At 33.0% G+C, this 63,396-nt stretch overlaps 4 protein-coding genes across 4 annotated transcripts; 2 read left to right on the top strand and 2 right to left on the bottom strand.

The window, feature by feature from the left end:
• Positions 1 to 10,672: 10,672 nt before the first annotated feature.
• On the top strand, positions 10,673 to 21,624 carry LOC113509388 (protein SAND). Its single transcript, XM_052902094.1, has 7 exons — positions 10,673 to 11,040; positions 11,498 to 11,661; positions 12,408 to 12,608; positions 13,374 to 13,534; positions 14,422 to 14,680; positions 15,447 to 15,921; positions 16,914 to 21,624. Exons 1-7 carry the CDS (start codon positions 10,759 to 10,761, stop codon positions 17,052 to 17,054), a joined length of 1,683 nt encoding a protein of 560 aa, XP_052758054.1. The 5' UTR covers positions 10,673 to 10,758; the 3' UTR covers positions 17,055 to 21,624.
• A 1,126-nt stretch (positions 21,625 to 22,750) lies between these two features.
• Positions 22,751 to 24,173, bottom strand: LOC113509414 (pre-mRNA-splicing factor 38). The gene is made up of 2 exons (XM_026892755.3): positions 23,473 to 24,173; positions 22,751 to 23,014 (listed from the first exon to the last, which is right to left on the bottom strand). The coding sequence occupies exons 1-2, from the start codon at positions 24,132 to 24,134 to the stop codon at positions 22,786 to 22,788; spliced, it is 891 nt and encodes a 296-aa protein (XP_026748556.2). The 5' UTR covers positions 24,135 to 24,173; the 3' UTR covers positions 22,751 to 22,785.
• Positions 24,174 to 24,709: 536 nt separating this feature from the next.
• On the top strand, positions 24,710 to 45,612 carry LOC113509343 (structural maintenance of chromosomes protein 4). Its single transcript, XM_052902097.1, has 24 exons — positions 24,710 to 25,155; positions 25,676 to 25,867; positions 31,079 to 31,255; positions 31,417 to 31,521; positions 31,918 to 32,105; positions 32,567 to 32,707; positions 33,001 to 33,169; positions 34,125 to 34,237; positions 34,636 to 34,848; positions 35,259 to 35,381; positions 35,847 to 35,964; positions 36,506 to 36,708; positions 37,320 to 37,504; positions 37,720 to 37,849; positions 38,937 to 39,078; positions 39,684 to 39,812; positions 40,033 to 40,190; positions 41,028 to 41,166; positions 42,001 to 42,180; positions 42,859 to 43,041; positions 43,606 to 43,735; positions 43,912 to 44,029; positions 44,446 to 44,629; positions 45,311 to 45,612. The coding sequence occupies exons 1-24, from the start codon at positions 24,859 to 24,861 to the stop codon at positions 45,467 to 45,469; spliced, it is 3,876 nt and encodes a 1,291-aa protein (XP_052758057.1). The 5' UTR covers positions 24,710 to 24,858; the 3' UTR covers positions 45,470 to 45,612.
• A 1,557-nt stretch (positions 45,613 to 47,169) lies between these two features.
• On the bottom strand, positions 47,170 to 58,795 carry LOC113509344 (UBX domain-containing protein 6). The gene is made up of 9 exons (XM_052902095.1): positions 58,655 to 58,795; positions 57,456 to 57,791; positions 55,944 to 56,080; positions 55,049 to 55,190; positions 54,234 to 54,328; positions 53,311 to 53,464; positions 52,732 to 52,889; positions 52,102 to 52,231; positions 47,170 to 51,138 (listed from the first exon to the last, which is right to left on the bottom strand). The coding sequence occupies exons 2-9, from the start codon at positions 57,702 to 57,704 to the stop codon at positions 50,863 to 50,865; spliced, it is 1,341 nt and encodes a 446-aa protein (XP_052758055.1). The 5' UTR covers positions 57,705 to 57,791; positions 58,655 to 58,795; the 3' UTR covers positions 47,170 to 50,862.
• Between the last annotated feature and the right edge of the window lie 4,601 nt (positions 58,796 to 63,396).

The following is a 63,396-nucleotide window of genomic DNA, read 5'->3' on the forward strand; positions in this document are numbered from 1 at the left end:
CTAACGTTAACATAGATCTATGAAAATTTAAGTCGGATTCGTTTCTTGTATGCCTATTTTTGATACTTTATTATTTAGAATCCAGGAACACATATGATAGTATTCTTAGAATAATTAGAAGCTTCTATTGGCTCCTGTACTAGTATAACACCACTGAAATTGATTTTATTGCTAAATAGATAGGATATATTGCTAGCAATGAAACTGGTAGTCCGCATTACTAACAATCCCTTCCCCTCCCAGATGATTATTATTATACAGTATTAAGTACTTACAGGTTAAAGTTTTGCCAGTAGTCGCCACCCTTGGCAGGTGGGCTGGCAATCGCAGTTAGGCTTTTAGAGATGTTTTTAAACGGACGCTGCTGCCTATCTACGAGTATCTACAATTAAGTTCTCTTAGTTGGCGCTTGCGACACTCATGGAAAAGGAAAGGGTGGCCTATTCTGTGTCAGAATCATAAGACAATAATTTGTTCTAATTATAAAATTAAAATATTCGATTAAGAAATATACGACGGTTACCACTTTCCATTAGGTGGGCCTGTCAGCAACGCATGCGGGGTATCATGGGCGAAACAGTATACTCTGTTATGTCCATGGTACTACTCATGTCTATAGGCGACGGTTACCACTTTCCATCAGGTGAGCCGTCAGCTTGTTTGCCATTCTAAGTAGTATAAAAAAAAGCTTGTTTGCCATTCTAAGTTACATAAAAAAAGATAAAGTTAATAAAATGCCACCTCAGAATCGGTTCCGAAATCTATAGACTATTTCGTGCAAAAATACTGGTAACATCCAAATTAGAAAACGAATTTTCTATCTCCAAGCTCGATTCCTCCCCGTCAAATGTCTACAAGATAAAAGTACTAAGCCCTTACTAACGTAAGACGGCCGCCTTTTTAAATACCTTTTGATGTAGCAAATTTGTTATACTTGTGAGACAATTGCAAACATCAGAACTTAAAGATCATGGACTAGTAAATCTTTAGAACAAAAAAGGAACCTAAACGTGTAGGTACGAAAACTCTTTTGTAGTTTATACCTAACATAATATATCCACTTATTCAGAAACTTGTTGCGTTAAATTTTCAACAGACGTCCCATTGAGATCTTTTAATAACGACTGGCTTTCAGAAAAAACTAATCAGTCGATATCATATTTATGTTAAATTATCATTACATATTTTATTTGAATATTTTTATATTCAACTTAGAATGCCAAACAAGTTTTTTTTTATACTTTCCCTTTTGTTACTGAATATTAATTATTTAGTTAAAAATATTTCATTTCAGTTCGATATTAATTCGGAAGCCAAGACACTTTTAGAGTATTGTTTTAATTCGTGAGATTTTATCTAATACTATTGTCGATCGAAGTTCTTCGCACTAGAATTCCATTGTTTTCAAGATGGCGACATTTGGTGCCGTTCATCAGATTGCCGCCATTACAGTTAGATTGAAGGGGAGATAGTTTAGTGACGCGGAACTGCCAAATCGACACTTTTGTTCAGAAAACATTAGGCGCTTGAAGTTACTTTTGTGTTCATAAGCTGTTGACGTGAACAATTTCTGATAATTTTTTAAAGCGGCTCCAATAAAAAGGTACTTTGTGGTAATTTATTTACATACTAGCTTTTACCCGCGACTTCGTCCGTATGCCCTGAATATGTTTACTGATCGGGATAAAATCCCATATCGTATGTTTATACCAAATTTCATTGTGATTGGTTAAAGTGCTATAGTGTAACAAACAAACAAACACTCTCACTCTAACTTTAGAATATAGGTAAGTAAAAATTTACGTTACGTTACGAGTATAAAATTCCGCCTAAACAAGTGACAAACGAATCTATCGATAGATAATTATGTTTCTGTCTCTATCTATATTATAATCGTGATAGTGATAACTATATTGTTAGTCCCGCTGGATAAATGGCCAGTGGCAGTTCAGAATTAGCGAAGGTTAATAGGTTAGGTTATTACCCAAATATGAATGCTCAGGGTCGTGAACTAAAATGTGCAAAATGCGTAAATGATGCAAATTTGAAATTGAGTAGAGTATGACTTAATTTTTCTTTTTTTTTAATAGAGTAAGGCATTGTGCGCTCGTAAATTTTTTAACTTTCTAATCATTCCAGTTTTTTGACAGTCACACTGTCATAACAGTTTTTTTTATGTTCATGTGAATGATCAAAGACATATATTAAACAATTACCACTAAAATGTAAAGTTTCAAATTACAAAGTCAACCAAATGCGAATAATATAAACAGGTTTGGGGTCGTGCTATCATTCCCTCCTTGTCCAAACATTACCCATAATAATGAAAACGTATCACGTAACGCAAATTTGTCTCGCGGCAAGTTTTACACGGCGTTCTGTATAAAAAGTGCCGGCAATAAAACAGGCATTTGTAAGTTCGGGTTGCGACTTGTGAGAGTGAAGTTTGTATTCGCGATTTTGTAACCCCTACCATTGATTCAGGAGGGAAAAAATGTTAGAATACTTTATACGATACGACAAACTTATGAACATTATAATAGAACGTAAGTTAGAAGGAAGGAGGGGTAAAGGGAGACCAAGGCATAGTTACATCAGGCAGATCGAGAAAAAAGTTAGTGTCGTATCGTATCAAAAGATGAAGAGACTCGCAGAAAATCGTAGTGAGTGGCAAAAGCTCCACAGACAAGAGCGCAACTCTTAAATAGGATAGATAGACATTTGATATGCTATTACGTCTACAGGCTGAACATGAGCAGCAATATGGACATCACAGTATACACTGTGACGCCAGTGATACCCTCACATGTTCTCGTTATTTTTCTGAAGAATGTGTTCTAATTTTTTTTATAATTTGGCACTATTTGGTAAATTATATTTACAAAATTCATAAATTGCGTATTTACATTTTGTTTGAGAAAAGCGACAGCTAAGCTGAAATAATATTCCGAATTGTACGGTATAATCATAAAAAATTACTACCCATAAATAATCAAAATGCTTAAATTTAAGTTTGAAAAAAAATTCTTTCTATAACTTCGTATACTTAGTTTCAATTCTAACGTTGTGATCCATTTGCATTTTTTTTTTATTAATATTATCATTTGATTTAAATAATTAAGTATTAATAATTAACAGCATGCATCAGAATCGACACCACTGGTCGATTTTGAGTCATAATTTCCACAAACCTGTCTCTTAATCAAATAAATTTATGTGATAATTAGGCAAAATTGCTGTTTTTTTTTTAAACAAAATTTTTAAAACTAAATTCATAATTATTTTGATTTAAAAACTAACCACTAACTACTACTGACCTGATTTTGATAAAATTTCTATAGAAGTAATCTGTAAGTATGTTCTTTTAAATAAAAAAAAGGTAGTCTAACGGAGTTAAGAAATAACAAATAAAAAAATTACAATCGAATGATATCTTCCTTCTTTTTGAAATCAGTTAAACATGACATTTAAGATGACGTAAGGATCTTAACGATACTCCATACAATCAAATCATACACATCAGCCTTTTCCAAAGTGGGCGATAACGACCCCTTGTGGGCACTGCAGGCCTAAAGGGGGGCGGTAAGAGACTCAGAAAAAAAATGGGGGCGTTCTGTAGAGGGTTGGGGGGTGATTTGTTGATCTTGAAGTAATAGTGGTTTATAAGTAGGTGAAAAAATGGGGGCGCTAAAAATAATTTATTCTCAAAGTGGGCAGTAGACAAAATAAGTCTGGGAACCCCTGATATACATGCATTAATCCTGAAAAGGTTACACACAAAATTTGGGTAGTTGTGTTCTTTTAATGGATGATAATGGAATGGTAACCCCGCCTGCGCTAACGGTATACACTGGCGCGGCACCAGTATAATAGGTGAGGATGAAGTAGGTCAGTTAGCCCACCGTAACGAATCTAACAATAAATTAATCACGGTGGTTTCCAGGAGGAACCACGAGTAGGTCGACCTGACAGGGTATATTGCTAGCAATGGGGTTACTATTCTCCATTACTAACAATCCCTTCTCCCCCCTGGGCAGTTGTGTTATAAATAAACTACCGTGTGGTTCAAGTATAGAACAGGGCACCTCTTCCTTATCCGTAGGTACCGGAAAAGGCGACCAAGGAAACTTATTTGTCGAAGAATTATAAGACAGCAGCATCATTCTTAAAACGTCACTGCTTTTGAAACATCACCAAAGCCAAGCGTGGCAAGTATTGGCAAAACCACACTTATGGGGGAGGCCTATGTTCAGCATTGGACAGCTAACGACTAGTATGATAATAATGACGATAATAAATAAACGATTTTATTCCACAAAACAAAAAAAAAAACATCATCAGCGCCAATCACCAAATTTAACCAGTTATTTTAATCTAAATACGCAAGCAATTTTGATAAAATTTCTATCGGGAATGAAAGGGAACAATCTGAAAGTATATCGTTTAAGACAAAAAAAATAATTTTCCAAATCAGTTTAAATAACGGAGCTATGAAGTAACAAACATAAAAAATGGGAACCTCCTTTTTTTGAAGTTGATTAAAATCCTTCACTCATAGTAGGTTCCTTTTAGAAACTCCCCCAAACTTATATGCCACAATGTAACTGAGTGAGTTTTGAAAACCTTGTGACAGAGTTAGGCGTCGGCCGTCTCGTTGCGACGTCGCTGTGATTAAGTAGCTTGACTACCCTTGTTCATGAAACAAACAGAAAGCCGGCATTTCAATACAACTTAATGCTAAAATAAATTGCTTTACTTTAATCAACCAACAAATATGTTGAAAACAAATACTTAAGAGACTACTGGTTGATTACCTATATGCATTTAAAATATAACAAATAAATAAATAGAAAATACCATATACAACCTGGGTCTTTTCAAGTCTATACTGAATCTTTTGGGTAAACGCTCTCCATCCTAGATCTTATCATAAATTACCATCAGGTGAGATAAGGTCAAACGCAAACTTATTTATTTATTTAATACTTTATTGTACACACTAGTTATAAGAATAAGACAGAGGTAATCAAAAGTACAAAGGCGAGCTTAACTCTGATAGAGTTTTCTTCCAGCAAACCCAAAGTGGAAAGGAGCATCAATGTCAGCGGATACAGCAGTGTACAACATTGTGACAATTTTTAAACAGACAAATATAAATTAAGTGCATTATATTTAATCGTACTATACATATACATAAATACATACCTACATCTATGCATATACTTACACACACATACACATATATATACAATATACGTACATACATATATAGATAAATAAATATATGTTCATAGAGATAGAAGATGCTCTTTAAGTCTACTCTTAAGTTATCTTGTGATAAAAAACAGAATTGCATTCAAATTCTCGAATTAACATTTCTTTTCGTTTTTTTCTAAATCATTACGTTTTTTTCCTTTTATTTTTATCAGTAATATAGCATGGTACTGCTCATGTCTATAGACGACGGTTACCACTTGCCATCAGGTGGGCCGTCAGCTTGTTTGCTATTCTAAATTGCATAAAAAAGTTATTAAGTTTCCAAGAAGGATCGCGTGGAAATAGACCTAACATGATATTATATTGCAAGGATCACTATACTCCGTTACTAACAATCCCGTCCTTTGTATATATTCCAATTTTTTTGTGTACGAAATTTCCTACGCATTGCATCATTTAGATTGAAATAGAAGATTTTTATTTTGTTTCAGACTCGTAAGCGACCCTTTTAAAACTCCGGTTCTCTCATTTAAAACACTCAAAATTTGACATTGACCAATTATTCCTAGTAAACTTCAATACAAAAATATTGTATTATGATGGTAATGTGTAAGACTGTAATATTTCGCTCAGCGGACAATAAATATAAAAAAAAACCTCGTAAGGAAAACATACCTATCTTCATTCAGTACACTCTGTCAAATTTATTAAGGTCATAATTTTGATATATTCATATTCAACTCTACTTACTTAAACACACACATCCTTCGGTCCTTTTGTAGTAAGTGCCTTATTTGCAGCGATTCCCTCATAATAGGTAGATACGTGAGTTGCAAACGAAAATTTCACCAAAGTATATCTCTTGCGGAGACCGCGTAATTTATTCTTTCTCCGAGTGAAGAATTGCTATTCATGAATATGAATTGCGTTGTTTAAACGAGCCTAAATTTTTATTAAACCAAACCACCACATTCGAGAGGGGCTCGTTTTAAAAAATTCTCCAAATATTATTTTTTAATATGAATTTTATGAGAGTTGTCCTCGAGAACTTGCGATTATGACTTGTAATTTGGTATTAAGATATAGTCTATAGTATCTTATAGCTATTCGTTGATATTTTATTTTTTATTTTTAAATATAAAAATTAAAATTTACAATTCTATATTCATATCTTAGATTCGTATATATAATAAATCGTAGTAACACTTAAAACTGTTCCAAATTTCAATGTAAAAAATAAATATTGTAATTATCATAAGACAAAATATGAATGGAGTCTGATATTCATTGTAAATAATAAACTAGGTACCTACATACATATGTTATGTGTCTAAAAATAATATTTTTACAAAATGTAAATATTTAATTTAATTTAATCGTCATTGATTTGTTTATTACTTTTTGCGTCTTATTCTTTTTATATAATAATGTTCAAATAGCTTAAATCTTCTGTGATTATAGGTGTTTAGTACTTACCTATAAAAATATATTTATATACAAAATTAATGAGGGCAATCTCGTGTATGCCAGGGTTCAGTGCCGTAATATTTGTAAAGATGTTTAGTAGGTACCTAACGTATACCAGAATAAATGGTACTGCGACGGTAAGCAATTTTATTGTTATATATCATAAATATATATTTAGACGTAGGTCAATTTGTTTATACTCGTAATTGAAATCCGAGCTACTCACAAAAATAAAACAGGAGAATTTGAGGACCTCCTTTTTTGGAGTTACTTGAAAATATTATTAAATCCACCTGCGAGTACGATGTTCTTCAACGAAGCAATAAAAAGAAAATTTTCCCTTGCTTTTCCTTGTTCGTCGCTAGCAAAATGATTGATACGAGAATAAACCACAGCCATATATAAATTACGGACAAAATAGGCGGCATCACTTGGCAATAGGTCCTTGTTACACGGGCCATGCCCCAAAACCAATTTTCGCGGTTTTGTACTAAACATAAAAGCCAATTTTATGAAAAGGGTCCACAGTCATTAAATGAAAGGTAGGTACTTTTTAACCGGAATTTTTCATGAATTCCTCATAAGTAGGGTTGGGATTTTTAAATACCTACTTAATGTCGACATAGAGATGCCATTTAACGGTACAATATATAGGTATAAATATAATAATATTATAACATTTAATTCAGAACTTATGAAGCTATATACAAAATGACGTACTGATTTTTGTAGCTACGGACGAGTGGGCTCTTGACCCATAGAATCGTTGTATAGAATTAATTAAGCCATTTTAGAAAAAAGAAGATTCATTTCTATTTTTATTTTATGAAAATCATCATCATCATATCAGCTTTTTATTGTCCATTGTTAAACATAAACTTCTCCCTTAGAAAGTTTTACCAGTAGATGCCACGCTTGGCAGGCGAATTGGCAACCGTAGTTAGGCTTTAGAGATCTTTTAAGAGGGACGCTGCTGTCCATCACTGGCCATCCCTTAGTCGTCTCTCACGACGCCTACGGGAAAGGAAGAGATGGCCTATTCCATGCCGGGACCACACGGCCATATGAATTTGATATTTTATAAACATGGTGTAAATAAAATTGTGACGACCGTATGTTATTCAATAACATCGCCAATTTTGAATAAAATTGGATAAGTCTATTTGTAATCGAAAAGGTTTACTCTCATCCTGACTCCGAATCTTTACAATTCCATATCTTTACAATTTAAGCTAGTGGTGATTTTTTTTTTTTGCGAAATAATCAAATTTTCAAAATCTTTTACAGAGACACGATTCTGCGTTCTAAATTAAGGTATTTTACTTGTAACTTATCTATGAAATTAATAGTCGCTGCATTTTACATTGGATACATTCAAAGATTTAATATAGGTATAATGGCGGACTTATCACATAAAGAAATCCCTTACAGCCATCCTTTGACAAAGATTTTCATAGTTCTATTTCTTTAACACTAGGAATTTGTTGGCATTATTTACAATGGTCGACACGTTGAATTGTGTAAAGGGCCCGGACTATATTCCCGGTCGGGCTATTTAAAAAAGCTAGGTTTTCTCAATTAATTCAGGCCTGGATGTTTTAGGTTGTGCCCCAAGATATTCGTTGCCTATTTCCTCATAGATACAGGGTATACTGGTTTAAAGATCATAGAATTGGTATAACTGTATGGTATTTTCTATTATTCTAACACACAACACACTACATAATATAATTTAATAGTATTTATTTTAATGCGAATTCAAAAAGAGATGAATTTCTAATCTATTGACTTAATCATCATCATCATATCGGCTGTTATCTATACACTGCTGAGCATAGACTTTCTCCATAAATCCTCTATAAATGGGGGGGGGGGGGGGGATTGCTAATAACTGCTACGTTTGTAATATAGGTTGGAAACTGCAGTTAGGCTTCAGTGATGTTTTGAGAGGGACGCTGCTGATCAACCCTCAACTCTTAAGTCTGTGCTTAAGTTCCCTTAGTAGCTTCTTACGACACCCACAGGAAAGGAAGGAGTGATCAATTGTATGCTGCATTGAAATCAAGGTTTATTAAAAAATATTATATGTATCTGTAACTAAACGGCAGGATCTTAGGCTACAATATAATAACCTGAGTATAAGTAAGTAATCATAATAGATACGAAACTGTATTTGTTATTTTATTGTGCAGTGCACCATTCTTGTAACACGATCTATTGTAATTTAGCCTAATATGCAAGCAAATTCGAATTATAAAGTGTTCTCGATTGCAGAGGGCGCTCCAGTCGACACAGCCATGCGTCTCGGGGCCAATCGAGCGGAACGCACCGATAACTGCACACTTCTCGCTTGTCCGTATCTTATGAACTGTATTAAATGGCCGCAATTTACAAAACTGCTTTTATTTCCAGTTACGATCATTGAATGAATGATTTCATCATCATCATCATCTTAATGCCGACCTTGCAATATTTGCTGCTAAACATAGACCTCTCCCAAGATAAACACAAAGTCATAACGAAATTAATATGAGCTATCTATATGCACTATAAGACTTTCCTTCAGACTCGAAATCGACAAAACCATAACCAAAATGATTATTGTGGACAGAACTAGACATAATAGACCTGAAATAACGATAACTGTGAAGTTGTTTCGATTTCATTATGTATACCTGCATGATTTTATTTATTTATTTATTCATCAGTACAAATATATGTACATAGCGGACTTAATGCTAAAAGGAGAGAATCTCCCAGTCAACCATAGGGAAGTGTCAGAATACACGAATGCGGTACTAGTAATTACTGATATACATACGTACTTACATTACGTATATAAACGAATAAATATATGTAAATAACAAATATACTTACACATATATTTCAAATACTGGAGGAGGTGAGGACATAATAAAAAGACGTGCTATTACAAGAACAACTGTAAGCAAACTGCACAAATTTTGTAAGAACTATAACATCACCAAGACAACCAAAACATACATAATAAAGAGTGGTTTTTCCAGTTTTCTTTTAAAACAAATACTCTTAGAATTCCACAAGTGTCTTGTGAGTTTCTACCCACATTCTCTCACAAACTCACTTCTAATCCTACATGAACATGCCACGCATCAAATAAACTGATACCCATACCATCAAACATATATAAATACTAACTCATCCTAAAAACTTATCTTCACAAAGCAATTACGCAATAACCAAACATTTACACAATGTCAAATACATACACACATACTCTTCCTTAAAACTCACTGTCACTGCTCCTAACCCAGTGGGCATGAGCGTAAACCGATGGCGAACACGCGCTTACCTAATGGAGCATTCCAATAATAATCACACCTTAAAAAAAATGCGTTTGTGATCGTTTCGTCAAGAATATTATTTATGATAAATTATTGTTCTTTGAGCTATGTAGTTAGTTTGTATGTGTATTGCAATAGTAAGTTTGCGATGACCAATAAAACAAAAGTTTCTATTGCCATAATTACTGTCAATTTTCGTGTTTTTGACATGTTTGCAATTATTCACTTGCTCTTAACTAAAAATCAATTAGTGAGCGAACAAAAAATAAACTAACTTGCCACTGATGAAAGTGATATTATGTTGCCACTTGAGATTGAAGCGTTATTATTTATAGCTTTAAAATGAAAATACATATGAATTAAGATACTCCTTCTTTTGGAAAATTCTTAAATTAAATATTATTTTCTAAAGAGTGCATTGACACGTGACAGAAGTGCCTCATACGATACAATTTTAATTTCATTGTATCTACTTAAAAGAAAAAATGTTATACTCGTAATTTCAACCTTGTCATATTAATATTTCACAATAGGATTTACTGATATCAAAAACAAAGTCAAAATTGAAAGGTTTTATAATACTAGCAACATTGTTGTTAACTGCCACAAAACGTAAATTGGTTGTCACTGCCAAAAATATCCGTCATTATTCAAGTGACATTTTGACTGTACATTTTAGCCAGACCTATGCGGATTCACAAAAGTATTTATTTTTGTAAATCGTTTATTTATTTACATAAATTTCATCACAATGGCGTCTACGTCCAAAGATAATACTAACAATTGTACTGCAGAGCAAAGTAACGTAACCGATACTCTGGAGCCTGGCGCATGTTCTGAAAGTATCCTGAATCCTACAGATTCATTTGAGGAGTTTGCATCTGAGATGAGCTCTAGTCTTCAGGATAGAGACAGTTCTTTAACAGCAAAAGGTAGTACTATAAGTGAAATTCAAAGTGAAATCGGCGAAAGTTCTAAAGAAAATGCCCAAATGAAAAATACAAAATCAAGTGATGACTTACAAAGTAAAGATGTAAGTTTGAATTCCTTATTTTTTTAAATATGCGTATTTTAAGTAGTAGACAGCATTGCAGTATCCTTAGTTTATATCTATGGGTTCTCAATTTCTACCAAAGTTATAGGTAGAGATAGTTGAAGAGTACCTCAATCTATTTAAAACTTAAACTTGCCATTTTTTTCTACTTACTATGATGTTACAAAAGCTGTCATTAGATAGCAAACCTGGTTGTGGACTCTTGTATCTTAACACACAACTTTGTAAAAAAAGGAAACTTAAAACCTAATACTGCCTCCCTGAATAGTTTTATGATTGCTATAAGGAAGCTATAATAAGGAAAACAACTGTCCAGAAATGATATTAATACATTGTTATGGAATAGTAAACATTTTATTATTTTATTTTACACTTATTGGCTCCATTATTATGAAAGTGGACTAAAATATAAATATATATTATTTATTTCATTTAGGGGGCAATGTCAGCATCAGCTAGCAATTCCAACTTAACAGAACAGAATGGTGTTGATGAGGATTGTGACAATGAAAAAGATGATTATTTACAATCACCAGAGCTGGTGAATAAGGAAAAACATGTATTCATACTAAGTTCTGCTGGAAAGCCTATTTATTCAAGGTAATTTAAATTGTATTGATTTATTATTTTTATACTTAATGCATATTTAGTACAAGGGTAAGAAAAATCAGTCATTACATTTTTTGTAATATAACCTCCTTATACATAAAAACTAAAATGTATTTTACAACAACAAACCTATTTGAATGAATTATTAAAAGGTTTTGTCACTGTTTTAAAATTAAGGAATTAGTGCAATAGAAAAGGACCAAATATTTCAACTGTAGCTTATGGACGCCTGCAACACTAGAAGTGTCATATGCACAACGGCGATCCTAATAAAATCTTAATATTCCCATTTTTAATAACCCCCATACTGTAGTTTATATGGAAAACTTTAACAGGGAGCTCATTCTACAGCCTCAATGTTTGTAAGAGAAAATTCCTATGAAACCATATATTATGTGACAATTTAGGATTGAGTGTGTGAAGATGAATTCACTATCAACGGCAACAATTGCCATGTTAAACACTTAGAACCTGTTTACATATGATTCCTTTTGCTTTTATTTCTACCATAATACATTTTGTATAACATTTTGGTTGCTACATGTATTTGTATTAATAAAAATGCAAGAAATCTTAAAAAAAATTAACTATCCTTGTAAAACAATAAACAAGGGTAACATACTCTGAAGCACAAATGATTGTTTGCCACTTTTGCAATATAAAAAAAAATAACTTACATTTTTTACAGCAATATTATCTATTACACTTTTATAAAAATATTTAAAAATTACTTCTAGATATGGAAATGAGGACAAACTAGCAGGACTATGTGGAGTAATTCAAGCACTGGTCAGTTTTATAGAAGAACAAAACCAAGATATATTGAGATCTATCAATACTAAAGACTGCAAAGCAGTATTCCTAGTCAAGGGACCTTTAATACTGGTTGCCGTGTCAAAGTCTAATGAGAGTGAAACACAGTTGGTTTTACAATTAACGTGAGTAGTATATAATTAATGCATATCCAATAATTTAATTTGGATGAAGGGTCATATTGCTAGCAAAATATACCCTGTCAGATCAACCTCCATGTGTCCTCCTTCATTGTGTGTTAATTCCCAGTTAATTTGTCAAGATAGGAATGAGATCTCCTTACTACAGATAAGGTCTGTGTTATCACAAGTTGGCTGAGTAATAGTAATCTTTTACTATTCCATTTTTATCTCATAAAATATAATGTACTGTTTCTATTCTAAGAACTAACGTGTATAGTGAATGGAGTAAGAAGGCAACAAATACATCAGTGGAAAAATTCGATATATGTATACTAAGCCATTTAGTCACAGTAATTTTTTTTTTATTGACTTTAGGTTCTATAAAAATAGGTTAAATGTTTTTTTTTTTTTTTTTTTGTTGTTTATTACACGTTTTGTTTACAAATCTAAAATAATTACACAATCTAGGGAAAACTGTGATTGTTATGTGCAGTGGTATCACTTAAGTGATTCACTCAAATAAAACTGATAGCCTTTAGCATCTATCTGTACACAATTTTAACATTGTGTACTTTCATAATAATTTGTCTCATCTTATTCCTATTAGACTACATAAAATCTGTGCCTCAGGTCAACCTAGGTTGTCAGCCTATTAGATTAATTGAGAACTATTTCATAAATTGTACTTTATAGATAAAAGGCTAAAGGGGATTTTGCTTTGTTTTCTTTATACTGATACAGACTTATTTACAAACACTTATGTTACAGATATGCATTCAACCAAGTAGTATCAATGTTGACACTGACCCAGTTAAATAGAATATTTGAACAAAGGAGGAACTATGACTTGCGAAGATTGTTGTCAGGCGTCGAGAGATTGATTGACAACTTATTGGTATTTATGGAGAAGGACCCTGCATTTTTATTAGGTGCAGTATTTATAAAAAACAATCCTTACTTTATTTATTACTTGATAAGACCTTAACAGCTTAACCAATCGTTATGAAACTTGCTACCATCATATCAGCCTTTAACTGTCCACCGCTGAACATGGGGAAACTTATGTTGGAGAAGAGAGAGGAACTTTGGGAGAGTTTTGCTAGTACTTACCACGTTTGGCAGGTAAATTAGCAACCATAGTTAGACTTTAGAGTTGTTTGAAGAGGGACGTTGCTGCCAATCGCTCACCCTCCCTTAGTCACCTCCTACACACCCATGGGAAAGGAATGGGTGACCGATTCTATGCCGGGTCGAAATTTGGCCAAATGGTCGAAATTTGGTATACACATACTATACGTGGTTAAGAAAGCTATAGTATACTTTTTATGACGGTCAGGAAACATACCCTGATCCCATAGACAAAGTCGCGGATCATAACTAGTTATTTCATATAATTGTTTTGTAGACTTTTTGTTTTTGGAACTGATTATTAACTGACTTAAAAAAGAGGAGGGTCTTTTTATCTTTGTTACCTCAGAACTTTGTCATTTATTAATAGGTTTGGAAAATTATTTTTTTTATCTATACAAATATACTTTGAGATTTATTCCATAGAAATTTTACTAAAATCGTTTGAGTAGTTTAGTTTTTATTCATTTTATTCTAGTCACGTGGGCATATTGATTTATTTTACACCTTATTGCACCAAGTACAGTAAATATTAATGAAAAATTATACAAAAGGCATCTTTATCAAAGCAATCTCTTCCAGACAACATAGTCATAGGCATAGCTACAGTTAAAGACTGGTTATTATTTAAATTAAATACAATTAAGGTTTTGTTGGTAGTAATATTTTATGAGGATTTTTTTTTCAGGGGCCGTGAGATGTTTACCATTACCAGAAAAAGCAAGAGAGAATATAACAAACGCAATAATTTCAGCATGCAATAAGATAAGAGATCTGGTGTTTGCCATAATGATTGCTGGCAATCAACTAATTACTCTAGTTAGAATGAAGAAATATACATTGCACCCATCGGACATACATCTCTTGTTCAACTTGGTTCGCAGTTCGGAGTCCTTTAAAACTGCTGAAAGTTGGACGCCAATATGCTTGCCCAAATTTGATGCTACGTAAGTTGATGACTACTCATATATATATTTATAGCTGGTTTAAAAAAAAACTTCAAAAAAAGGTAACCAAATTTTATTGAAATTATCACAGAAGCACTCTCTAAATTAAACAATAATAACATCATTATCATATTGGCCATTATCTGTTCACTATTAAACATAGGTCTCCCCCTATTGGGAGGTTTTGCCAGTAGTTGCCACGATTGGCAGGCGACACTGGCGCACTGACTTTGTGATGTATCAGTAGGAACACTGCTACCCATCCCGGCAGTGGACAGTTAAAGACTGATATGATGATGATGAATTGAAAAATGTTATAGAAATAAAAAAAAAAAAATTTAATAATTGTTATATATTGGATGATAGAATGCGTAAACAGACAGACAAAGTAATTGTTATGCTAAATGCACTGGTCGTTCACTTCGAGACGGGTATCTAACGAAAAGTATAAAGTACCTACCGGTTGTCTACCCACCCACCACTATCCATTGTCTATCTATAAAGTAAGCTCTTTCGAGGCTAGATGACGCTATGTCAAAATCAAATTCATCTTTATTCAAATAGACTTGTTTATAAGCACTTTTGTATCGTCATTTTTTATAAATGCAAGCTTCAAAAAGGTGTTCTGTCTGGTGGTAAATCTGCTGAGAAGAACCTGTAAGAAATTCGACAGTCACTCTTTTAGGTTAGTGTTAATATTATGTGTATTTATTTAAATGTTTAAAATTATTGGCCATTAAAAAGCCTGTCATTATATTAATTACAGAGGCTTCTTACACGGTCATGTATCTTACATATCGGAGGACTGCCAGGCGTGCCTGCTACTACTAACGGTGCAACGCGACGCATTCTTCCCACTATCACAAGCCAAACACACAATAGCCGAAAAACTAAGACGGTCAAACTGCTTGGTCGCCATAAACGACGCTCTCAATAGAAACGAAGAATTACCTACTACAAATCCTTTAAAACATATCGGCATACCGGAAATAAGACATTTTATGTACAAATCCAAGTCAACCGCTCAGTTGTTTACTTCAGATCCTATAAGTCTGGACCGATTGCAAGATTACAGGACAAGACACAAAGAAGGTGGTGATATTACTGTGAAGAAAATAGAAAAATTATCGGACATAGATTACGTACGGAATTATAGGAAGTTTTGCAGTCAAATACATTGCACTTCGATACCGGCTAAACTAATTTTTAGATCCAATTCACATGATACCGTTATTGCTTGGGTAAGTTTAATTGTTACTAATTTAATCATCATTTCAGCCATTATCCGTCCACTGCTGGACATAAGTCATAGACTGCCATAAGGAATGGTCCTGTGCCACCTGCATTCAGTCTCCTTGCAATGCATTTACTAATCTAATATTCTCTTTTATTTTCGAATAAAACATACCACTTCTAGATTGCGTATTAAGATAAAACATATATCAGTTTTTAAGTTTGATCTTCAGGGAGACAACTGTAATAACCATATCCAATTTGGTAAAGTTGTTTGCATGATCCTGAAACACATTTACAGGCCATATGACGTTTCTAAAAATCATTGTTTTGGTACCTATGGTCTTATTAATACCCCTCATTATTTTTTCTTAAATATCTCCCATATATAGATACTTTTTTAGTTATAATTTTCAACCAACTCCAAAAAGAAGGAGGCTTCCAATTCAGTTATGTATTTTTTTAGGTTTGTTCCCTCATAACGCCATCAGTTGTTAAAGCCATCGATTTGGAATATTCTTTTTTTTTATCTGAAAAGACATTACTAATACTTACAGATTGGCCTCATAGAATTTGTATCAAAATTGGTTCATTAGTTTAGTTTTTTAAATTATTTTTTAAATTTTTCTTTGAATAATTTTAATTATTTATTACAATGCATCATACTGTCATTCATGTCTATAAACGACAATTTTTTTAATGGGTGATAATGGAATGCTAATCGAATCGCTAACGGTATACGCTGGCGTATCAGTGGCGGATGATAGGTGAGAATAAAAAAATAGATCGGTAACCCATTATGATGAATTCACCTAGAGTTAGAGTTAAGCACTGTAGTTTCCAAGAGAATCGTGAGGAAGTCGACTTAACAGGGTAGCAATACCTAGCAATGGGACTTTAGTCCCCATTACTCACAATCCCTTCCCCCTCTATGATAGTTACTACTTTCCACCAAGTAGGCGATCAGTTTATTTTACATAAAAAATAATTTATATTGTAGGTGACGAATGGTTTCGAATTATACGTAACATTCGACCCCTTAATGGAGAAGGATCAAGCCATCAGAGCGGTAGACCGACTAATACAATGGATAAAGAAAGAGGAACATCGGATCTTCATAATGAACGCGCCCACCTTCTAGCCAAAGTCGTTAGTGCCGTCATTAGCTGGCATTATGAAGACCTACAACCGAAATGAGCAGTGAGCTTAGGTAATAACATTTAGACAGAGATATCATAACGTCAGATACAGTATATATCCCTGGTTAATTTTAAACTTTCGCAATTGTTAAGTAAATATGTGTAATATTTGAATTCACGATCGGGATAACGCGATGCGAGTACAGGTAAATAGTACCTACTTACCTGATTTTATTGGTGACGTTTCGAAATGGATTCGACCACATGCTGCTCGCATTATTAGCATTACGTAGAGTTAAGTTCCGATCGTAAATTGAAATATATATCCTCCAAATAAAAAAAAGGAACTTTTTTTAAAACTAGCGTGCTTTTAAAATTGTGTTAATCTTATAATTAGACACTTTCATCATGCAAACTATCATTTTATTTATTCATATTTGAATAGCTAGATGCTCAGTATGAAAAAAACTTCGCGTCAATAAAAGTTGATTCTCCATTTAAATGTATATGATGTAAGTAAGCAATATAATTGTTTGTATATATTAAAATCGTGTTTTTATGATGGCCTTCGTGGGTGTAAGCTTCTAGAATGATCTAGCTTGTTTTTAACTTTATAATTACTAGCGTTTATTATTGACGATACCTTCAGCTGAAATTATATATTTTACTATTCTAAATAAACCGTTAACATCCCATATTTGATAATAAAATGAAATATTTACGTCAAAATTTTACAACAAATATAATTTTACAATGGTATTTGAAATGCATGTTACATTTTACATCAGAGATAAGAATACATGGCACTATGATTTAATGAATGAGTTAAAAGTGAAATAAACTGATTTTAAATCAAATATACCCAATTATATACTACAAACAACGAACATCTTGTAAACAACTTCAGCTTTCATTGCTGTCTCTTAACATATCCAAAATACAAAATAGTAGATATAAAAAAAAAAAAACAAGTACCTAATTTGTTTTTCCCGTATTTATACAAAAACATCATCAGCACATTGCGATTGCGATTTTTTCTAGACAACTTATTGTCATTGTAATTTGTGGCGCCGTCTGAATCTAATTCAAGTTTAAGACTATTATTTTATTTTACTTTATCAATTAGTGTTTACATAGTAAAATATATAATCTCTGAAAAGTTGCTATTATAACTGAAAGGTTGTTTAATGGATTAAATACGAGACATGCTGTCTTATTTTTTATGCATCTTAGAAAGTCTTAACTGGAAAGCAATAAAGATTAATTTACTTCGCCAATGCTGTAGAATATTTTAGAAATATAAATTTATTTCACTTGTCTACAATGTGGGATGTGTTATTCATGTTGTAAATATATATATAATTGCAAGTGTATAATTGTAATATACTAGTTAGTTTTTCATTTCATTACTTCAGCCAAGATGCTAATTGGAAAAACGGTTTTTTTCTAGCTGTATTGTTTAAACAATAATACAAATAAATAATTATGTGGATAATTTTCAACTTATGAGTCTTTGTATTTATAAACAAGTTTGAATCATTTTTATAATGTTACATTACAATCAACATTTATGAAAATTGTAAAGAAAGTTAATCACAATTGCATTGGTATAGACTGTGGCAGGACTCTCAATATTTAAACCTTAAAACCTCATTATTAAAGTTCCTATTCCTAAAAGGAAAAGTACTATTGAAATGAAAATATCCTATTTTAAGTCAATTGGGATATGTGAATTTTCTTTTTTTTTATACTGGCTTTGTCTTTATATTTATAGCCAATTACAAATATATATATATATATATATATATATATATATATATATATATATATATATATATATATATATATATGGAAATATACACATATACTATATTTTTAGAATTGTTCGGATCGATACCTGCTGCTAATTTTCACCACCATACAACCGCCACACACTAAAGTTCCATTCCAACCGTCTGGATGAGTGACGGTCCTCCACTGTACGTTTTTCAAGGCACTTTCTTCCACGCACAACCACTCTTCGAAATCCACTTCCAACAGCAGCATTTCCAAACCGATACGACATTAAAACCTTTAAGAAAAGAGCATTTTCCTTTTTAAATGGCCGGCAGCACACCTGCAATGTCACTGGTTTTGCGAGTGATCATGGGCGGCAGTAATCACTTAATATCAGATGAGCCTCATAGTCGTTTGCCCCTGTGTTATAAAAAAAATTGTTTGGTGATACCATTTTGACATTGACATTTATCAATTAAAAGTACCTACCTAATTAACTTGAAATAGGAGGAAATTCTCAATTCACCTGTATTTTTTGTATTTTACGTGATAGTTTGTTCATTCTGAACGATTTAGATTATTCATTTTTAAATCAAAACTATGTATTCCCCTGTTAAAATTGAAACTTTCTTTTCTGGAACAATTTTTTTTATGTTCTCTGAAGTTTGTACAATTACATAATATTTTTTTTATTCGTTTCGATCTCTGTGGCTCACTCATTTTATGTAATAATTTTAAGTCGATATAAACTTATGAAATGCAAATATTTAATATTACTGTGAGATATTAAGCCGAACCAGAAAAATAAAACTTCTCCCTAAGTTACGGATCCTTTGAAAACATTTCTTTTACTAGCAACATTCAAATGTAGACCGGAGTAAGGCTCTGAGGTTTATTATCGCCAATGATGATGACTCTCAGACACCAACGAATGTCTTCCATCAGAATCTACCGGCAGATATAGATAGATACGTTTTCGTTACTTCTTACATAAGAAAGACCAAGACGTCAGATGTCACTCTCTCGTTATTTTACATACATGCGATAGTAAAAACTAATCTATGTAGCCATAGCGCTTCAATCGTGTATCTTCGACAACGAACACCGATACATTAAATTGCATACAATTTACTAATCTCGGCCAAATTTCTTTAAAACGTCGACATAACGCCGCTATCCAGTTACCGAAAATACGCTACCGATGATATTGAATATGGCGCTAGCCTACTTGTAGATACGATTACGCTATCACATACACTTTATTTCATGCAGTAGTATAGACATATCTATAAATAGATAGATTTAACACTTGCCTGTCAATTGCGACACCATCAATACAGTTTTATATTTCTGGCCAGGCTTTAGATAAATATGTTAATGTTATTTAGTAAAAATTGATAAAATTTTAGTGTAATTACTCTGTACCTGATATTGGACTATGTAGTTAATATCATAAATACTAAATGGTAATGATTATATATACATATTTTAAGAACAGTTTATCATTACGTATTACAGAGCTGTCCATACCATGGCCCACGGGCCACATGCGGCCTGTGGCTTGAATTGATGTGGCTCGCCAAATTTTTTCTAGCTACTATGAATATTGATATTGACAAAATAGAAAAACATAAGTTAATGAAAAAATTATATATTATAGCTGCATTTTGTTCTTACAAATATTTAGCGGTCCCCCAACGAATTTTTATTGGCCCTAGTTTGAACAGCCCTGACATATCGTCATAGTCGTAGAATACTGACGGAACTTTGTATGTAATATTCGTCAGATCCGTCAGTATTCCACGACTATGACGATATTACAAGCACCAGTCTCCACAACACCGGTCACATATATTTCATTGTAGCTTAATTTGTTAATTTTACATTTCGTATAAAGAAACAATAAATCATTCATTCATCATTATTTCCATTACATCTATCAACCATTACTGATTATTTTCATACAAAATGCTCGCTTGCCTGCGAATCGTTAGCACTCAAGTTATGTATCTACCTATTAAATATATATACATGATCAATATTAATTTTATTAATTTCAGTGAAAGATCGTATGTACAACTATGTATTTTGTTATAGGTTAGATTTAGGTATATCAAGCCGTCCTTGGCTTTTGTTTTAGTCTCTGAATATAAATTTGTATAATTATTTATTGGCAATAATACCTAATTAGTTGCTAAACGTACAAATTAATTAATGGGAAAAGATCCCATTGAACTATGAAATTTCTAAGACCCTTAAAAATCTGACTCTGAAAGTCAGTTCTATGTGTCGATTCTATATATCTGAGCCTGAAGATAGCTATGTATATTTATACACACCGGTCTCTCTAGACAAATCGCAAACGAATCTATATAAAATAGAAATAATTGCCATGCCTAATCGATAGATACGTGTACACTGCTGTACACGCGATCCTACAAGACATCGACATCCTTTTCTTCTTGTATGTCCAATAACAGAGACTGGTATTCACCGATACATTTGCACCTTCTCTAAAACGATAAATAGTTATGCGCCAATTTCTGAGGATTTTGCATAAATAATTTTGTTTCATATGTTTGTAAGTGAGGAACCATAGAGCCGCTAAAAATATTCATACGTTTTCAAACCGGTCTTAATAGCCGACTGTAGTTTATGCTTAGATAAAATAACATTATTGTAAATTTGCTCACAATCTGTTCAGTATTGCTATAAATTGTTAATGAAAATAAAAATACCTTGTTCTATGTAAATAAATTACAATATATTATTTTTATTAAATTGTTGTTCCGAAGAGCTGCATATATTTATTTACAACTGCCTTATCCCTTTAATATAGTTAATTTTTTGTACAACCTCAAGTACAGAGAAGTGAATTTCAACATGAAACTATGACTAGGGCACCGCACGTATGTTATTTTAAGCCCCACTACAGCGTAAATATGAGCCAAAGGGAAGTAATGGATACTATTAGTCCTAAACATACATATCTGTCACGCCTGTCTCCCATTAAGGTAGGCATAAACAATGGAACGCTAATTGTTTTGATTTAAACAAACATGTTTCGCTTCTTCCACATTCATCAATCTTTTCATATACGCTCGCCGGTTACGGGTACTTTTAATTTGGCCCTTCTTCAGCACGTCGCCTATTTGGACGACATATGCCCGTCTAAGGCGGCCTCTACCGACATCTACATTTATTCTTGCTAGATAAATCTCTTTCGTAATTCTTTTTTCATCCGTCCATATTAGTCCCATTACTAATAATATATCCTGTCAAGTCGACCTCCCCTGGAAATCATCATTCTGACTTTATAAGAGAACTGATTGCCCTGCTCTGGGGGAGAAGGGATCATTAGTAATGCGGACTACCAGTCTCAATTAAGATACCCTGTCAAGTCGACCTACACGTGATACCCCAACCTGGAAACCATCGTGCTGAATTACAGATGTATTTACCTGCCTTTTTATTCTCATATACTACTGGCGCCCCACCAGCGTAAACAGTTAGTGCGGAACTGTTACCATTTCATTACCTTCCATTTAGAAAAAAAATTACCTGCCAGGGGGAAGATATTATTAATAATGGGATTTAACAGCCCCATTGCTAGAAATATACCCTATCAGGTCAACCTCCATGCAGTTACCCCTGGAAACCATCATGGTTAATTCTTTTCCTTCTAACCAGTGCTAGTGCCCACCCAAGGATTAATAGTGGAGCTTTTAGCTGTAAGCAAACATGTCTAATTAAGAATACAAATGAGCCTTTTAAGGAGCCATGCCCCCCCTGCCCCAAAATGATTCCAAATATGCAGATGAGTGCTATTAACATCAATTATTATCATAATTATACAACAGTAGACGATAGATCTAAATTAACCAGAATAATATAAATAGGGGTAAAAATTATAGCTGAAAAACTGGTTTAAAATGTTTATTTAAGTCCTATACCTAGTTAATATCTACCGCCTCTCTCTCTCCTTCTATCAAATTCATGCCTGTCTCTATCTCTTCTCTCTTTTTCCCTCTCTCTGTCACGTTGCTCTCTCCTTTCTCTGTCCCTTTCTTTCTCACGCTCTCTCTCTTTTTCCCGTTCTCTCTCTCTTTCTCTTCTTCGTTCACGTTCTCTGCTTCTTGAGCGTTCTCTCTTCCTATCTTTATCCCTTCTGTCACGATCTCTGGATCTATAACAAAAAAAAACTTTTAAAAGAAAGCAAAAGCAAGTTTCCTAAATTTCCACATATATTGATTACAGATGCTTCACTTTTCAACAAAGTTGTACAATATCACATTTCTAGTTATTATAACATCTCATCAGAGTTAATAACAAGTTTATGTAAATTCCTAAAGATATAATAAAAAAATTACTAATCACACAAATTGTATTGATAAAATAACTTCATTATAATAAAAAAGTATTTTACACATCTTAATAGAGTATGAATACAAGATGCCATTAATTCTTTTCATTCCCAGGATATTGCAAGAGATATATAAGATATGACTAAGGGAACAACTTACAATGTATCAATGCAAGAGAAGAAAAACTAATAATATAATAGTATGGTACTAGTTCCTGTATAGACTATGTCTAATATAAATGTTATGGGCTGGTAAAGTAATAAGTAACATGATAACAGACCTTTCTCTTCTTCTGTCCCTATCTCTTCGATCTTTATCTCTTTTGTTTTCTTTCATATCAGGTTCAGCATTATCTTCATCAGAAGGAATGTCTTCATCTAAATCGTCATCTAAAGCTGACACTTTTGGTTCCAACTCATTATTTTCTTCAAGTACATATCGTTTCTGAATTCTCGGCAAAATGACGTCGCACAATCTTTCTTCCCGGAGTAATTCATCGATAAACTCGTCCATATGCACAATATCATACTGACCCTCTCGGTTTTGCCGCCTTAATTTCCTATTATCATTGTATAAAGGCTCCAGATATTTGTAACAATCCACCGAAGATCCAGTGAGTCTCATATAAAAAGCCCCAAGCGCGCGAACATACTTAAATTCTTCATTTTTGATAAACTCTACCACAATATCTTTTTCAGGTTGTATTTGTAGCATTTTTAATACAAGACACAGAAAAGGTGTAGGGTAAATAAAACCACCATGCACGCCTCCTACGTATCGCAATTCCATAGCTTTGTCGACAAGTAACTCTGCTGTTAATGCAAAACATTCTTCTTTCCAGTATTTACAATCGTATATACGAGATCTAATAATCTTTTCAATTAAATATTGAGGATTTGTACCACGAATAGATTTCGCGTCTTTTACAGTGCGATTAGCCATTTTCGTTTTCTAAAAAACTACAGAAGCGACAAACTGTCAAAATCTGACAAATACTTTTTTTTATATGTATGTTTACGGCTCCTAATTCGAAGCCTTTTAGCCAGTCACAAATACACGACAGTGTAACCAACTTACTGTTTGTTTATAATAAATATTTATATTGATTAATTTAGATTTCTAAGATAATATATCTTCAAAATTTTAAATAATATATTTAACATCTTAAACGATTTTTTCTATAACCGTAAATACATAACTATGTCTCTACATTCGCACTACATACGAATCTACAATACTCAAAAATATTTAATGAGGACTTTTTTTATTTGTTATTAATAAATCAAAAAAGTCCTCGCTCTTCTAATGAAATGACGTTCTTTATCAATTATTAAAAGTAAATCATTGTCTTTGCTGTCTGTTTAATTAAATAAATAGTAATCGAAAAAAAAACCCCGTCTGCACTATCAGTTTACTCCATAGATCAAGCATAGTATTTTCAGCATCCTTTATCTATAGTTCACGCCACAGGTTAGGTATAATGACAAGTACTACTTGTCATTCAGTAATCTATAACAGATCCCGCGTTCTATACCCCACTGGTTTTTTGTTTACCGGTTGGGATTCAAAGATTCAAAATTATTTTTATATTTTGGTGTATTTAAGGATAATAGCAGAACAAACAATATAATCTAATTGTGTTGGGTAGTGTGTTTCAGTAATAAAAATGCAGAAAACAAAAAAGAAAAAGGGTAATGAGGAACCTATGGATGTTGACGAAAATCCAACATCAACACAGAATGGTGATACACAAAACTCTGAGGAGAACAACGTAAATGATGATATAGACCACATATCGGATGACGAAGAAGGTGGTATGCGTATCGGTGATATTTACATACCGCCAGCCCCCAAACCTGCGTTAACTTTCGATGCCACTGGACCGAGATTGTTGATCACACATATTGTCAATGAGAACTTTAAAAGCTATGCCGGTGTACAGACTTTGGGTCCATTTCATAAGGTAATTATCTGAAATAATATAAGAATTGTTTTTCGCAATACCCATTAACACAGAACAATGCCATAATTCAGACTCATGTAAACATATGAGATGATGTTCTTCCAAATGGATCTGTTGGTTTCTAATAAAAATAGTCAAAATGTTACATTCACTCTTAAATTTCTGATAAGTTTGTAGTAGAAATAGATGCTAAAAATAAAAAATAACACTAAGTTAAGGATAAAAACCCAATTACAGTAGTTATTTATTTATAGTTTTTTGAGTTAATGTTTACATAAATATTTTTTTTTTATCTATCCAATCTTTGTACAGTCTTTATCTGCTTTTGCTCTGCAATTTTTTTTTGTTCTGCTTTTCTCAATATATAACCAATCCAAGCCCATTTACTGTTTTAGTAATAAGTATATTATTAAGTTTTGTAAAATTTTATAGCAGGCGTAACTTGAACAATGGTATAGACACAGCTACATTATGCTGAGGCCAAGACATATTAATAATAGTGCATTAATTCTCATTTCAGAGCTTTACCTCCATTATCGGACCAAATGGCAGTGGGAAAAGCAATGTGATTGACTCTATGTTGTTTGTGTTTGGATATCGTGCTACCAAGATACGTTCCAAGAAAATCTCAGTGCTGATCCACTCTTCCAGCAAGTTTCCAAACATCACTAGTGCTTGTGTAGCAGTCCATTTTTGTCAAATTATCGATGGGGTATGTATATGTTTTTTTTAATGAACAAAATATGTAAATGGCGTAAATTGTAGGTGAAATGAGCCAGCACTCACAACTTTGTGAGTGGTGTTATAATTTGCAGATTTCAGTTTTTTTCAGAATTTTACAATACTCTTTTTTAAACGACAATTTAGCATCACAAAGGGCCTGGTATGAAATATATTTTGTTCACACCAAATTTCAGTTTTGTTCTGCCACTGGTGACTGTTATCTTAGATGGGGTAGACAATGAGTAGTACTTGAGGGAGAAGGGATTGTTAGTAACTATCACCTTTCACTGGTGTCCCACCAGCAATGAGTTTAATTTAATTTAAGCATTTTTTAAAATCAGTTAAGTAGTTTTTGTAGTACTGAGCAACCTGGATCCATTAACTCCCAAAATGCAGTTGTGTCAACACTTATGTAGGGGGATGGGGTTGTCCTACACTGTATTTGCTTATACAGGGTCACCACTTAAGAACCTTTCTTCTTGATGGAAAGGCTTCTTTTTATTTGCGATAACTCACTAAAAATTTACTAGTCATGCGGATGAAGTCATGTGTAAAAGCTAGTATTTAAATACATTTTTATCTAAAAAAACAGAACCCTATTAACAGATTATTTCATCCTCTGTATATGCCCAGATGCTCCTATTGTGCTGGTTTGTTTTAACCGGAACAGGCTTGTCCTAGCAGGGAATGAAACATTAAATTCAAATTCAAGTACACATAACAAGTCAATATATTGTACACTTTTATTATTCTTATATGTAGGAGAGCAGAATATATACAATTGATTGATGGAAATGCTTTTAAATTTTCATGCACATCTGCAATATCTTCATGCTGTATGTATATAACCACAATACTCAAACTGTCTCTATATTGTCTTAAACATATAACACAAACATAAAACATATGCAATTTTGTGTATATGTGTGTAAGTATGAGTTATGTCATAGTAAATTATAATTATAAAAGCATCTACAGGTTTTTTTCTACCTGTATTCTTTAACTTATTTGACTGTTTAAAATTATTTTAAAATGCATTCAGAATCCCAAATAAGTGATAAGTAAATATATAATAAATGGTAACTTGTTGTTAGGTTGTAAAACTGATTTTATTTATTGAAGCTCTTCGCGCCTATTGGACACACTCTATTATAACTATTCTAAAGTTAAAGGAACATTACAATTTAATGACCTTGGTGTAGTACATAACACATCGCATGATGGTCACGGGTTTGATTTCTTCATTAATCCTTTTTTTTTTAAAGTATATCTATTTGTAATTGTTTGGATATTTCATATTATGTTTCATTACATTCATATTATGTATAACATGTATGTATTTAAAAAAGTCTTCCTGAGCTGGAATGCATGCACATTGTGGTTGAGGACAGCAAGGGATAGGAAATATGGAAAAAAGTAGAGGAGGCCTCTACAGGACATGTTGATCCAGCTACTGTTCTGAAGCATATCTATTAATAATGTATAACCATAATATGAATTTCAGGATAATGGCTTTAAATTTGAATAAATATGTTTTATCAGTTTACTAGTATAAGTTTTGCTTAGTTTGTGCTATTTAAATATATAATTAAATAAAATAAAATATAAAATTGTATTGGTAAACCTGCTTGCACTATTGGTATATAGTAGTATGGAATGGTATGTTATGGTGAATTTAGATCAGTTAGGCTATCATGATGAATTTACTAAAAATTAAATATGACGGATTCCAGGAGAACTGTATAGAGATTAATATTGCTACCAAAGGCCTCCTTGGACTCTATTACTAATAATTTTATCTCCATATTAGTTTTTTAATGGGAGATGATAGAATGGCAACCTCGCCTTCACTATCAGTAATACTGAAGGGGTACCAATGAGAGATGATAGAGGGATTTAAAAGTAGTCCATAGGAGATAGGTGTGTCAGATATGTATGTATGTAAAAGCATGGTGAATTCAAGAATTAACCACAGTGATTTTCAAAGGGGAAATTTTTTGGCGGTCAACATGATATATTGCTAGCAATGCTGATATTAGACAGTCTCTTCCCTCATCTTAGTTTAAGATTATGTAGCGCTGTGTAAATTAAAAAAAAAAAAAGTTCTCATCAATAACTTTATTGATTGTTCCACCTAAATATAGGTGGGATTGATTGCTGTAATAACTGGACTTGGTTTTGGATAACTTGTTTGATCCTCACACCTTGCGTGGAATAGTACATAAGCAGTGGGATCATCACACAGCATCTCACATACACTGTTATATGTCTTTAAGTTGCTAGCGCATACCCAGTCGTCTGTTGGCGGGCACCCGCATAATTGGCGCGGACGGTTAAGAATTTGATAACATTGTCCAAGTGCTGCTAGTCCCAGGATAGTAACTGGAATATTCGAAAACGTTTTACTATTTGTGTTTCTTGCTAGAATTGTACCCTGTATGTCGACATAATTCCACCTGGAAGCGATCCTGTTTAATTTCTAATGATTTCGTTATGTTGGTCCATTTTATTTGACTTCATTCTCACCTATCATCTCTCCTTAGTACTTTGTAGATTAAATCACTAGGCAGAGCTACTATAATTCTTTTATGATTTGTAAGCTCAGCCCCTGCTATTGCAGGCGTTCATAGGCTACTGTCGCTTACCATCAGGTGGGCCGTATGCTTGTTTGCCACTTTAGTGGTATAAAAAAAATATAATTTAAATTTTTTGTTCTACAAAAAATGTACTTATTTTAAAATACTTATTTTAATTTAAAATTAAACTTCTGAAGCGATTTTGATAATATTTTTGTAAGACCAATTTGAATGAATCCTTTCAAATAAAAAAAAAAAGAAATTTTTCATATCTTTTATAAATGACAGATTTAAGAGGTAACAAACATAAAATAATTTAAGATTGTGTTCCACAAACAAAACTGAATTGTGACAAAACCAGTTATTTTAATTTAAAAACTAAACTATTGAACTGATTTTGACAAAATTTCTACGGCAACAATCAGTATGTTGCAAATGTTAGCAAAGGCGAACTTATATCTAAGAGATTTCTTCCAGTCAACCTAACACAGTGGCATAGGAAGTAGTGAGTGGGCAGTAGTAGTGCAAGACAGAAATTTAAATAAATATTTACATAAATTACAAATTATATATATATATTATTTGAAGGATACAATATTAATATATATAAATATAAACTTACATACATAAATAAGTTATGAGGCAAACAAAAAAAATACAACCAAATTGAGAACTTCCTTTTAACCCTTTTAGTGCCATTGATTTTTACTCATATCTACTTAAAAATGCCAAAGAAATCTTTGTCGTGTTGATGTCATTTACCCTTGTCTCTAAAAAAACAGTATCTCCTCCAAAAATTATCCAATTTTAATATTTTTTTTTACAGCAAGCTAAACAGCGACTGATTTCACGAGCGCTATGACGCTCGTGGCACTTTTAGTTGCAATGCGCACGAGCGCGATGGCGCTCGTCGGCACTTAAAGGGTTAAGTCGGTTGAAAATACAATCGAATTGAGAATCTCCAGATTTTTTTTAAACTCAATTGAGCGATTAAGTTTTCACTTACACAGAAGTATGAGGAACCTCATGTTGTCAGCCTTAATTACTGAATACTTTTGCTTCTGCATTCCGGTTTATATGGCAACATGCTTTAGTAACGGTTTGAAAAATAATTTTCTTTTAGTGCTGTACCATTACTGGGATTTATTTATTTATTTAAATAACTTTTTTGACCTAAAGTAAATATGGTACAAAAGCGTAATTAATGGTAGTAGCATTCTCTACCAGTCAACATTTGGGATAAACATTGAATCACGAACGCGATACTTTATTATTGAGATCATATCAGCCTTTAACCGTCCACTGCTGAACATAACCCCTTGGGGGGTATAGCCAGTAGTTGCCACGCTTAGCGGGCGGATTGGCAACCGCAATCGGGCTTTGAAGATGTTTTAAAAGGGACGTTGCTGCTTATCCTTCGCCCTCCCTTAGTAGCTTCTTAAGACACCCACGGGAATGGAAGGTGGCCTATTCTATGCCGGCACCACACGGCGAATATATGATATATAGGTATAAATAATTAATGTTGCGTTCGAGATAGATGTTTTCTAGGATATAATTGTATAGGATCGGTTATGAAGCCTCTAGAAAACAAAAAAGAATCTAGAAGAAAATTAAATAATATTTCTTTTTTATAAAAATTTTCTTCATTTTTAGTGACTTACGTTTTACTGTAATTTTTGAAGTGTGATAAAAGTATATCAATATAAATTAATTATTTGATTAATGATTTTTCTATATTTATGTCTGTTCTAATATTATAAAGAGGAAAAATTTGAGTGTTTGTATGTATAGTCCAAAACTACTCAATTCATTTTAAAAATTCTTTCACCTATAGAAAGCTATTGTAGTTGTGATCAGTGAGTAACATAGACAATATATTATTTTCGAAAATTCTATCTACTCGTGCGAAGACGGATCGAATCATTAGTATAGTTCTAAGTTCTATAAAAAAAAGAGGAAGTAATGTATGTTCCCGACGGTCTTTGAATTCTTTAACGAGTATATACCTTAAGGAAGATGTTATAATTATTTCAAAATTTTTGTTCTTTTTTACTATTCTATGTTTACTACAAATCAAGTACATCACTATAATATAATAATCGAAGCGTTACAAATCATTTTCATATTGAAAATATAATTGAAATATTAAATGAGATCTAGATAATTCTATTAATTTGAAAACCTGATTTAAATAGTACCTATACAATATACCTATATTACCTACCTATAATCGTCCATATATATCGTCCGTATAGAATTTGGCAATGTTTTAAGAGGGACGCTGCTTCCCATCCCTTAGTTCTCTTAGTCGTCTGTTACGACATCCACGGGAAAGGAAGGATTGGCCCATTCTATGCCGGGATAACACCAATAAATACACCAACTCGTCCATAAGAGCAAACTTCCAGCCTATTATAACTACTCTGGCCAGGTGTCTTGGTATAGTTTGTTTCCGAGTTTTGTCTATAGTGATAGAACACTATTGATATGCTCTTGGCTCGTCTTTATTTCTGGTGCAAAAAGGAGGCGTGGAGATTGGCGTTCTCATTCCATTTTTATTTTATAAAATAGTAGGGAAACTAATTTCAAAGCAGTTTTGAATGGTTATATCATTGTTACAGGAAGGCGAAGAATTTACAGTAGTACCAAATAGTGAGATTGTGGTGTCCCGTACTGCGTTTAAGGATAATTCTTCGTATTACAACCTCAACGGTCGAAGGGTGCAGTTCAAGGAAGTCGCCAAGATGCTGCGATCACATGGCATCGATTTAGATCATAATAGATTTCTCATTTTACAGGTTAGTACAATTTAATTTAATAATTTTAAACCCAGATTTATCTTTCTTTTTTCAAATATAGTTATTTACTTAATTTAAAATAATTATAATTACTCATATACGACATTTCAAATGTGGTTTTGTTTTTAAATGTTCTTTTGTAATTCTTTATTTATGTTTAGGGTGAAGTGGAACAGATAGCCATGATGAAGCCGAAAGCTCAGACGGAACACGAATCTGGTATGCTGGAGTATTTGGAAGATATCATAGGTACATCCAGATACAAGGTATAGATCTATTGCTTTTTTTATGCAACTTAGAATGGTAATCAAGCTGACGACACACCTGATGGAAAGTGGTAATCATCGCCTATAGACAAGAACAGTATTATAAGGACATTACAGAATACACTGTGTCACTCATGGTACCCTTCACGCTTTATGACTATATTTGTTTTGTATAAACAATCGATATACTTATTTTTAATTTATCTTATTCCAAGTACGCTTTTTAACATTGAAGTTTATTACAACCCACGTAATGATAAACGGTAACCATCGCTCATAGACAAGAATAGTATCGTGACTTAAGTATAAGGTGCAGTGGCAATGCATAACGGAAATAAGCTTTAATAAGGTTTTAAAAACTCAGATGGCATTACCACTATAAAAAAAACCTTCCAGGAACCCATAGAAAAGTTGTCAGTCAAAGTAGAAGAGTATACAGAGATGCGCAAAGAGAAATTAAACAGGGTCCGTTTAGTGGAACAGGAGAAGCAAAAATTGGAGCAGCCTATGAGGGAGGCCGTCGAACAAATGAACTTGACTAATACAGCGCTCCGTACGAGGAATATGTTGCTGCAGAAGTATATGTATGTAAATATGATGTTATTTATACTTAATCATTGTGAATATCACCATTATGGGCGTAATGCGTTCATTTAGGTCTTCGTAAGAAGCGGCTATCGCTTCTCATCCGGCTCGGAGGACCATTCTAGGGGTAGTTTAAATGTAATTATTCGGAATTTCCAAATAATAGTTCAAAATTTATATAACATTTATTTATTCATTTAATTAATTTATTCATTTAGTTAATTTATTAATAATTTACAATTCATTTTTACATTTAGGTAGTATGCTAGAAAGCTGAATACTTTTTACGCATACTGGCGCGCCTTTCACATGATTTATTACAGCGTGACCATAATTGAAGGTTAGGCTCAAGTACAATAATGATTTGATTGATATTATTTATATTCAACAATAACGACCATATTAAAAATAAGTCTAGATATATTAACGTTCTAGTCGTCTTAAAAATTTTTCTTTTTAGACACGAAACTAACAAAATAATAGAGGCCAAAGAAAAAGAAATGGAGGAATCAAAGGAGAAGTTGTCCCAAATTGATGAGAAATTAAATAAACTTAAAGAGGAACTGCAAGAAAAAACTGCTATTCTTAAAAATGGTACCCAGTAAGTAATTAAGATTTTTGTTTCTAAATAAAATTAAAATTATTTAATTTGTATAATACAAAGTTGTTTCAGATACTTACTCTAAAATATTAGACCAACCTTGTTTAAATATTAAAATATTAATAAAATAAATTTTTATTAATATTTTAATATTTAAAAATATTTTAATTGTTTAAATATTTAAATATTTGTTTGTATTTTAGAATTCCTTTTTTTGTAAACCTGTTTGTAAAAAAATCCATAAATTTCCTTATATTCATAGTTTAACTGATTTTATATAATGATGATTTTAGAAAATACGACAAACTTCGAAAAGAAAAAGAAGAAGTAGCAGAAAAATTACAAGGTTGCAAGAAGAAGATGGTATCTGTAGTGGCGGACACGACACAATCCAACAAGAAGAAGAAGAATCTAGAACAATTGCTTGAACAGGAGAAAGGGAAACTTATTGATTTAGAATTGGTAAGGTGTTAGATATTTTGTACTCTTTAAATTAATACTGTAAAGAGGAAAGATTTGACTTTTTCTTTGTAAATGGATAAAAAATAATTTTAAACATTGTTCACGTAGCATTTCTGGTGTTGCAGGCGTTCATAGATTTTATTTTATGCAACTTAGACTGGCCAACAAGCTGACGGCTCACCTGATGGAAAGTGGTACAAGTAAAGTGGACCGTCGCCTATAAACATGAGCAGTACCATGGATATTACAGAGATATTGTTTCACCTATGATACCCCCATGCGTTGCCATTCTTGCGTGGGTGTTATTCCTATGTACCCTGTAAATTCACTGCCATATCCCAGCCTTCAAAATGAAACACAGCCATGCAAACAACTGCTTCATGGTAGAAACACGAATGGGACAGAGGTGCCCAAGCAAGCAACTTTTCTCCCTCTGGTAGCGTAATAGCTATAGTAATCGTGTACCATCAGATGGGCTAAATACGTATGTTTGTATTTAAAAAAAGGTAGTCGTGTGATACAAGTCCTTTTACAATGATTATGAAAAGATTTTCTTTCTTTCTGTCTTTCTTTCTTTCTTTCTTTCTTTCTTTCTTTCTGTCTTTCTTTCTTTCTTTCTTTCTTTATTCTGTATTATACACACTAGTTATAGGAATATGACAGAGGTAATCTTTTCTATGCTGAAATACTATATGTAGGTGTATACAGTTATTTTTTTTATTGTATTATATATTCAATGTTTATTAGATGTTATTTAGTTTAGCTGTACGGTTCTTACCTTTGTACATATTACAGTTTTCTCTCAGCTTCTCAAAGGTTGACTGTAAGAGATCCCTTTATGGGATAAGTCCACCATTATATATTAAATCTTTTAATGTATCCATTGAATTATGTACAATAAAGATTTTACAACAACAACAATAACTGGACATGAAATTATTTTATAATATTTTAGATTCCAGATAAAAATAACAGGGAGATTCATGAGTGTGAAAAGTTACTAGTAAAGCATAAGGAGAGTAAAAAACAGGCAGAGGAAGAGTTACAGACAGTTATGGCTGGGGTCAGGTAAGGTTATTGATTAGTACCATTTGTTAAGTGGCAATCAAAGTCGTCGCTATCGATAGCTTATCTGTTTTAAATAGAACGAGTCAGCAATATCCAGCATCTTATTTTCACTCATGTGGTGGTCGACGAAAGCGTGTTTACCGATAAATTAAATCAGTGTTTTTCAAAGTGATTATCGCCTCTCTATTCCTATAGTAAATAGTTGCGAATTTCTTCATTTAATTTAATATAAATAAAATTTAAAACTAAAAAGGTAGAATAAGTAAGATTAAAGATAAAATAGTTATATTTTTTTTAAACCAATCTCAATATTTTTATTTATATTCTGATAAATGTATCACTAATTTCTTCCTGTGAAATAAATATAGTCTTAATTTTGTTCTTTATTCCAATAATAGATCGAAAACTCAAGGTCTCCAAGGAACTAAGGATAAATTGCAAGCGAAACTTATGGATCTCAAGAAGATAGTGGATGAGGCAAATAAAGAGTACAAATTAACGGATTCCGAGCTCAAGATATATCTCAGCACAGAACAGAAGGAAGCTGAGAAATTAGAAAAAATGAAAGAAGCGTATGAAAAAGCGACAAAAGATTTACAAGAGAAAAAAGCGTAAGTAACTGTGGTTATAACTAATGCAGTGGGGGGAGGGGGTCCTTTTTATCACCAGAATATCTTTAGAAGTGACTACAGGAACAAGGAAGTAGTATATATACTACTGACTTTGAATACCTAAATAATAATAAAGAACAGGTAGATTTTGCTTCACAAAAACTATATCTAAAAATACAGACGCATTGAGAGAATCTCATCCTAAATCTAGTAAATATCATAAATTTTTGATAACTTATAGTATTATATCCGGCCCTGTAAGAACGTTTAAGTCACATTTATTAAAAAAAAAAACCATCGATTTATAATAATGTTGCGCCAAAATCCGAACGCAGTATTTATCTCTGAAACTATAATACCCTCCATTCCTTGGTAGTTGAGTAAAAATATAGTTTTTTTTTTTGCGACAGTTTACAGCAAGAGCTATCAACGACAGTGCCTTCGAATGAAAAACAACTACAAGAAATCCAATCCCAGTTACAATCGCTGAAGACTGAAGAGACTACTGTTGCAAAAGAAGTGAGGACTTTGAGGTAATGTGATTTTTTTATGCAATTTAGAACAGCAAACGAGCCAATGGTCCACCTGATGGAAGGTGGTAACTGTTGCCTATAGATGTTTCATTAATGAACTTATTATGCTAGCTTTCTTACCATTTTTGAAGACTAAGATGATGTGCCCCATCCATAATGATTCCATATCTTTCTTTTAAAAACAACTGGCTGAAACTAGTGGTCAAATAGTTCAAATGATTTGTATAAAGTCTGCTTCTGGTAGCAGCTTGCAATGTCAAATAAACTCTACGTAATAGAAGGCATAAACAGCGCCATGGTCAATATATATATATACACTATCTCTCACACATCCCTTAATATTTTTTTTAAGTTATTAAGTGTTACCAGCCTTGAAATAAAAAATGCTGTATTTTAGTACCTAGTATTTTTGATTGCCTATAAATAAGACTTTTACATTTTTCCTAAAATGTTTTTTGTTTTCAGGGCGCAACTGGAAGAGTCCAAACAAGCAATGAGCGCGAATAAGTCCCGCGGAAGAGTGTTGGATTCTCTCATGAAAGAAAAAAAGAGTGGACGTTTGTCTGGGATATTTGGTAGATTGGTAATATATGTATTTATATATAGGAATATATATTAGTAATTATAACTATAGTAGTAATACTAATAATATATAGTAATATAAATTCCAGAAATCTTTAGAATAGGCATGGGTAATATCGGTACCATTCCGATAACTATATATTGGGTCCCTTTGGATTTTATATCGATATCGCAAGTGGGGTTTCCATTCCATTTTCGTCCTTTATAAAAAAGAAAACAAAGCCGCAAGGTATAGCTAGTATACCGTAGAACAATCTCTGTCATATGTGGACACTGTCATATGATGATATCATCATCATTTCAGCCTTTAACCATCTACTGCTGAACATAAGCCTCCCCATTGGGGGGTTTTGCTCAGTAGTTGCCACACTTGGCAGGCAGATTGGCAACTGCAGTTAGGCTTTGGAGATGTTTTAAGAGAGACGTTGCTACCAATCTCTCGTTCTCCCTTAGTCGCCTCTTACGATACTCACGGGAAATGTAGAGGTGGTCTATTCTATGCCGGGGCATGTGGACTAATGTGTAACAAAAAACGTGTACAGGGCGACCTAGGCGGTATCGATGCGAAATACGACGTAGCAATATCGACATGCTGCGGTGCACTCGACAACATAGTGGTAGAGAATGTTGAGGCAGCCCAAGCCTGTCTCGAACATCTAAAGCGGAACAACGTCGGCCGCGCCACGTTCATAGCGTTAGACAAGCAGCAACATTTACGGCAGCACTACGAAAGGACTGTTACATAGTGAGTTACATATTTTTCTTTGGTTCTTTTTTTTTTTTATTCGGAATAGGAAATAAAGTCGCAAAACTTGTAGCTTTAAGGTTACTGAATACGTTGTGATATTCATACTATTGTGCGTTGTCATGCCTGAGGACTAAGGTATTAATACACAGTAACCTATAGCAGTATAGCGGTACAAAGACGTGTAGGACAAAAACACACATGCAGACAATATTTGTACAAGTATCGTGTGCATGTGTACCTTTGTCCCACTCTAGTTTTAAGAACCTAAGGCATCATTCAAATTTTATGCATAGACAATTTTTTTTTCAAAGTGTGACAAATTCTTTTCGTGTTTTTACGGACTTATCTATTAATTTTAAATTAAAATCATCTTTATTCAAATAGACTTGTTTACAAACACTTTAAATTCGTATTTTCGTTTTATAAATGAATGAGAATAACCCACAGGATTTTTTTTAAATTTCTGTTTATATTATGAGTATTCTAAAATAAGATGGTCATTAAAAAGCTCGTGCATGATCGACTAACACTATGCACACACCTCTGTCATATTATCTTCTCATTGTTTGATTAGTACAGTTGTTGATTTCGTCTATGCCTAATTACAGCCCAGAAAACGTACCGCGTCTGTTCGACCTCGTGAAAGTCAAAGACGAACGCGTGCTACCGGCGTTCTACTTCGCATTGCGGGATACGCTAGCCGCTAATGACTTGGAGCAAGCGTCACGGATCGCATACGGCCGCACGAGATATAGGGTGGTCACTTTGAAAGGTGACGTCATCGAAATTGCCGGTATGTTTATATGCACAACGCAGTGCAATTTTATAATATACTAATCGACTCGCCAGGGGGGAAAGGGATTTTTAGTAATGGGATCTGGTGTCGCTAGTTGCCACGCTTGGCAAGCAAGTTGGCAACTGCAATTAGGTTTTGATGATGTTTTATGAGGGACATTGCTGTCTTGTCTTCCCTTTGCCTAATAATTAATTATAACTTTAAAAAAAAAGGTACTATGTCCGGTGGCGGGAAGACGACGATGCGCGGTCGCATGTCCAGCTCCGTGCAGCAAGATACCAGTGAACAGGACCCCAGAGTCTTGCAGGTCAATGAGAAGAAACTTGCAGCACTCGATCAGAGGTAATTATTTTGTGTACTATTTGAAAAAAAAAACGTAATAAAGATTTAAACAAAATAATTTAAAACAATTTAAAATTTTAACTCGATCACAACACTATCTCACTAATACTACAAATGTAAAAAGTAAGTTTAAGTAATAGAACTGCTGGCATAAAGTATGAGTAAAATCCTTATGATACTACCACATCTAGTTATTGTCATCATATCAGCCTATAACTGTCCACTGCTGAACATAGGCCTCCCACTTGAGGGGTTTTGCCAGTAGTTGCCACGCTTAGCTGGCGGATAGGCAACCGTAGTCAGGATTAAGAGATGTTTTAAGAGGACCATTAAATATTTTTAGTCGCCTCTTACGCCATGGTAAAGGAAGGGGTGGCCCATTCTATGTTGAAACCACACGCCGAAGTAAAGTTTGTAGGGATATGTCAAAGAAAATACATAGTATGAAGGTATAACATTGTATTAGAATGGCAAAGTAGGAGGGGTAGTATCTAGGTTGAAGTACTATAGTGTTTCAATATATTTAGATATAGTCATGGTGCCTTTTATGTCTATAAATAATGTATATCACTTTTAATAAAATATATTGTAAGTTTGTTTGTTAGTCTTAATTATATAAACGGAAAATCAGTATAAAGAGGGTAAAATCGACATAGATACTCTTTAATGTTTTTTCCATAAAATTACAATAGCAAAATCATGAGGGGGGAAAGGGATTGTTAGTAATAGAGACTGAGAATCCTATTGCTAGCAATATACCCAACCAGGTCAGGTCCACCTCCTCGCGGTTCTCCCTGGAATCTATTATGGTTAATTCCTGATGAATTCATCATGATGGGCTAACTGGCCTGTTTTCATTCTCATCTATCACCCTTCACTGGTGCTCCGCCAGCGTATCCCATTAGCGTCGGCGGGGTTACCATACCATTTTCACCCATCAAAAAAAAAAATAGCAAACTTATTATAAATACAAACAAAGGGCGACCATATTAATCGATTGAGTAATTTAAATAGACATAGAACTCTTATAACCCACTTTGACAACTCTAATATTGTATAACAATTTTATATGTTCCCTCGAAATTAGGTTGTCAGAATTGCGCAGTGAACAAGTGAATCTGGAAGATTCAATGGTGTCCGTACAAAAAAATGCGCGCGAGGGAAAAACCACACTCAACAAACTAGGCATAGAATTGAAGAGTTTGACTGAACAAGTGCCTCTTTTGAAGGTATGTAATATACAAATTTTTGTTTATTACTTGGTTTCATTCATGAATAGAAGTTACCTTGTTCTTGGTTTTATTTATTCCATTTCAAGATCTAAAGGGTTGATTTCAACAAATTATGTCTTTGCTTAATATTTATCTTATTTTCATACCAAATTGAATGAAAATTGGTATGTGTACCACAAAATTATTTATATTGCTTATTATTAGTATTATCTGTACTGAAAATTGATCATTCTGTGTTTTAAAATATTGTTTAAAATTTAATTATCCCACCTTGATTATGTTTTCGTATTGATTTTAAAACAATAAACAATATCATGTTCAAGCATACAAATGTGAAATATAAAAATCTAATGTCTTTTAATATTGTTTTATTGTTTTTTTTTTCTCTATTATTTTATAATGTTTATTAATAACATGTTGAAATATATTGGTGTCTATTCTTTCAAATATTTTGATCATTATGTAAACGATTACTGCAACTTATGACCACTTCTCGAGGTTGTTTTAAAATTTATTTTTTAACGAATTCTTATAGTTAAGGATTCGTCGAGATGTTGTCTTGTCATATTTATTGAAAGAAAATAAAGTGACATATTTTATAGAATCAAATAAAACAACAAGAAAACAAAGCGGCGTCGAGTAAAGTGGACGTGAAACAGAAAGCGAAGTTAGAAGCGGCGCTGAAGACCGCAGAGGAGAAACTTGAAAAGGCCAAATACGACGCAGGAGAGGTAAGCGTCTTCATAATTGCTAGCAATAGGGAAGTTAGACCCCATTATTAACAATCCCTTTCCCCCATAAGCGAGGTTACCATTCCATTATCATCTATTAAAAATATATAAATTAGATCCTTCTAGAACTAATTTAATTAAAAGATGTCACAATGGAGCAGAATGTAAGTTTTGTTATTCTTCTTTATTATTATTATTATTGTACTATAACAAATCACAGGTAGAAAAAGAAGTTCACGGCGTAGATGCTCAAATCACAGCTGTGGCCGGCGGCAAAGTGAAAGATTTGCAGAAAACAGTTGATGAGCTCACTAAAAAGATAGACAAGGTGTCGACTGAGATTACCAAGTTGAAGGTCGCTATAAACACTAGCATAAGGTTTGTTTTGATGCAATATGGTTTTGCTTTCAATATGCAGTGTTTTTTTTTTTTTTTTTAACTAACAAGTATGTAACTTTATGAACACGCTAAGTTGTCTTGGGTACGGCATAAGTACATCTCTGTAACCTTTTGGAGTTAGCAATAAAGTGTATCTATTTATGTGCAATGCGCACATGACGGCCCTTATATTGCTGGCATCCATAGGCTACAGTAACTGTTTACCATCAGACGGACTATATGCTTGCTTGCTACCTTTATCGTTATCGTTTAGCAGCATAAACGCGAAGTTTTTTTCGTGAATATTCATCCCTTTATAAGTTACAAAATTATTGGTTTACATTTCTCTAAATACATTTTTAACTTAATATTTTAATTTAACAGTTTTATGAAATGATTGTTTTATGGACCATCTATGATGGAATTGGACAATGAAAACAATCATTATTGGATTTATAAGAATTCGGATTTAAATCTATTCGAAATCTAGTTCATGTTGGTCTTTAGAGTAAATTTTTGCTGTTGTCGTTGTTGTATCAACCGTTTACTGTCCACTGCTGAACATAGCTTCATACATAAGGGGAGGTTTGCTAGTAGTTGCCATGCTTGGCAGGTGGGTTGGCAACCGCAGTTTACCTTTTAGTTATTTTTAAGAGAGACGCTGCTGCCCATTCCTCCACCATAATCTTCCTTTGTCGCCTCTTACGACATCCACAGCAAAGAAAGGGGTTTTGCTGTGGTATTTCAAATTCTCAAAATCTTAATTTTTGAAGTATTATTAAGAATAATCGATCCCAATAACTTTTCAAGCAATTATTCCAAAAACTTCTGTTTTAGAAATGCAAAGAAATCCAAAGACAAAATAAATCAAATGGAAGGTGATCAAAAAGAAACTGAGAAAACGTTAGAGAGTTTAGGTAATCAGAAGAAGGAGCTCACTCTAGAAAGTTCTAGACTGCAGAAGGAATTGGAAGAGGTAATTATATTATTACACTTTACTCATTTATCCGTGGAAATTAAAATCTCCAACAAACTTGTTTTTATTGTTAGCCTGTTTAGTTACTTTGTTACATATTTAGAATTCTCCTTGAAAGAAAAAGACAAAAATAAAATAGATTTATAAATATTTTAATACGTAACTCTTCATTTCGGAATCGTAAATTATTAATAAGTTGCAAAATTCCGATAACTTCAATCTGAAGGAATTCATATCCCTATGTCCCTCTCATCTGGACTGCGTTCCTTCTTTGGTGTAACTGAGTAGGTTTTAACTATTTTGTACTTATATAATTAAATTTGTGTTCCAAAAAAATAGGCTTGAATTGTGGCAAAACTAGATGTTTTGATTTAAAACTAAATAACTGAATCGATCTTGATAAAATTTCTATAGGATCAATCTGTAAGGGAAGCTATCTATTATAAAAAAATACAATTAATAAACATAAAAAATACAAATTGAGAACCTCTTTCTTTTTGCATTCGATTGAGAATAATTTGTTCTCACTAAGTATCAACATACAGCTAAAATGGCTATCTAAATCTAGAATTATCTAGAAAGCTAAAATTTGGAACATAGGTTTAGTTTATAACGTAAACATCTGCAAAGGAAGAATTATTGAAAATTTCACCTTAAAAGTGAAACATGATATCACACGTGCAATGCCATGGATGACAACTAGTTAATTATACATAAAATCAGTTTATTTGACGTTTAAAATTATTACGAAAAATTTTGCTGTAAATATGAATAGTCGACGCAAGTGTATGCATTTCAACTATTCTCATACATGCATACAACATAAAATTTTAGTTAGAAGAACAAATAAACGAAGGTACCGGCGAGTTTGCGGAATTAAAACAAGAGATATCGAAGCTTCAAGGCAAAGAGAACAAGATAAAGGGTGAACGGCTGGAAGCCAACAATGCTGTCACCAAAGTGGAGAAATCTATACAGGATTGTAGAAGTAAAACGCCAATGTGGGAGAAAGAGGTACGATTTTATTATTTTTTTTTTACTTGGTACGTTTTTACGTTTGTCAGTTCAATATATATAGTAGATTTTTAACGAGTAAGAGTCTATACGTCGTAGCTAACGTAGTCGTCTTTAGCGTCTTAAAAATTTGTTAGAAGTCTTTAATTTTGGAGGTATTTTGACTTAGAGCTGAAGAGGAGAGACTTGCTCAAAATCGCAGTGAGTGGCAAGAGCTCTACCGACAGGAGCGCAGCTTTTAAGTAGTGAATGAAATATAAAAAGGAAATGTAAAAATTGCTTTATATAAACAGATTTTGTATAAAATATACAGTGAATTAGAAAATAGTTTAAATAAAACTTTATTCTTTCTTAGTTTTATTCCAAGTCAATTAATATGATCTCAGGCATTGTTTTCAACCATTATCGCTCACAAAAAGCCAACAAGTTAAATAAAAAAGTCCTGTGACCCCCGTCACTATAATATTATAATAATATTTCAATTAATAGTTATACGTTTATCACCACATCACTACCTTAACGATAGGTGAAGGATAGATAACAAGTGACAACAAAAAAAGTCAACTACGTTCATTTCCGAAAAAAAGTTCGACTACATTCATTTCCGAAAAAAAAAATTAACTACGTTCATTTCCGAAAAAAAATTTCATCATCATCATCATGATCATTATTTTGCAGTTAACAACATTAAAACTAGAAGATCCCGGTTTGGACGGCATTCCCGGTATAGAGCGGCCGGCGCCCCTTGATCAGCACACGCCTGAGGAGCTGGAAGGAGTCGCGGTAGAAGAGTTGAGGAACAGGCTCGCCGCACAGAAAGCTAGACTCGGGGACGCCAAACCTAACATTCAGGCTATACAGGTGAGCTTGGAATAATAATGTGTCCTCTTGTAAGGCGACATTACTTTTTTTTTATACAACTTAGAATGGCGAACAAGCTGACGGCCCACCTGATGTAAAGTGGTAACCGTCGCCTATAGACATGAGCAGTGCCATGGACATAACAGAGTATACTGTTTCGCCCATGATACCCCCCATGCGTTGCTATTCCTGAGGACTCAGGTGTTATTCCTCTGTACCCAGTAAATTCACGCCATATCCCACCCTTCAACCCAAAACACAGCCATGTAAACACAACTGCTTCACGGTAGAAACACGAATGGGACAGATGTACCCAAGCAATCGACTTTTGTACAAAGTCTCCCTCTTTAAACTTATTACTCAACCTATTATTTTAATTTTATAGTTCCGCGAAGTTTGCCGTGTGGTCCCGGCATAGAATAGGTCACCCCTTCCTTTCCCTAAGTTAATCCCCATTATTAAAGACTCCCCCCCCCTCCTCAATTTAGTATAAGGGTTTCTGTCATAATTTGGAAATAGAATGCCAAAATAAATAAACAAATAAATTTGTATTGTTATATCCAGGATTACAGGACAAAAGAGGAGTTGTATTTGAAGCGCGCGGCGGAATTGGACGAGATAACCACAAAACGTAACGAGATGCGAGCGCTCTACGATCAGCTAAGGAAAAAACGCACTACGGATTTCTTATCTGGTACGAAATTGTACTAAGTTTAGTACAGAATGCTTTATGTAAATAAAGTTTTGGGTTTGATTTCAGTTTAGTCAATTTTGGAAATATGTTTTAACATTATTTTGTCATATTTTTTTACGTTTACTCCTAAATTAATGTTTATTTTTGTGTGGTACTTATTCAACAATCTATTTCAGGTTTTAATACAATAACAACAAAATTGAAAGAAATGTATCAAATGATCACTTTGGGAGGAGACGCCGAGCTTGAACTGGTAGACTCGTTGGATCCATTTACTGAAGGAATCATATTCAGGTAAGATTATTTTGAGTAAAACATATAAGATGTAAAAAAAAATATGTTGGTTTTTGGACCAATCCTGGTGTGTCATTTTATCTTTGAATTTTTTGATGTCAATTCTATTTTTTCTTTTGTGTTCGTGTGGAGATTTTTTTAATGGATTATAATGGTATGTTTATTTCGTCTGGGCTATCGGTATACACTGACGGGAACCAGTGAAGGTTCAACCTTCACTGGTTCCCGTCAGTGTATAGATGATGATGAAGAAGATCAGTTGGCCCATCGTGACGAATTCAATAATAAATCCATCACGATGGTTTCCAAGAAGAACCGCGTGGAGGTGAACCTAATATAACCTATATATTGCTAGAAATGGAATTGCTAATCCCCATTACTAGAAAATAGTGATTTTTATTATGTAATCATTGCAGTGTTCGACCACCAAACAAATCGTGGAAGAACATATCGAATTTATCTGGTGGTGAGAAGACGCTGTCGTCCTTGGCGCTAGTGTTCGCTTTACATTACTACAAGCCTACGCCGCTCTACGTGATGGACGAAATAGACGCCGCGCTGGACTTTAAAAATGTTTCTATCGTCGCCAATTATATTAAGGTAATAATTTACGGTTTCCACTGCGTTACGTTGAATGGAAGAAATATTTTTTTAGAAATCAGCACGTTGCGCCGTCGTATAATAGTAACTATACAATAATTCTGTTATTCCTGTCTACGGGCGACTGTTTTTTTTTTATGAATGATAATGGAATGGTAACCTCGCCTGCGCTACCGGCATACGCTAGCGGGGCACCGGTGATAGATGACTGGTATTGATGAAAGCAGGTTTTTTTAATGGATGATAATGGAATGGTAACCCCACCCGCGCTATCGGTATACACCGGCGGGGCACCAGTGAAGGATGATAGGTGAGGAGATGAAGTAGGTCAGTTAGCCCATCGTGACGAATTCAACAAGAATTGTTCACGATGGTTTCCAGGGGGAACCACGTGGAGGTCGACCTAATAAGGCATATTGCTAGCAATGGGGCTGTCAAACTCCATTACTAACAATCCCTTTCCCTCCGATGAAAGCAGGTTAGTTAGCCCAACGAGACGAATTTCACAAAAACTAACCAAGATGGTTTCCAGAGAGAACCGCGTGGACGTCGACTTGTCAGGGTATATTACTAGCAATGGTATTGATAGTCCATATTACTAATAATCCCTTTCTCCCAATACCCCGGTGGGTTATGTCGTAACCTAGCACATAGGATGTTATGCAGCAATTTTGTTCACAGGAGCGCACAAGAAACGCGCAGTTCATTATAATATCACTACGGTACAACATGTTCGAGGTGTCCAACCGATTGGTAGGCATTTACAAGACGGAGGACTGTACCAAGTCGGTCACCATCGAGAACAAAGTACCCGAACAAATCGGCCGCGATGTCGCGTGATAGGTATAATTATAAGTGCGCAAGCGCATCCTTATTGTTAAGTTTCGTAAATAAACATTATATTTGAATTATAAAAGAATCGGATTGGTTTAAATGTATTTTTTTGTAATGAAATAACAAATAAATCATTCTGGTTATTGTTATATTTTTTTATGGATGAAGGTTGAATGAAATATAGGCGTAATTACGTAAATACGTTGGTGTGCCACCAGTGATTGGATTATAGGTAAGGACAAAGCAGTTCACCTACTATGAGGAATTCGATAAGAATTAACTATGATGTATTTCAGAGAGAACCGCGTGGAGGGACTGAGAGTCTATTTCTAACAATACCTTTACCCTGGATTTTCATTACAAACAATCTCTTTCCCCTGGAGTATGTAGTGAAGTCAATACCTATCGTGACTAGGAGTTAATCACGATAGTTTTCAAGAGAAACTATGTGAGGAACTACTTGGTGAGTACGTGGGTCTCTGTTACTAATAATACATGTTTAATTTTGATAATTACAAAAATAGACTTATGGCCATAAGGACTGTATTACTGGAAACTGGTTTCTATGTTTTGAAGAAAAATAACTCTTGTGTCCGCGTTTGGTCAACGGTATAATCAATACTGTTTTTTAGTATTGTAATTTATTTTGTATAATATTAACATATTAGTCCGACTGCATAAAAATGCAGGTTTTCGCAACTATAAGTGAAATAGCTGTATATATACTTCCAATAGAAATAGACTGTTTTCTAAATTTAGTTCGATCAAGAGCAGAGACTCGATATTCCGATCTCGAGACTAATAATAAAGTCGATTTTTGCCATTTAATTTTTTACTGTGAGGTTTTTATTCTTATAAAAAATGTACTAAGTATTTCTCTATTAGCTTCTACTTAGTTTGGAACTATATTTGCGTATAAACACGGAAGTTTGTTAATGTATCATCATCATACCAGTCGTTAACTGTCCACTGCTGAACATAGGTGTCTCCCATTAAAGGGTTTTTTAATGGGTGATAATTGTATGGTACCCCGCCTGTGTTATCGGTATACACTGGCGGGACACCAGTGATAGATGACTGATGAGGATGAAAGTAGGTCAGTTAGCCCATCCTGACGAACTCAACTAGAATTAGCCACGATGGTTTCCAGTGGGAACCACGTGGAGGTCGACCTAATAGGGTATATTGCTAGCAATGGGGCTGTCAAACGCCATTGCTAACAATCCCTTTCCCCCATTAGAGGGGTTTTATCAATAGTTGCCACGCTTGGCAGATGGGTTGTCAACCGCAGTCAGGCTTTGGTGATGTTTTAAAAGGGACGCTGCTACCCATCCCTTGACCGTTAAATTCACTTAATCGCCTTTTAACCCTTAAATGTCTGAAGTTTCAAATTTGGTACCGGGGTTTGCATTGTTTCATTGTTAAATAATTTAAATATTTTGATTACCGTAATGCCTGAAGTATCAAAAGTAATACTGTTTTTTTTTTTTCAGAATATATATATATATATTGTTATGATTTTTTCTATTTTTCCCCATTAGTAAACACAGTAAAGGGTACACTTATATATAATTTAATTTGATTTAAAAAATCAGGCTTTTAAGGGTTAAGACACCCACGGAAATCGGAAAAGAATGGACCATTCTATGCCGGGACCACACTGCATGGTTATTAAAGTAATACTCTTATGAAATAAAACAAATAGATTATTAACTTTGTTTTTAATACATTTGACCAGTAAACGCGTATGTTTTACAATAAATAAATCGCAAAAAGTAGCTTAAATTAGAAAACATTAACAATATAGGTAAAAAATTAACACACTAGTGCAACCAAAGATCAACTAACATTACAGACTATAATGCACAGTGTAAGAAACAACCAGTGGTCCAACGTCTTTAACTTATCCTGAACGATGAGATGACCATTGGTAGGAGTAGGTAGTTGGACAACTGGTAGGAGTAGCTAATGCCTTTTATTTAAATGGCAAACAGATTTTTCTATAGATTTAAATGATAATGCATGAAATAGAATGAGACAAAAGTCCGGTTTCTTTTTCATGTGTGCAGTTAAAGAGACTATCGATAGATTCGCTTACCACTTGTCTAGAGGGGCTGGAGCTTAATATTAAGGTTGTAGAGATGAAGTGATTAAGCAAATTTGGCTAAATATAAAAAATGATTCATTATGATCTGTTTACATGAAGTAATTATTTAAATATAGCCCCCTTATCATATTCATAAAAAATGTCAAAGCTATTTTAGCTATTGAAGTTTTTTGTCCTTTTTTGTGTTAATTTCTTGATTTCATAGTAATTTATTTGATTCTAATAGTTAAAATAGGTTTGTAGATGTTTTAGTTTCTATGAATGAATTAATGAAAGAGGGCTTGGTATTTGATAGAATCTCTTCTCCCCTACCATTTCTTAGTCTGTACAATTAATCTGTTACTTTTCATCATTCTTAAAAAGACAATTAATAAAAGTTTTTAAATAGAATTATAATCAAACTCGGTTCAAACGGTCTCATTTCATGATTTATAATATGTGAAATCTTTATTTATAATTATTGTAGACACAAAAATATGTGCTTTTAGACTTGCTTGAATTTGCTATAAGGCTGGGTATTAATCACCACGAAATAATGTCTTATGTAAATGATGGACATTCCATGTTTTGTCCATCCGCGTTTTTAAGTTCAATCAGGACAACTCTTAGTTAAAAATTTAGTCCAGTCATCATAAAATCTCTGGAATTGCATGTTACCACAATCATGTGTCATATATGGAGACGGGGTATACAGAGTGATTTTATATCTACATACATAAAAATTGTACATCATTCATAAATCTTAACCCTTCTTTGCGTGATTTTTTTATTGGTAAAATAAATCAAGGTGATATAATTTATGTTCAAAATTAAAGGAAAAATGGTTAAAAATATAAATTAGACAGCTATGTTTTTTTTTTCTCCAATGGACATTAAGGTATCCAGACACGATCAACTTAAAGTGAACTTGGTCTTTTATATATTTTTTACAAAGAAGGGTTTAAATGTGGTATTATATCACATTAACATCGGCATTGTTGGCATCTAAATCATGTTTACCATTCGTTATTCGAGATCGTCAAATTAAAACAATACAAATTTAAAAGATAATATACTCTTTAATAAAATTCAAAATTTTATTTCTTTTTTAGGAACCAAAAAAAAGTAAATTCATTTAGTAGATTTTGTAAGACATTGGGATCTCTAATTCTATCTCTGAAATTAAAATTTCTATTCGTTATTACAGCAAAATCTTTATTCTATTGACCAATATGAATTTTTAAATAAATTTTTGATTCAAGTCCCAAATATTAGAAATATTGATTCAATATAGTCCCTAAATTAGTAATATTCGCGAAACAGTAAAATTAAAATATATATTAAGAGAAATGGACAGAATCGACCTCAATGTTTTAAAATCTATTTAATATTCATGTTGTTTTTAAACCTCTGTGTAGGAATTTTTACAAATAAAAAGTAATTCATGTAAATTTCGGAGAATGAAAACTAGTTCTAAATGTTAGGTCTATTTACATTTAAAAATGATTTGAAATACACAACAACAATAATAATTGATCTTTAAAAACATTACAATTGGGTTTTCTGTGATTTTATTAAGTTCATTTATAACAAACTACTCAAATAATTTTCTGTCTCAATTGAAACCAATATGTCATTATATTCAGAGCCATAATCAAGCAAGGCGACCATTAAGTTAAAAATTCACATATATATATATATATATATATATATATATATATATATATATATATATATATATATATATATTACAAATATATACATAACGTATTTAAATAGTACCATTCCCAACACAGTATCTGCGTAATGTTTCTCTACACTGGACACCCTCTAAATTCATACTTTTATACAGTCACCATACTGATTTTCTTTTAATAAAATTATCATTAATCGCCTTGCTTTGTCGTATTACGACAGGCTTTCAAGAAAATCTTATCGCGTGCCATCATTTTGAAAAATGAGTGAAATATTTGGCCAAAAACTACGAATTTATAGCAGCCGTAGAATCTATAGTAATATTTCAGAATAAATTAAATGTGCTAGTAATTATAATCGCTAAGGCAGAGTTTACAAAGTTTGTGTCGCGACCCCTTGAGAGGTCCCTAAGCATTTACAAGGGGGTCGTGGAAGGTTGCGAAACTGAAATCGTTGCCTGTCTTAGGTACTTTATTATGTAATATTATAATCATTATGTAAAATTGTAATGTAATATTATTGTTTTTAACCAATACCTAACAATGAAAATAAACAAAAAGATTGATAATTGTAAAATATTAAAATACATACAGATTACGAACCGCGTAGGGTAGGTCGCAAAATATTTTTATATACTAAGAGATCGCGCCATGGAAAAGTTTGAAAAACACTGCTTTAACGGGTACTCAGAGGCATTTATATTGACCGTTGTCATTGTGGGCAAGACATTTCGCCGAGCATTTTGAAATAGTAACGTGGCAAGAGGCGAGCATACCGCCGTCGCTCGGATTAATTTTGTTATTTTAGAATCTGCACTAATATACGAAACTGGGGGGGGGGGGGGGGGAAGGGATTGTTAGTAATGGGGTCAAATAAGCCCTATTACTAGCAATATACCCTGTCAGGTCGACCTCCACGTGGTTCCCCCTGGAAACCATAGTAACTAATTCTAGTTTAATTCGTCAGGGTGGGCTAACTGACCTACTTTCATCTTCATCTGTCATCCCTCACTGGTATCCCACCAGTGTATACCAATAGCGCAGACGGCGTTACCAAACCATTATCACCCATTAAAAAAAAATATGAAACTGTGTTTAAGAGGTATTATAATAATTGAAGCAATTTTAATATGTTGTATAATAAATATCGTAATTATTTATAACCGCTTTGCCCACGTTTTAAATATGGAGATGCCAGTTGACATCAGTTGGATGGATATAGTCAGTTACTACTATTATTGCTTTTAAAGTTTATGTTAATTTTTATTCAATTTCTATGTAAATAAAGGAGATTAATGAATTCACAGTGACGCAAGGCGCTAAACGCATCATGAAAATTTCCAGATAAAGTTGAAACAATTGTCGGAAACTCAAAAAACACTGTGTGTTCATTAATTTCACGTATTTACACAGACGCTACTATTATTAGCTGGTCGTGTAGTGCCGTTTGCGACGTAGTTATGAACCGCGCTCATAGTAACTATTCAGTTCCAAAAGCAGTCAAGCATTTCCGAATTTTAAACGTGAGTAAAGTCAATTATTAGAATTAATATGTGCAAAATTATAAGATAGTGTTATATTGTAAGCTTCAACAAAGAGTATATTATATAGGTAGACTTTTATACTTCTTGCACGAGCACCATAATTTCTGGCTTCAAATAGACGTTACTACTAGGACTTTTCTGGATTTCATCAACTACACTGTGGTGCCAAGCGAATGTGAGCACTGTGGCCGGTACTAATCGTAGGTCGATAAGGGTTTTATTTGCATCCTCGTCTATGCTCAGTTTGTGGCCAGTTGGTGTATTCAGGACGAAAGGCAGACCGCTGTGTTCAAGGTTTTCTTGGACGAATTCGTATATTTCATTGTAGCGTTCGTATACAGAGAATGTCCCCTGAAAATAAAATAAAGTGTTCGATTAAAATTTTTTAAACATTAGCTGTATCTTGCAGTTTCACCCGTGTGAAACAGTATATAAAGTGTCCTATAAGCTAATTTAGGATATAACCTACCCATGTACCAAATTTTATCCAAATACATTTAGTAGTTTTTCCGTGAAAGAGTAACAAACATCGTTACAAACTTTCGCATTTATAATATTATTGGAATGCTGAGGTGTTATTCTGTCGTCAAGTTTTTATGCTCTTTAGCGATACTGAATGAATGAATGAATTGATTGCTAAAAATGTGGTACAATAAGGTGATATGGTAATATTACAATAGTTGGTTTCCCACATTTTGTCATTGCTGACGTGCAACAGTCATTACAAAAGTTATAACAAAATAATTCTTTAATGTGTAATAAAGTAAATGTTTATGTCAATTTTTAAATGTACAGTTTCGATTGTACAGAAAAATTATTGATACAGAAAAATCAGTCTTTTATAATGTGTTACTATTTTATATTTTGTATATATTCCTGGACACTATAGTAACACTTATTTAGGTGATGGTTAAATAATTTTGTTTTAATAACATTAACACCGACAAGAGGAAACTCTTAAATGAAAAGAGAGAATACAATTATCCAAATGTGAAATATAATAAAAAAAAAAAAAACAACAAAAATCAGTTGATTCTTTGATGCATCACTCAATAAAAGTGGCAATTGGTTTATAATATGATATATAACCATGCTATGGTTTTTATGGTTGTGTCAAGAGGAAATTTTGAAGTTATATTTTTAATCCACGCAGTATAATTTCTGGTTTAGAATTTTTCTGGAAGCTTCGGCATTTTTAATAAAGACTTTATTGGAGAAAAAAAAAAAAGTTTATATCAAAGATATCTCGTGATAGAGTCACTATAGTATATTTTCTTATAATGTTTCAACAAACATAATCATTAACAGACTTACTTGTAACAAAATGCCATCTGGGAAACGTGTTCTAATTATTGCGAATTTGTACTTCCTCATTTCTCGTAGTTCGTCCTTCTCTCTCATAGCCTTGGTGCGTAGCATCTGGCTTCTTTCTATCGCTTCAGTTCTGAAAATGTGCTATTCAATTAGGTAACGGTTCCAACATCGAGAAATTAGTACAATGAGAATTTATTTAAAATTCAATAACAATATTTCACTCTACAAACAAACACACATATAGAACTACATTTTTCGAAGACACTTTATAAATATTTCTTTTATTGAAAACGTGGAATCGTGTTTACAAATAGACTTCGCTTCGCAACTAGTATTGTTTTTCTCCGCAGAGACAAAACGGCTGGAGTTTTTCTCTCTCCTCTCTCCAATCATAACAACATTTAATATGACACGAAATATAACTCTATTGATTGCAAAAAAAAATCAAAATAGGTTCATAACTGGCGACGGAATCTCCCAAAATGGCCGCAAAAAAATTCAAAGGAATAAATAAATATTTTTTTATGTTCTTTGATTATTATTCTGCTATTGAAAGTGCTGTTCATGTCTACAGATGACGTTTACAGGTGGGCTGACAACTTGCTTGTTATATTCAGAAACATTACCAACCTTAGTTGCTGTTCTCTCTTTAATTCTTCAGGTGTAAGTGCATAAAATGACGCAGGTAGCTGCACCTTTGTGGCCGCTTGCGACGGCAATAACACTTGTAGGTTTCTATCTAATTCTAACTGGATAGGTTCCGCTGTCCGGAGCGCGTCGATTAGTGTCTGGAAATATTAAAGAAAGGATATCACAATACGAATGATCTCGCAATAGTTTAGCACTAAATTATAATAGTGAAACAAGCGTCTTAAACAAGATAATAAAATAAATATTAAATAAATAAATAATTAATATATAAAAATAAATCAATAATGGCTAAATAAATAAGCTGTAATTGGGTTTGAATGGCAATGAAATTACAGGGTACAGATGTAAAGGTTATAATACCTTAGGCGACACAGTATCCTCTGTTATGTCCATGATACTGCTCATGTCTATAGGAGATGGTAACCACTTTCCATCAGGTGGGCCATCAACTTGTATGCCATTACGAGTATCACAAACGCAACACTTATCAAATCATAAAACCTTTAATTTTTTTTATTTATAGAATGAACATTCTCGAAGATTGGACATAAAACTCACCGTTAACATTTCCACCGAAGGTATATTATCTTTACTGAATATTAGGTAATCTTCTTCTATACCATCTGCGTTGGTCACTTTTTGCTGTGTAAACCCAGCTGCTAGGAGTAAGTCTAACGATCCCTCTATTGGCTGAACGCGTTCGCAGAATGCTCTAGAAATGAAGTATTCTTATTATTTTTTTAAGCAAGTTATGCTATAAAAAAAGTTGTTTACACAGATTTGTTTTTAACTTGCAACGCATGTTTGTTTAGGGCAAATAAAAAAAATGCAAGCTGAATTAGAAGTAGTTCCTCATAACAGATTTTGATGAATTTTGCATACACTTTCAGTTTTAGTGGCAATAGATTATGCAAGACTCAATGTTGTGATATTTTTAAAATTAACACCTTTATAGCATTACAAACAATATTTATGGTGATGTCTGTGTATATAGATCTATGTATTTTTTTTTACAAAACGGGGCAAACGAGCACGCAGCTCACCTGATAGTAAGTGACTACCGCCGTCCATGATCACACACAACACCAACGGCAATGCAGATGTGCTGCCGGCCTTTTATATATGTGTATATATTAAAAAATTTTTTTTAATGGGTGAAAATGAAATAATGATCCCGCCTGCTCTATCGATATATGCTGGCGGGGCACCAGTGAGGGATGTACGGTGAGAGGAGGAACTGTGTGAAGTTCGACTTAATAGGGTATAGTTCTTACAAGAAAGCAGTTAGACCCTATTACTAACAATCCTTTTCCTCTCAAAAAAAGGTATATTTGTCGGTTGTCTAATACGCATGGTAATAGTTAAGCTAAATACGGAAGTAGATGGCATTATGTAATACAGGAGTATTTATTTATAATGAAACTTCAAAAATCACTATTTCTCTTAAAGGCTATTAAATTTACTTCCCTAATATTACTTACCTATTAGACATTCTAATTTTCTGATACTTCTCTTCCTCTGGATACGTGACTATGTTTTCCAAATATTTGCAAAGGGTTTCTACGCAGGTATCAATCTAAAATAATTTAAAAATATAAAGTTATTATATAATACATAATAGGGTCTCGTTGGGTTTTCCTATGAAATCTGCACTGGCATCTGACATTAGTTGTTGTTGACACAAGTGCCTTTAATATATTGCTAGTATTTAGAAATAACTTTTGAGCAATTATCAAACCTCTAACTTTATCCGTTTTTTTAAAAATGGGGGTTGCAACCACAAATTTTAAAACGATTTTTCTATGAAACTATGATATTTGAATAAAACCAAAGCGACATAGAAGCCCCTAACTAACTATATTATATATATTTATTTAGAATTTTCCAAATTATTATAAGGTTGCAAAAAGAATCTAAAAAAGTGCCCACAAACATTTTAAAAGGCGTTATTTCTTTTAATTGAAGTATCTGATATTACAGTACTCTCGAATTTCATTAGTACACTCATCAACTTCTTATTTAAAAAAAAAAAGCTTGTATATAAGCATTTACATAACGTGGAACATTTATAAGAACAAAGACACCCGTGAGTAAAATGTTGATGAAGAAAGTGAAAGGATATTGGATCGAAAGGATCCATTGTTCACTTCAAAATCAATTTGATGCCATTCTCTATTAATACTATGGCACTTCTATTTGACCTTGGGGTCCCCTTGGACCATAACTCCCTCGGACCCTTCCCCCTACTCATGCCGAATTACAAGACTTTAAAATTTTAAAGTTAGAGAATTTATACCTTATCTCTATTATTGTTGCAAGACTGTATAATTAGACAGGCTGTCAATCCTCTCTCCTCCTCTAACTGTTCATATAGGAATGTTTTGATATTTATCTTCCATTCATCCCGTGGTAAAATATCATTACTAATTAGTGGACATCTGAAACAATATAAACAAGGGTATATTCTCTGAATTAACATTATCATCCACAGATGATGATTCACGAGACAACTTGTTTCTATTGTGAAGCAGTTTGCATGTGTTTCAGTTTGAATGATGGGATTGAAATTACAGGGTACGGAGGCATTAACATCTTAGTCCACAGGAATAGCAACATATGAAGGGTATCATAGACGACACAGTAACTCTGTTAAGCCCATGTTCATGTCACTATGTTTATAATTTCCAGTAAAATGAATTAGACAAAGTAATGAATTGATGTACGAAATTAGAAGCTAATATGAATGGTTAATTCCTGAGTTTTTTTTATGTTATTTGGAATGATAAACAAGCTGATAATCTACCTGATGGAATGTGCTAACTGTTGACTATAGACATAAACTCTGTCAAGATTATGGTTTGTTTTGAGGATTAAAATCTTATAAGTATTATACTTTTGTTAATATAATTGTGTAATCCAATAAAAATATTTAAACCTATTAAAACACTATGAATTGTGGCTTTACAAGTGAATCTTTGATCGTACTTCTATGCTATGAAATAAGATTAGTTGAATTTTAAAAAAATTCATCAATATAAGTAACACAACGCTATTGTACAATAATAAAACATAATGTAAAACATGAGTAAAGCCACACAAATAATTACTAAAGCAACAAAGTAAGAGATTTTTAAAAGAAAATAAATCAACAATTAAAAAAGCAAATAAATACTAGTATATAAGAGACTTACTTAAAGAATACTCCAGAAGCAGCAAAATTCATAGGCAAGTCTACTTCTGTTTCTTTCTTCTCTGTATCTGAACTCGCTGGTGCCTTCACGGCAGAAGCAGATGCTTTCTCATTCTCCAATTCTTTTTTCACTTGTGCCTAAACAAATTATAAAAAAATTTGATAAACACTGAACATAAAAACAAACATTTTTATATATGTATTTTTTATAACGTATATTATTTTTATGTTACTATTATGCAATAATTTAGAATCTAAACAAAGTAATTTAGAATCCAAACAAAAAGAAAGTTTCTAGTTTTTGTTTGTAATAGATAAACTCAAAAAATACTTAACCAATTTTTAAAATTTGTTCACTTATAGAAGAGTAACATAAAAAAATTCCATGTAAAAACAGAGCCAATCACTAGTCTAGAATACCAATAGTTATCTTATTAGTTTAGTCAATCCAACAATTTCAAATATGAGTAAGAAATTTTAATTTATATATAAAAACAGTCAAGTGTGAGTAGAACTTATGAAAACATAGAATTTTTACATTCCATACATAGTTTTAATTGCTGAAATATAATACAGTGACAGATGGACAAAACTGTACTATAAGGATTGCTTTCTATTATTTCGGTACAAAACCATAAAATGGCAACCATCTGCAAAGTACTATATTCAAGGCAGTTATTTAGAAAACAACCAAATTACTTGAGATATCCATAAAAGTAGGTTGTTTTCTGTGTAACTAGCTCAGATTGTGAGATTTATTTATATATCTTCATGCCATATCATTTGCAGGATAGGCAGAGAGGACAGAGTGCAAATTATTGGGTCTCTCTGCTTACCTCGCAAGGGACTTGGATTGGATTCATTCTTACATACATATCTTGTTTCCTGCACTTTTGTAACTCATCTGATGTACAGTTCCAGAGATTAACTACTACTTTAGAATGAATATGATTTATCAGATTATAATAGGTTTTTAATGGAGTGGTAACCCTGCTTGCGCTAATGGTATACACTGGTGGGCACCAGTGAGAGATGATAGGTGAGGATGAAACAGGTCAATTTACCCAGTGATGAATTCATAAAGAATGAATCAAGAAAGCTTCCAGGGGAAAATGCATAGAGGTCAACCTGATAACATGTATTGTTAGCCATGAGGCTGTTTGATCCCTATCACTAACAACCACTTTCATCTCCCACCTGATCATAATAGATTTTTTTTTGATAGGTGAAAATGGTATGGTAATCCATCTGCGCTAACGGGATATGCTGGCGGATCACCAGTGAAGAGTGGTAAATGAGAATGAAAACAGGCCAGTTAGCCCATCATGATGAATTCATCAGGAATTAACCATGATAGTTTCCAGGGAGAACCGTGAGGAGGTTGACCTAGTTGGGTATATTGCTAGCAATGGGATTCTCAGTCTCCATTACTAACAATCACTTTCCCTCCAATTATAATAGGTTAGTCTAGGTTTTGGTACCTAAATTCATCCACATTTGCTTTGTGTATTACCTGTATGGCAGCTAGTGAAGTATTGAATGCAGGATTGTCCCTCTTTTGTTGTAGTCTGGCCAAAGCCGCCTCTGCTGCCACTTTACTTTCCTCTGACAACCCTGAACGTTTAACTGGGACATCCTTCCTAGATGAGTCTGAAGTCTGACTGCTTATTGTTGATTCACTCAGTTTATGTCCAGGTCCAGCTAGTTTGAATTTTGCATCAACTTTTTTCTTTTGAAAAAACCTTTTTATTTTATCTGCCATTATTGTATTATATCCTGGGTGTATGCTCTTTAGGCAGTTTCAGTTTGGAAACACTTTCTTTCAGTTGTTCTATTGTTGCTGATGTTGCTGCAATTAATAAAAGAAAAAAACATATAATCAATATATTTAAAGTAAAAAATAAATTAAACATTTATTATTATTGTGTTACAAAAAGAAAACATTCAGAAACTTGTTTTCTATATAAAAATCTTTGTAATTACTGATATAATAATACGACATATTTATATATGCTATAAATAATGTATTATATATAAAGAACATATATTATGAACAGTGTTTCTCTTAACAGAGATAGAAACTTAAGAAATAGTTTTATTGGATAGATTCTACATTTATTATGTATTGAAATTGAAGTTACAATAATATTACTACCTTATTATTCTTGACTATACACCACTGTTTCAAACAAAATGATTTACAGGGAAAACATCACAATTTCTTATTGGAAATGACTCAGCTACTCATCACATACATCTGATATAGCTGTCTAATTTGATTATACTTATCTCAATGCCTACTGTTATGTATTTATTAGAGATGTCTAATGACAGTTGATATTTGGTGTACTGAGGGTAAAAGATAAAAAAATCAGTTTTGCTTATAATCTCAACTTGGATGTATTCTTTACCTACCATTCTATACTAGATTCTTTTATCTTATAAGAATCATCTGATTGTCATGGGATTATGGACATTGCAAACACAATAGTAAACATAACACAAAACAGATTAACAGTTGGGGATTACAATCCATTGGACTTTATTGTTAGCTTATTATATGATTCTTTTAACAAATGACTGCACATGTACTTAGAAATTACTAAAACTAGAAATTGTAGTAGGTATTGGATTTAGGATCATATTTGTTAGACAATAAAGAATAATTTTGCAGAAAGGTCTAAGTAGTCGTATTAAACATAAATGACTCACCTGGTTTCATAAACCTCTCTGATATTCGTTTACCGTACACTCGCCACGATATGAAAATCAATAGCAAAGTGAACAGTAATATGAGAAAAAACGTCTTCAGAAGAAGGAATTGGAACTCATTGAAGAAGAATACTTCAGCTAAGCCTCCGTAGAATGATAAATCTGACAAATCAACAATAGATTTGGGTATATTTTCAGCTGGAATAGACGACAATGACGACTTTACAAAGTCCTTCGCGAAAGCAAAAGTATCCTCAATTTGAAGATACAGAGCTTCGTAAAGGGTTGTATTAAAAACAGCGTTGTCGAATAAAGACATTACACATTTAATTTTAATATTTTAAACACAAATTAAATAATATTAATAAAAACGTTTTAAACATACTATTGCGACTGATGTCTGCCAAACGAAATCAGCGTACGTCATGAGTTGTCAATGTCAGTACTCTTTGACATTTGCAACGTTTTGTTTTTTTCTTTAGTGACTTTCACCCTGATTTTAAATTAGGATATCTTCCCAGACGTTTTGTTTCTGTTTTGTTTTTGTTTATTGGCGAGACCTTAGATTATGAAGTATATAAGTACGTTCTACCAAGTTTATGGGTGAAACTAGGTACATTAACAAGTTTTTTCGTTCCTTATTCTTAGGTATCGATTTTTATAATATAGAATTTGTTTTCTATTATATTGTTAGTAGTTTAAAAGTATTGTAAAAAAAATATTGTACACAATTCATTTTTAATACTTTAAATGATTTAATATATAATGGCGGACTTATCCCATAAAGGAATCTTTTACAGTCAACCTTTTTGAAAAGCTGAAAGAAAATTGTATTGTTAGCAGATAGGTAGGTTATTCCCTTTAAATTTAAACTTGTTCCGATTTCAGTTATTTTATATTTCGAGAGTTTAGTTTCGATTAAAATTTTGAGAAAGCTCTTTCTTGAGATTCTTAGTGTAGGACTGTGGTATAGGATAGTATTATATTATTCGTAGTATCGGGTATAGGGTTCATAAACAGATGTATGATATATGATAGGTTATATGCCTATAATATTCTGTCTGTGTATTGTTTGTCGCTAAGAATGAGACGGAGCTATTCTGCTTTTTTATTTTATAACAAGATGTGTGCTTGAGTTGAGAGAATAGACATTACCTATTTAATACTTATCAGACATCCGTGCTGCTTTCTTAACCCTCTGACAGGGCATCCGGATTTCCGAGTACAGTATTTACTAGTTTCATTTTATGCATCTCACGATTACAACGTGCTTGCATTTTTTATGTTTAGTGACGTTGTTATCCCGCGATTTTTATTTTGGTAGATTGATGTTGTGTCTCAGAATGTCGCTAGATGGCTTCATCTATAAACTACCAATAGATGACTCGTACTACTATTTGTTGTCAAAGCGATGTACAAAAATGAAACGAAAAAAAAAATACACGGTCAGAGGGTTAAAGAAGAAACATTAAAATGTTAGATTTCAGAAAATTTTACGAAAGTAACATTAACTGCGATAACGCTGGCAGGGCATCAGTGAGGAGAGATCACGTAGAGGTCGGCCTGGCAGAAGATATTTCTAGCAATGGAACTGATAGATCGCATTACTGACAACCCTCTCTCCAGCGGGGTTTGTTTAGACGTCAAAATATCATTGGAAAATAGAAAATAGTACCTAGGTAGGTATTTAATTAATGATTAACGAACTTGTGGAAAGGTAACTGAGTTAATAAGTCCATTAATCATTTTTAAAGTTAACTTAAAAGTTAATCCATTATTTGATACGTTAACTTTATTAATTAACAATTAACGATCCCTTGCCCAGTTTTAGAAATCATCATGAATCTTTATAAAATTATTGAAATGGACAGAACATGGTTTTAAGCTATCATAGTTAGGTATCTAATCATTATTCTGCCAGCGAATTGATAGTATTGGCAGGGTTACTTTAATAGCATAGTCCTTGTTCTTAAGTTTATAATATCCGGTTGTTTTAAAAAAAAAATCTATTATTCTATCATACGCGCTTGTGGTAAAATAACGTAATTAATACTTAAATTCATATGAATTACACCTAAGTACTAGTTAAAACTTTTACTAGGTACCTACAATGTATACCTTGTACCTAATTAAAAATATTTTATGCATAGCGCAAGCATAGTTACGGTATCTCACATAGAAGGATCGTTGGGTTATTTTAATAATTTCATAATTCTAGGCCGTAATTTGCTGGCCTGTGTCAAAGTTATATTAGTACTTGAATCTAAATTAATAACATATAAGAGTTAAAAAATCTTCAGCGACTAAGCAACGACAATATATTTATAATGTAATATATATCGCTTTTAAACTGAAAGAAAGAAAAATTGTCTAATTTTTTTCTGTGGTCAATAATGACCTCTAAAAATCTTTAAAAAAAGGAAAGAATTTTAGCTGTATCTAACATTACTGTATAATAAGTTAGTAATTACTTGTTCTGTAGTTCAATATAAGCTAAGGCTTAGGCCTCAGCCGATATTACTATCAAAGTAGGTAGTATTTGGAACAGGTGAAGAAAACGATTGTTAATATTAAAATCTAATGGCCCCATTGTTAACAATGTACTCTATCGGGTCGACCTCTACGTGGAAACCATTAATTCATCATGATGAGCAAACTGATCTGATTTTTTTTACCTTTTCGCTGTATATGCTGGCGGGGCATTGATGAGGAATGTTAGGTTAGAATCAAAGTATGTTAATTGTCAGTGATAAATTCATCAAAAATTAACGATGGTTTCCAGGGGGAACCACACAGATGTAGACCTGATAAAGTATATTGTTAGCAATGGGCAATTTGACTTGATTACCAATAATCCCTCTCCTTGCATTCAAAGTTAGGTATATGCTATGTATTTCTTTTTTCATAAAAATGACATAATGCATCTGTCAATCATCACCATCATTATTTCAGCCATTATCTGTTCACTGCTAAACATTGGTCTTCCACATAGACTGCCATAAGGAATGGTCTTGTGCTACCTGCGTCTACTGACTCCCTGCAATGCATTTGAGGTCGTCGCTCCATCTAGTGGGAGGTCGTCCTATACTGTGTTTGCCCGCACCCGTCAATGCAAATGATTTATTAATGGCAGGGTGCTGGGGGATGATGAAATAATAAGAATAATGACAGAACAGGTGGTTAGATAATGGAATGACAGCCTTGTATGTGCTATTAGATGAAGTCAAGTTATCTGTTGGCTATCCTACGAATCATTATAATGTACAGCTTTCAATAAACATTTATTCTTTTCCATTCTGCTATTGAGCACGCGAACTCCCTGATTCGCATCATTATTTTCCATATATATTCAGTTCGTTCATCATGATGAATTCGTCAGGAAATGATAACCTTTTTTTAAGTGCCACTAAAAATTATGCGCAGCTAAGATATACAAACTAAGACCATCCTTGACGATACATACCTAGTATTTAAAAATTATCTATTATTGAAATAACGCTGCGGCGTGTCGCTTGATGAATTCTGTCACGCGACGACGCAATTTTCCGTAATGTGTCTTTTAGCTTTACTAAGATTTACGACGATTCGTTTGCTAATTTTATTTTAGAAGTATGTGACTTTTGATTGTTGTTACCAATGTTCTATTCTAACAAAAAAGTGCTATAAGTGTCATCAAAGGTTACAGAAAGGCAGACAGATGCCTCATCTTATGTTTAAAAAAACATAAAACAGTTTATAGTCTTAATTTTTATGACAATGGTTTGGTATGAGCTTTGTGTTTTATTTCAGGCTATCCGGCTCGAAGGACCGAATTGTTTAGGTTTTTACTAGTAAAGCAGATGATTTAATGACAAAGTAGTGGATTGCAAAACTGTTATAATTCACGTTGTTTTAAACCGAGACCGTCCAACAGCTTTCAGTGTTGTAGTTCGATGAAATAAGATCAATAACCATGAATGAAAATAAGATCGCTATGACATATACAATAAAATACTAATAATATTATGTCAGTAGCTCTGATAATCGCCATGATAAGTATGATTAGTGCTCCTTTCCTCTTTGGGTTTACTGGAAAACAATTCTTGCAGAGTTAAGCTCGCTTTTGTACATTTGTTTTCCACTGTCATTTTTCTATAATTATTAGTGTGTACAACAAAGTATAAAATAAATAAATTTATTTGTTTATATGAGTAAAGAATTATGACATGACAATGATCTTGGTGATTTTGGTGTAGCAGTTTAACACACTGGCTCACTTTGCAATGGCCGCGGGTTAAACTTCCGCACAATAGCAACATTTGCATTCTCACATTTGCTATCTCTAATTGTAATGGCTTGCTTATTTTCTATGTATCATCCTGAGTACCTGAAAGCTCTGCTTTATTTAGTACTAGATCATGTAGTGTATTATGTTTAGTTGTATTTAGTATTTATTTATAATTATTAATTAAATAAAATATGTACCTTTTGAAATACATATTGCCTCTCGCATTTTTGCTTTATTACCAAACATGCCTTCTAGTTTCAAATAGTTACTTTACGTAGGTATCTAAAATAAACTCGGTAGCGTGGTATAAAAATCCCTCTGCGTGTCCTTGCTCATTATTTCCATCTCTCGACAATAAAAGCGTTGGCTATTCCGTTACATTTTTCTCTTTGGATTCGCCTCCTTGTGACACTAATTGCTTCTAGTTTAGAGAGTCCACTTAATTTAACACGAAGTCCATTAACAGCTTTTTTCG

This window comes from Galleria mellonella, unplaced genomic scaffold (assembly GCF_026898425.1).
Source record: "Galleria mellonella isolate WM207_F2 unplaced genomic scaffold, CSIRO_AGI_GalMel_v1 utg87, whole genome shotgun sequence".
Taxonomy (NCBI): Eukaryota; Metazoa; Arthropoda; class Insecta; order Lepidoptera; family Pyralidae; genus Galleria; species Galleria mellonella.

What these genes read in the sequence shown, in the direction of transcription:
- LOC113509388 (XM_052902094.1), top strand. Translation starts at nt 10,759, where the DNA reads ATGGCGTCTACGTCCAAAGATAATACTAACAATTGTACTGCAGAGCAA. An exon ending in GGACCCTGCATTTTTATTAG is followed by an intron (nt 13,535 to 14,421) that starts GTGCAGTATTTA and finishes TTTTTTTTTCAG; the next exon opens with GGGCCGTGAGATGTTTACCA. An exon ending in ATGATACCGTTATTGCTTGG is followed by an intron (nt 15,922 to 16,913) that starts GTAAGTTTAATT and finishes TTTATATTGTAG; the next exon opens with GTGACGAATGGTTTCGAATT.
- LOC113509414 (XM_026892755.3), bottom strand. Translation starts at nt 24,134, where the DNA reads ATGGCTAATCGCACTGTAAAAGACGCGAAATCTATTCGTGGTACAAAT. An exon ending in AGGGACAGAAGAAGAGAAAG is followed by an intron (nt 23,015 to 23,472) that starts GTCTGTTATCAT and finishes TTTTTGTTATAG; the next exon opens with ATCCAGAGATCGTGACAGAA.
- LOC113509343 (XM_052902097.1), top strand. Translation starts at nt 24,859, where the DNA reads ATGCAGAAAACAAAAAAGAAAAAGGGTAATGAGGAACCTATGGATGTT. An exon ending in CTGGGATATTTGGTAGATTG is followed by an intron (nt 35,965 to 36,505) that starts GTAATATATGTA and finishes AAACGTGTACAG; the next exon opens with GGCGACCTAGGCGGTATCGA. An exon ending in CTAACATTCAGGCTATACAG is followed by an intron (nt 43,042 to 43,605) that starts GTGAGCTTGGAA and finishes TGTTATATCCAG; the next exon opens with GATTACAGGACAAAAGAGGA.
- LOC113509344 (XM_052902095.1), bottom strand. Translation starts at nt 57,704, where the DNA reads ATGGCAGATAAAATAAAAAGGTTTTTTCAAAAGAAAAAAGTTGATGCA. An exon ending in AAAATTAGAATGTCTAATAG is followed by an intron (nt 53,465 to 54,233) that starts GTAAGTAATATT and finishes CTTCATTTCTAG; the next exon opens with AGCATTCTGCGAACGCGTTC. An exon ending in CAGATGGCATTTTGTTACAA is followed by an intron (nt 51,139 to 52,101) that starts GTAAGTCTGTTA and finishes TTTTATTTTCAG; the next exon opens with GGGACATTCTCTGTATACGA.